General features: G+C 41.5%; 2 protein-coding genes across 5 annotated transcripts; one reads left to right on the plus strand and one right to left on the minus strand.

Moving 5' to 3' along the window:
* The first annotated feature begins 1,439 nt into the window (after positions 1–1,439).
* bbip1 (BBSome interacting protein 1) lies at positions 1,440–5,306 on the plus strand. 3 transcript variants are annotated; one of them, XM_063071106.1, is made up of 3 exons: positions 1,440–1,511; positions 3,281–3,361; positions 4,575–5,303. In XM_063071106.1, exons 2-3 carry the CDS (start codon positions 3,316–3,318, stop codon positions 4,727–4,729), a joined length of 201 nt encoding a protein of 66 aa, XP_062927176.1. In that variant the 5' UTR covers positions 1,440–1,511; positions 3,281–3,315; the 3' UTR covers positions 4,730–5,303. The 3 variants fall into 3 exon arrangements, with proteins under 3 accessions (XP_062927176.1, XP_062927178.1, XP_062927177.1); XM_063071108.1 differs by lacking the exon at positions 1,440–1,511 and adding an exon at positions 1,542–1,576 and having other exon boundaries at positions 4,575–5,306; XM_063071107.1 differs by lacking the exon at positions 1,440–1,511 and adding an exon at positions 2,696–2,821 and having other exon boundaries at positions 4,575–5,306.
* A 1,504-nt stretch (positions 5,307–6,810) lies between these two features.
* On the minus strand, positions 6,811–41,472 carry pdcd4b (programmed cell death 4b). 2 transcript variants are annotated; one of them, XM_063071230.1, is made up of 11 exons: positions 41,061–41,472; positions 33,140–33,448; positions 29,465–29,559; positions 21,409–21,522; positions 18,240–18,461; positions 14,357–14,454; positions 13,337–13,451; positions 11,747–11,854; positions 10,103–10,210; positions 8,433–8,572; positions 6,811–7,440 (listed from the first exon to the last, which is right to left on the minus strand). In XM_063071230.1, the coding sequence occupies exons 1-11, from the start codon at positions 41,101–41,103 to the stop codon at positions 7,392–7,394; spliced, it is 1,401 nt and encodes a 466-aa protein (XP_062927300.1). In that variant the 5' UTR covers positions 41,104–41,472; the 3' UTR covers positions 6,811–7,391. The 2 variants fall into 2 exon arrangements, with proteins under 2 accessions (XP_062927300.1, XP_062927301.1); XM_063071231.1 differs by having other exon boundaries at positions 6,812–7,440; positions 33,140–33,436; positions 41,061–41,470.
* Positions 41,473–64,488: the final 23,016 nt, after the last annotated feature.

Genomic DNA, 64,488 nt, shown 5'->3' on the forward strand with positions numbered 1-64,488 from the left:
CGTGCCCAACACTAACTTAAAGTTAAGGCAAGGTTAAAGGTAAACTTAAACCTGTTAATATTATGTTATAGTCCTATGTTAAAGAAAATAACTTTCTTCTTGTTCATTTTTAACAGTACTCATCATTTTATGCAGTTGATTTTTTTTCTGCTTGGGTAGGGTGAGACTAGTAATAGGTTTAGGGCGAAAGGTGAAGTAGTTCAGGGGAATCTGGGGGTGGAAGGAGTTGCCAGTAGAAGAGGAGGATACAAGTTCAATTGGAGCATTTAAGAGAGGTTTAGTTACGAATGGATGTGAGAGATATGGAAGGCTTTGGTCCTGGAACAGATAGAAGATCAGGCTAGCATGGATCAGGTGGGCTGAATGGCCTGTTTCTATGTCATAGCGGCTTTGTCTCTAGGTCCCTGCATTCTCCATTATTCCAAAGAAAGCAAAGCATTGTAGAGCCAGTCTTTGTTCTTAAGCCTTGGCAATGTCCTGTGTATCCTCTTCATCCGCTACATGCGTATTTCCTATAGAACCGTGCAGGGCAGACTTAAATGTATTAGTCTAGGCATGACTTCCCTGCTCTTTATTCTATGCACACATCAATAAAGGCAAGTGTTACATTTGTGCTTTTGTCTTCCTACAATGCCTACATCAAGGTAGTTTCTCACGAAGACTCTATTCATCATAAGGACACTCATCAACAGGGCATTTCCTTCGTAAGGAAAGTGAGGAGTTACCGGAGCCCGAACACCCATTCTCAACGATTTAGGAACAGCTTCTTCCCCTCTGCTATTAGATTTCTGAACGGTCCAGGAACCCATGAACACTAACTGGATTTTCCTATTTGTGCATTACTTATTGTTGCAATTTATTGATTTGAATGTCTTTGCTTCGTACCGCAAAACAATACATTTCCCGTCATGTAGCAACGATAATGAATATGAATGTGGTGTATCCACCATTTACATTATTAGCAATAAACACTCAGGCAACAAAAGAATAAATAACTGTAGTCCGAGGCGGAGATTTATACCATAGAATATATTTCATGCCCAGCTCTTCTCGCAGTCCTCTTCCTATTACTATGGAATCAACGCAAGGAACAAGTCAGGTATTTCTACGGTTATAAATCTGAAAACCGTAGCAACACAACAAATACAGCTATTGTAACGATAAGGTATCGATAGAGGCTCAAAGGGGAAAGCGATATTAAAATTAAGGTTAAACGTGATTAGCCATTTGTGCTTTTCTTTCAAGTGTTTCATTATTCCCTTCCTCGGTTTATTTACCTTTATGAATTACTGGTGCTGTCCCTAAGACCTTCCACTGGCGGAGAGGCCGGGAGAGCAGTGGGGTTGCCGCCCCGAGGTGACACTGGGAACGGGACAACGAAATAACAAATTCAGGCGCAGCAGACCCGACTGACGCAAGTGTGACGCAATGCCCGACGCGTTTGTTGATGTTACGCAAGGCAAACGCCAGACGCCTGCGCGGTACGGAGCGTCTGGGTCCCTGGCGTCAGGGTCGGTGCTGAAGCCGTTTGCGTTGTGGGAATGTGGGCAGGAGGCAGAGGGTGGAGAGAAAAGGGGTAGGATAGGGCGGTAGGAGGACGGGGAGAAGGGGTAGGATAGGGCGGTAGGAGGACGGGGAGAAGGGGTAGGATAGGGCGGTAGGAGGACGGGGAGAAGGGGTAGGATAGGGCGGTAGGAGGACGGGGAGAAGGGGTAGGATAGGGCGGTAGGAGGACGGGGAGAAGGGGTAGGATAGGGCGGTAGGAGGACGGGGAGAAGGGGTAGGATAGGGCGGTAGGAGGACGGGGAGAAGGGGTAGGATAGGGCGGTAGGAGGACGGGGAGAAGGGGTAGGATAGGGCGGTAGGAGGACGGGGAGAAGGGGTAGGATAGGACGGGGAGAAGGGGTAGGAGGACGGGGAGAAGGGGTAGGATAGGGCGGTAGGAGGACGGGGAGAAGGGGTAGGATAGGGCGGTAGGAGGACGGGGAGAAGGGGTAGGATAGGGCGGTAGGAGGACGGGGAGAAGGGGTAGGATAGGGCGGTAGGAGGACGGGGAGAAGGGGTAGGATAGGGCGGTAGGAGGACGGGGAGAAGGGGTAGGATAGGGCGGTAGGAGGACGGGGAGAAGGGGTAGGATAGGGCGGTAGGAGGATGGGGAGAAGGGGTAGGATAGGGCGGTAGGAGGATGGGGAGAAGGGGTGGAGAGGAAAGGGGTAGGATAGGGCGGTAGGAGGATGGGGAGAAGGGGTGGAGAGGAAAGGGGTAGGATAGGGCGGTAGGAGGATGGGGAGAAGGGGTGGAGAGGAAAGGGGTAGGATAGGGCGGTAGGAGGATGGGGAGAAGGGGTAGGATAGGGCGGTAGGAGGATGGGGAGAAGGGGTAGGATAGGGCAGTAGGAGGATGGGGAGAAGGGGTAGGATAGGGCTGTAGGAGGATGGGGAGAAGGGGTAGGATAGGGCGGTAGGAGGATGGGGAGAAGGGGTGGAGAGGAAAGGGGTAGGATAGGGCAGTAGGAGGATGGGGAGAAGGGGTGGAGAGGAAAGGGGTAGGATAGGGCAGTAGGAGGATGGGGAGAAGGGGTAGGATAGGGCGGTAGGAGGATGGGGAGAAGGGGTAGGATAGGGCGGTAGGAGGTAGAGGAGGAAAGGTAGGAGGGGAGTGGAGTGGGCGGTGGTTGGGGGGGCTACGCGGCATATGCGGTTCGCTAGCGCTCGAGGGTTTGGAATGCTAGACGCTCCTCCTCTCCGGCGCTTGTAGGAGGAACAGCTGGTGCTGTGATTTCCATTGTAGTGACGATCATTTCCAGCCCCATGGAGACATTGTGAGTGATCCTGGGAGCGAAAAACAGTGCTGAAGGAACTTGGTGCTTCCCCCATTGACTTCCTCTGGCACCTTGTTTGTGCCCTCATTTCTGGCATTGCCCACGTTTTCAACCCTCCCTACATCGTCTCCCAGTGCCCCCTATGATTTGCCACCCCACATTCTCCTACGTTCCAGTGAAAACAGCCTCTTTCCTTAACTCAGTTTTTCCACTCCTGGCAACATCTCCCCACCCCCACGGTATATCCTCTCACGTTATCTCCCCATTATCCTCTCCGCCTTCTCACAGCACCCCCCCCCGCCCATTTTTACTTTCCACTGCCCCATACCTGCATCTCTGTTCTGCACGTCCCAGGGACAATTCAAGCTGTAATAATTAACAGGGCTTCAATACCATGTTTATTTTTCTATATTTTATAACATTGTATGTTAAATTCATAATTAAATCATTTATTTCCAGAAAATTAAACATCCTAGGTAAATTGTGAATGTGTCATGCCTGAAATAAAGTCCATGTTTCGGGAAGTCCTTCCTAAACAAGGTATGTCTTTGTTCAGCTTTACCGTGCACCTGTTTTGAATTGATACTTAGTTATCTGAAAATCTGCAGTATTACAGTCTGCACCTTAAGATTAGAAACTTTAGGACCTAGTAAATCAGATGCTTAATTGTTTTTTTATATTAAAAAAACATGAGTAGTAAATTAGCTATTGGAAAACATCCAAAACCTGTTTTAACAAGGAGTTAATTAAGAGTCGTCTGTTACGTATTGCATTGTATTGCTGCTGTGAAGACTACAAGTTTCACAACCTATGCCGTTGATATTAAACCCGATTCTGATCTTCAGCATCTACCGTTTAGATCATAAACACAGGAGATTTGGAGATCAGTCCCCATGGATACTTCCTGACCTCCTGAGTTCCTTCGGCATTTTGTGTGTATCTACCAGTTGGAACCAATTTTAGTGAACGTTGCAAGAGTTACTTTAAAAAAAGTTGAGAATTGCTGTGTTGTATAGTGTGTAGAACATAAAACTATTTTTAATTGATCTGTTTGTATTGGTGCAACGCTATGCTAGAGGAACTCAGGAGGTCAAATAGCACCCATGGAAATGAACAAACAGTCGACGTTTCAGACTTGAGACCCATCTTCAAGACTGGAAAGGAAAGGGGAAGATGCCAGAATAAAAAGGTGGGAGGAGGGGAAGGAGAAGTAGCTAGAAGGTGAAGCCAAGTGGGTGGGAAAGGCAAGGAGAGGAAGGAATCTCATAGGAGAGAAGAATGGACCATAGGATAAAAGGAAGGAGGAGGAGCACTGGGGGAGATATCCTATTGGCTTCCTTCTAGTGATGCAAGGAAGCATTTTGAAACATTGGGCACCACGGTAGCGTAGTGGTTAGCGTGACAGTATTACAGCTCGTGGCATCAGGAGTTCAATTGTGGCATCATCTGTAAGGAGTTTGTACATCCTCTCCATGGAATAAGTTGATTTTCCCTGGATACTCTGGTTTCCTTCCACAGTTTAAACATGTACCAGGTAGGTTAACTGGTCATTGTAAATTGTCCCATGATTAGCTTGGGGTTAATTCCGTGCCCTGTTTCTAAAATAAAATAAAAAGAAATAGAGGTGACATCTGGAATAGTTTGAAGCACAGCAAATATAAAAAAAATAGCAATTGCAGGTACATTTGAATGTAAAAAGTGACAGTTATTTGCCAGCAGAGATTTTTTGTAATCCTTGATTCATTCACATTAGGTCAACTCTCCTTCGAGGATGTTCCCTCAATGGTACTCTGTAAGCCAAAGCTGCTGCCACTTAAATCAGTAACACTTGAAAAGATGGAGAAAATGCAAAGGGAAGCAGAGGCAACCATACGGCAACAGGAATTGGCACAAAGAGAACAGCAGTAAGATCACTTAACACAGTACTGGATCGTATCTGTAAAACTGACCTCAGACGTTCCAAATAAAGCTGTAGCAATATTGTGATGTTTATTTAAATCAAACTATTCTTATTTTTTAGAACTTTGGTATTGGGTTCAATTCAAATGCCAGTGGTCATTGTTATTCACAAACTTTTTCCAAAACAGACCTTCTGTAGGGCCTTATGTGATACACATAATGAAGCAGATAGTCTGATTTCCAGCCCAACAATGTATTATAATGGTGTATGGGGGAAAAAATTAAGAGCTACAAAACTCAGGCCAAAAGTAGTCTTGTAATGTTGGTTAGTGCTGACATACAGGATAAAGCTTCCATGTTAGTTATTCAAATTACATTAAAGGATTAAAAAAACAAATAGCTTACTGTATTGTTCAGATAAAATTACATTTTATCTTACTTAGCTCCTACAGTCAGTGTAGCTAGAATTCTCAGTTGAATCAATAAGTTAATAGCTTTAAGCTTCAGTTCCAGACTGCAACGTAAATCCAGTATTTGTAGGACATTTAAAAACTTAAACACGTGGAATTCTGCAGATGCTGGAACTTCAAGCAACACACATCAAAGTTGCTGGTGAATGCAGCAGGCCAGGCAGCATCTCTAGGAAGAGGTACAGTCGACGTTTCGGGCCGAGACCCTTGGTCCTGACGAAGGGTCTCGGCCCAAAACGTCAACCGTACCTCTTCCTAGAGATGCTGCCTGGCCTGCTGCGTTCACCAGCAACTTTGATTTGTAGGACATGCTGCACTGGCAAAGCTATACTCTTCCTGCTGTCATAACTCATTGACTATGTGTTGGCAAAGTTAAATACCAAACAATCCCAGCATTCGTCATCAGAGCAGATGAACTGATCAATTATCTAAGTGATAATGTTGGGATGATTCAATGTACATTTGTCATAATTTGTCCATATTAAGTCTTCACATTCTTCTTTTTTGAGGTCATTACTGTCCCCTGCACGCTTTTCATCCATGCTGGGTTATGAGCTGGTGATCTTTGGAAACTCACCCAGCAGAAGGCAAGGGCAAACCACTGTTGTAACTTGCCTCATACGCGGTTCCCCACTACGACAGAGAGGCGTGGTGGGGAACCGTCTGCTAACTGGAGAAACTCCGGATGTGATGTACCTTTCCTTTTACTGTTCATTAGACCAAGCCACTTGATAGAAACATTAGAACTGTGGTATCTTCAGTTTTCAACTTTATTTCCAAATGTTGCAAGTTTTGTTTATTTGGGGAGGCATTATAACGTAACAATCAGTACATTGCTATTATAATGCCAGTGACCTGGGTTAAAGCAACATACACAAAATGCTGAGGAACTCAGCAGGTCACGCAGCATCTGTGGAAGAGAGTACAGTCACATCAGCACTGAAAAAGAAGTCAGGAAAAGGAATGGGCGAAATCAGTGAGAAGGTGGGGGGGAAGAGAGGTAAAAGGTGACAGGTGAAACTGGGAGAGGGGGAGGGGTGAAGTAAAGAACTGGGAAGTTGATTGGTGAAAGAGATAAAGGGCTGGAGAAGGGGGATCCGAAAGGAAAGGACAAAGACCACAGAAGAAAGGGAAGTGGGAGGTGTTGGGCAGGTAAGGAGATAAGGTGAAAGAGGGAAACAGGAATGGGAAATGGTGAGAGGGTGGGGGCGTGATTACTGGATGTTCGAGAAATTGATGTTCATGGCATCAGGTTGGAGGCTACCCAGACAGAATATAAGGTGGTGTTCCTCCAACCTGACTGTGGCCTCATTGTGGCAGTAGAGGAGGTCATAGACTGACTTTTCGGAACGGGAAGTAGAACTGAAATGGATGCCCACTGGAAGACTCAGCCATGGTCTGTAAGGAGTTTGTGTGTTCTCCCCATGTTCATGTGAGTTTCCTCCCATATTCCGGAGATATACAGGTTAGTAGGTTAATTAGGCACACTGGTGTCTTTGGGCCATGTGGCTGTTAACCATGCTGTATCTCTTTAAAAAAACTCAACAGCACTTTAATTTTACTTGTATACAGTTTTCCATCTTCCTGTCACCACTACATTTCCAGTAAAATTTTATAAATATTCTGCAATAAAAAATACAACAGCCATATTTCATCCTCAATCAATATTTAATGAAAGTCAGAGACATTTTATACATTCTGCTGGAACTTGTACAGAAATAAGGTAGAGTCCAGCTTTGAAACTGCATGAAGCACATTTTTAGCATTAGCAGCCAAGAGAGATCTATTACACATAGCATGTGTAACCCATCAATACAGATTTCAGTACTTCAACCAGTCCTTTTGAAGACCACAGTATTCAAAAAGGTGTGGCAGTGATATTTGTACAAGACTATGGAATGATCAGATTACTCCAACCCTAAAGTAGTTTATTTTCAATTACCACAAGCATGTGGCATTTGTTAATTAAATTCCAATGCTGCCCCTGCCCCTGGAAAAAGAAAATCTATACCCTACATATTAAGTGCTTTTTGGTTCTATTCTCGCAGTGAATGCACTTGAAAATATTTAATGAGGTTTAACCCCTCCCCAAAGCTCACATGTAATGTAAACTCTGTGGACTGAAAAGCTATAATCAAAATATGATTGCAGAAAAAGAGAAAAAAATTCAGGTATATGTGCCTTTTTGTGTGATAACTGTTTCACTTGAAACGTCCACCATCTCCTTCGCTAACAAAACGTTTGCGTCCCCTGAAAGAAAAATAAAGTAGGTATGTTACCAAATTCTGGTAATGTAAAAACAATAGTGACATAAGCTTTTCGTATGCTAGAATTGTATCTGGGGCAGAGATGGAATGGAATTAATTGTAAATGTAGAGATCCACAGACCACAATGTGGTTATTGCCCCATGTTGGAGCCTGGAAGATTGCAAAGTGGAACTTACTAGACAGAATAATTAATTGAATATTTAATAAGCTGCCATTTTGACAACTAGACAGATTTAGCATATGCTATTAAAGTGTTACTGGAAAGCCATGTTTATGTAACCTATTGTGCTAATATCTTGTGTGAAGTTTTTTTAACATCAGCTTTTTACTTGTATAGGGCATGTACTCAATAGTATTCTGCAGCTCTGTGTTTTAAGGACAATCTAAATTCGGAAGGAGAAGGTTGGTTATTGTTTAGGTGCTTTTCCACTCATTTTAATTTATCTTGCATTTATAGTTTTCTAAAGAAAGACTGAGTATTTCTTCAAAGGCTTTCCCCTTCACTTCCCCCCCCCAATGGAATAAGTACAAGAATATGAAAAGTATAGAGGAATAATGGCCAGACGTGGGCAACTAGGACTAGCTTGGTGGGCAGCAGAGTCAAGACAGACAAGTTGGGCCGAAAGGCCTATTCCCATGCTGCATTACTCTACGTCAATATGGCTGTGGGAATAGGTCATGTGACTTGGATTACCATTAATACCAAAAACATGTACTCTATACAAATCTACAGTTTTATAATACATGGGAGAGAAGAAACATCACTGAAATCTTGCTTGTGGCACAAAAGATGGTAATAAGTCTCCTTTGGGAGGTAGCACAGTTAACTGCAGAGAGGGTTTACGAATTAGTTTTTCTATATAGTCATCTTTTTGTGGTAAATGTAACTAACTCACGAGAGATTATAAAATGTAGTTTGAAAATGCCATTTACACAGCGACCTGTGAAGAGTGATCCACTACAATGTTACTCACCGAGACGGACAAAGATCTCTCAGCTCTTTCACTATGATCCCCATTTGATGGCACTGTTCCACAAACCGGTCCATTACTGCATAAGCCTGTGGCACATCCAAATGGATATCTGGAATTTCCTTGTATACTCGCTCAAAGCCCTGCAATTTGAAAAAGCAATTTTAAAAAGTAAATTGTACTTTTCAAAGCAAGACAATCTCTTTCACCACTTTTTACTAAATTACTATTAGACAGGTTTCACTATACATGCTCAGGATAGAAAATAACTTAAAAAAAACAATTAACCTAAAACCAAAGAAAGATGTTCATAAAACTTAATAACTGAACAATATTTTATTTTCACGCAATGCTGCCGCATGTATTCAATATGCTGTGCTACAATGTTTTCCCCTCCACCCTCTGCTATAATGCACTTCGTTCAATATACTCCAGTACCCTACTGAAGTGCTGGATAAATAGCAGAAAGGATTAAACCATCTTTCAGCCAAATCAGTTACCATTGAATATCAGGAACAAACTGATCACAGGATGTCAGCCCAAGTTAAAGATCACTTATTAATAAACAGGTTAATGATGATAAAAATGGCAAATATTCTAATAATTCAGGGAATGAAAAGTCAAAAATAATCTAGATACTGAAAATAAGAACAATGTACTTAAAAAATTCAGCAGGTCAGTCTGAAGCAAACTTTCTCTCACCACAAATACACCCTGAGTATTTACAGGATTCTCTATTTAAATATTGAATCGATAAAGGAAAGAGTCTGATGAACTGTAGAGCACAGCTCACTGTTTATATTGTCTTCTACCATGGGTTCTCAATTAGCTTTCTTTTCTAAAAATCAAAACAACATAAATACCAATAATCAAATAAAAACAAAATAAATTCAGCAAGCCAGGAATCATCCATGGAAGGAGACAGTTCCAGATTAAAAACTTTTTCATGAATACAGTCAGTGGCTACTTCATTAGGTACACTTGGTTTATCCAAATATCTAACATCAGCTAATCATGTGATAATAATTGCATAAAAGCATGCAGTTGTGGTCAAGTGGTTCAATTGTTGTTCAGACCAAACATCGGAATGGGGAAGATATGTATTCTAAGTGATTTTGATCATGGAATGATAGTACCAGAGGAGGTGATTTAAGAATTTTAGAAAGTGCTATATTCTGGGATTTTCCTGCAGTAGTCTCTTATAGTTTAGAGAATGTTGCAAAAAAAGAAACAAAAACCATCCAGTGAGTGGAAGTTATGTGGGCGAAAATATCTTTTTAATGTCAGAGGAGTGAAGTCAGAGTTGTTCAAGCTGACAGGATGGCAACTACACGTTAACAACAGGAGGTGTGCAGAAGAGCATCTCTGAATGCACAAAGCTGAACTTTGAAGTAGATGGACTACAGCAGAAGATCACAAACAGGAGGTACCCAATAAAGTTACTACCGTGTGTATATATGTATATATTCAAAACATTGATCCTGTTCATGTTTCTTTCCAAGGATGTGCTCTTTCTTTCTATTAATTCTTTATTCTCGCACATGCTACTGTGGCTCTTCTAATTTGAACATTTAGAAAAGGGCTTGCAAAGTTTATTTTCTGACATCACGTCTTGTGGCCATCGGAACAAATAATGTACAATAGCAGTGCTGCCCAGTAGATGGCACTCTTACTCTGTTCATTTGGTCCACGGTGATAATAGATTCCCACAAGGATTTCAGCAGCTTTAGTATCATTTTGAAGGTTGTTTCTCCCGTTGATTCCAGAACCATCACTATAGCCTAAATATTTTGAAAATAAAATCAACAATGGACCATCTTTAAACAAGCATCAGTACTAAACATTTACAATAGTTACTGAAGGCTTTTCAACGCAACAACACAAACAGCTGTTCCGAATCTCTTACTAGTTCTGTGAAAATGTTTACCTAATAGCAAACCTATCTTTCAGTAATATACAGCTTTCTCTTGAAAACTTTGGGTAAACAATCCCGAAAATCTGCTCTTCACCTTATATATTTCGGAGCACTGTGTGGGGCTTACTCAATTGAATGATAATCTGGATATTAAAGAAATCAAGAGATATGCTGTGACACAAATGTGATAGGTAAGGTAAAAAAATCTTAGTGAAAGGCTGAGCAATCATAAGAGCCTGAATGGCCTTCAGTTGTTTCTACTTATGCTTGTAACCAAACTACTAAATATATGCAGACATCCTCAAAACACCATTACCGGTGGTTCCAAATAATTTTGTTATTGATAAATTAAGGAATCTATACTTCACTATTCACGACTTACAACTAGATATGCAGCCAAGTGATAAAAGCAGCAATTTATTAAAAACTCAGGTGATACTGACTGCTTTACTGTTACTTTAACAGAACCATCTCTGGGAAAGAATTACTAAAAATTTATGCATTGGAGAGATTATTACCCAAAATTCAGATCTGCAGTAGTTGATGGTGACCTGAGGTGACTCTAGAACTTTAGAAAGACAGATTGGGGTAAAACTGAAAAAGGAATGGTCCCCCCCCCATTTTTTTTGCTTTCAATTTCACCTTGTGCTAATGTGTTTAGAATTTATCAACTAATATTGTTGTTGCAAAACCAACCACAGAAGCCCCAAATGTCAAAAAGGTAGATAAATCCACCAACACAAATTGGTTAGAACACGTGATCAAGAACACCTTACAGAAAGTAACTACTGAAGTTAACAATGTCAACAGCCCTAGAGAGTAACAGCTTCCAGTTATTTTGTTCATATATTTAGTCTGCACAGCCATGTAGACTGCTACACGCTTTGAGTAATCACTGCTGATTTGATTAAGAACCATACAACTTGTTCAGAGTACCAAAGCATTTCTGTGAAGTTTGTCTCCTCCCCTCCTCCCCCACTGTGCTGGAATCAGATGAGTAATGGCTGTCAGTACATCAAGCATCATATTGTCTGTCCTCTTAAGGAAGCATTTACAATCTAAATGCCCTCAAATGGATTATCTGCTTCCTTAAAGTGCATCTCCAAATCAGCATATACCCTCAAACTGAGTGATTGCACTTTATTATTTCATTTTTTTCTTAATTATCTTCTCCTTCCAGTTCATTCATGCTGTTCACATATTTGGTAAATATGCCTTTCCTGGCCCTCAATTTCACCCTTATAAACTTACCTGACCCATAGTGTCTTATTAGAGATTCTTGTGACTATTTTCTGTATTACCCTAGATTTTTCATGCTCATATCCATCTCAATCATTATCCTAAACCCAATTGTGATCACTATTGCACCATTTGCATAATGTTTGAAAGATTTAATTGTTACCTTGTACACAAGCTCATGGTGAAAGTGTGGCACTTCAAGTTCCTGCAGGCAACGTTCAGCTTCTCCTACATCTCCAGACACTTGGTATTCCTTCAGCAACATGTCAATCTGTCAAAAGAGATAGGCCCTGTCAAACACAGTACTGCAACAGTTGATTAATCTGCCCAAATACTATCTATTTGGTCAATACTACTAAGACTACAGATTGACAACTGTAAATTTCCAGTCATGTTGGTTCCAGATTCTGAGAAATTAATCAAAAAATTGTCTGGGTTAATTACTAAAATGGATATTACTGAATAATCAGGTTTTAGGTAGGATTTGAGTACAAGTATTTTTAAATGGACAGGTCATGAATCCATCAAATGTGCACTTGCTGTCTCCAAGAGCAGTACAGTTGGATACACTACACCGAACATATTAATTCAATGCATTTCAATTCATTACCACTCAAGTATAAAAGAATTCTCTCCCGTGCCACCCCCATCACCTTGGTTCTTTTGTCAGCATATTAAATGTGTCATTCCTTTGTCAATTCTTAAGCCATTTAACATCAACCCTTTCTGATTTTAAGTACATTATTTTCTCCTCTTGAATCTCTAATCTGAGAACACCACCAGCTATCCAGCTAATGTAAATCATTTTAATACATCTCATCTGTACCTATCCAAACTTCTCACACCCTCTGTGAAAGTCTGGTATCTAAAATTGAAAATGGTATCTTGTTATTTATATTTATTTTATTTTATAAAATTTTCCTGTCTACGTCATGAGTTACAATGAGTACCTCATACTTTAGCAGCTTGGCTGGTTGCCAACTTAAAAAATCTCTATGCATAAGCATTCTAGACACTCATTCTTCCATCCATAGGACTATTTAAGAAGAAAATATGAGTGTGTCAGGTAACCTGCACCTCACCCCAAACCCTTTCCTTTCCCTCTCCCTGTGATTCACCCTATTTTCCTGCCCCAAACTCCGTCATAAAGTTTTATTCTCCTCCACCCCATCTGCCTGTCACCCACATATTTAACCTACTGGGCCTCCTATCTCCTCCTCCAACTGGTTCCATCTGCCCATCATCCTCCCTCATCTGGTTCCACTTATCAGTCTCGTACTCTCAGTCGCTTCACGCCACAGAAACCGGCATAAGCACCGGCCTGATGGGCCACAAGGCTCCAGACAGATTTTGACTTTGACTTGTGTGTTTTAGTTTAGCCAGATTGTTTTTGTCTGTTTTTGAGACTTAGGTGAAGATTAGACCACATTTTATGAGTAATGAATGGTTTTAGGGTTCACAAACTTTTTTTTACAACTGTAGGTTACAGGGGAAATAATGCTTGCTCTGGGCTGATATAGAGCCAGAGGGTTAAATGGTTTCCTTCTAATGACGAAAGGAAATACAGAAAAGTGTTTGATGCTACAAAAATGTCTATTTCCAGTTTTGTAAAGGTAATTACCGAGATAGAAGGAACCTGGAGAGGACATTTCAAATAGTGGGAGAGTCTAGGACCATAGGGCACAGCAAGACAATAATACTCATTTCAATTACACACAGTTATCAACCAATACAAAAGAATACCCTAATATACCTCTTGGACAAGTTGTTCAACAGGCCTTTGTCCACCTCCTGTTCCCCATACGTTGTCCAAACGCACTCTACCCCTCTTCATGCTGAGCAGCACAGCTGCTCTACCCAAAGCAGATCTGTAGAAAGGGGGAAAACATAGAATCGCTGTTAACTTTAAATCAATTCTGACCATTTATCAAAAGATATTACTTTTAAAATAATCAAAATCTTTACAAGTCAATGTTTCTAATTATGGATGAAGTTCAAATATGCACTTTATTGCTGCTACTAAAAACTCATATCTATTCTGATAATGAATCCCAACTACAGGTTTCCCCCACTATCTGAAGGTCGAGCATTCCTATGAAACTGTTCGTAAGCTGAAATGGTGTAAAGCGAAGAAGCACTTACCATTAATTTATATGGGAAAAATTTCTTGAGCATTCCCAGACCCAAAAAATAACCTACCAAGTCATACCAAATAGCACATAAAACCTAAAATAACACTTACATATAGTAAAAGCAGGAATAATATGATAAATACACAGCCTATATAAAGTAGAAATAATGCATGTACAGTGTAGTTTCACTTAACAGAATTGGGAAGATTTAGCCAAAATTGATTTGTAGAAAAAAATAGGCACGTACACGCATGTGCACACACCTGCCCGTGCAAGGCTTCATGGTCATGGTCGATAAAAGTTGCTGGTGAACGCAGCAGGCCAGGCAGCATCTCTAGGAAGAGGTACAGTCAATGTTGCAGGCCGAGACGTTGACTGTACCTCTTCCTAGAGATGCTGCCTGGCCTGCTGCGTTCACCAGCAACTTTTATGTGTGTTGCTTGAAATTCCAGCAACTGCATAGTTCGTGTTTACAGTCACGGTAGTCTTTCTCGGGGTAAACATGAGTTTAAAGCGAAAACCCTCTTTCGGTTAGCGAAAACAGATAATATAGGTCTTTCGTAAAAGCGAAGTGGCGTAAAGCGAACGTTCGTCAAGCGCGGGGACACCCGTGTATATTTGGTGCATTCAGTAATACCTACCTGGCGTTCTCACAATCCACCTTGCCTTTATAACTTTCGATATAACTTTTTGACAGAATTTCATCTGTTACGGCTCTTGCGATGAACTGGCCTACCAGCTGGAATAGCAAAAAAATGCAATTAAGTTTTTATTGAATTGCTATGCACATGAAAACCAATTTTAAATAAGAGAAGTTGATTTCAGTATAACGAAGATGGAGCGAATAAGTATACGAAATCCCTACAGTGTACCTTGGCTTGAAATCAGGTTCAATCTTAAGAAAAACACTTGAATAAAGAGCAACACACACAAAATTCTGGAGGAACTCAGCAGGCCAGGCAGCACCTATGGAAAAGAGTAAACAGTCGAGGTTTCAGGCTGAGACCCTTCATCAGGACTGGAAAGAAAGAAGTCAGAGCAAGAAGGTGGGGGGGGGAGGGGAGGAGGTAGTACAAAATGATAGGTGAAACTGGGAGTGCAGGGATGAAATAAAGAGCTGGGAAGTTGATTGGTGAAAGAGATAAAGGGCTTGAGAAGTGGGAAATCTGATAGGAAAGGACAGAAAACCACAGAAGAAAGGGAAGGGGGAGGAGCACCAGAGGGAGGTGAAGGGCAGATAAGGAGTGAGAGGGGGAAAACAGGAATGGGGAATGGTGAGGGGAACAATTACAGGAAAATCAAGAAATAAATGTTCATGCCATCAGATTGGAGGCTACCCAGATGAAATACAAGGTGTTGCTCCTTCAACCCGAGTGTGGCCTCATCGCGGCAGAGTGCCATGGACTGACATGTCAGAATGGGGATAGGAAGTAGAATTGAAATGGGTGGCTACTGGGAGATCCATGTTTTTTTTCTGCCAGAGTGTAGGTGCTCGGCAAAGCGGTCTGCCAATCTACTTTGGGTCTCACTGATAATACAGGAGCACACACTGGGAACATTAGACACAGTAGATGACCCCATCAGACTGTTTGGGGCCCTGAATGGTAGTGAGGGAGGAGGTGTAGGTGCAGATGTGGCACTTGTTCTGCTTTCAAGGACAACTGCCAGGAGGGAGATCAATGGGGAGGGGGAAGTGGATAAGGGAGTTATGTGGGGAGCGATCCCTGTGGAAAGTGGGGAGGGGTAAGGGCAAGTTATGCTTGGTGGTTGTATTCCGTTGAAGATGGCAGAAGCTATGGAAAATTATGTGCTGGATGCAGCAGCTTGTGGGATGGTAGGTGAAGACAAGAGCAACCCTAACCCTGGCAGGTGGATGGGGCAAGGGCATACCTGCATGAAATGGAAGAGATGCAGGTGAGGGCGCTTTGATGGTGGCGGAAGGGAAGCCCTCACCTTCTCTTAGAAGAAAGAAAATAAAAATAGTTTTCTCATGTTGAATTGAAACAGTTGAGATAACATTGGATCACATACATCACAAATAATATTTAACCAAAATTAATTTATTAGCCTGGATATTGATTTACTGAAAGGTGAAGCTCAGTGCATTATGGGAAATATCAACATACCAAACCTCTGTGGTCATTTTCTGTTTACTTGACAGTATCACTAGAAAGTAATGACAGGTAAAAATAGAACTGCAGCCTGCCAGACACAAAATCTTCATAACAGCATTTTACAGGGTTTAGTCTCTCCAGAAACCCCTCCACCATCCTTCAGAGATTCACTGTTCTTTGTGTGAACAAATTTCTTCTTATCTGAGATGACTGGTCATTCTCTTATTATGAGACCATGAATCTTGACACCTCAGTCAGTGGAATCATTATTCCCGCATCTCCTCCTCAAACTCCTATGGATAAATTTCAAAATCATCACTCGCTCTTCTAACGTCAAGGTGCAAAGGCCCTGTCTAACTAACCTGAGCAGCAAATTCACTAACCCAGGAATCATTCCGATAAATGTGCATTCCAGAAGTATTTTTGTTGCAAGCACACTGTTCCTTAGGTAAGAAAAAAAAATAAATCAGACATCAGACCTTGCTGTCTTATTGTGGTTAATTTCTGTGAATTACCTTTTCTCCTCCCCAAAGTGCTATGGTTACGCTTTATGTATTATCAGAGGTAAACCTCACCTAATGTTTTTGGTCTCGCAGGTAGATGTCACACTAAGCTGTGGGATATTGCTGCAGAAGCAGACATTAAAAAATATTTTCTTCACTACTTTCAATTTACTTGACTAAAACTTGGATTCAGTTTTCCTTACCAGTGGGATGGGGAAGTGGCAGGGAAGTAAAGAGACAAAATGGCTTGGTGTAAGAAGCAGAATCATTGAGCTTGATTCACCCCACAGCAAACTATAAACAAACGTAAGCACAGAAGGAATGCAAATGATGAGTTGGTTTATCCAGATTCTCATTGCTAATAATCCTCCTGTACAATAGAATAGATTCTTCGATAGGAATAATCAAAATCTGATTATATAGTAGTGGATCCATTAAATCAAGCCTAGATAGAACAATTCTCTGGAAAGGAAAAAAATACAGCTTGTACTTGTAGCTTCTTTAGCATGTTAACAAATAATAATGTGACGCAGAGCCAAGAAGAACCCAACACAGAAGACTGATTGTAAAGGATATTTTACAAGAGTAGAGGAGTGTGGTGAAGTTTAGGGAGGGAATTCTAAAGTTCAATAACTTAACTAAACCTATTCGTATCAAGTAATAAAAGATAAATTATTTTCCAAAAATGTTGTCGTTCCTTTGTCGCACCTTGTGGTGCATTGGGCGCCATTCTTTTGCCGATTACGTAACATTTGACTTTTTTTTAAACAAGGTTCAGTTGCTAATTTGATGCTCAACCTAGCACGGATGAAAAGCATGCAAGGAGCCAGCCAGATTCAAACTCAGGACCATTTGCCTTGAAGTCTAGTGCTGATACCACTACACCACCAGCCATCAATGTAACACAGAAACAAAACAAATGTCTCTTGAGTTTCTGCCTTTATCTGCACATACATGGAAATGTCAGAACTGTGAATGTTTTCAATCACCTTTGTCCTGTGGTAAGGCTTTTTGAATCTGATTACATGAAAGGGAATTTTGATCAGATTCAATTTAATCACAGCATCACTGCTCCAGAAGCATAGAGATAGGGTGGAGCATGGGTTCAGAAAGCATATTGTTTTATTGAGTCTGGGCATTATTAAATAAAGCTAAGGTCCAAGGGGATAAAAAGACAAGTCAAAGTCCAGGTTGAAACAGGAAATGTCTGAATGTGGTGAGGTTTTATAATAAACAAACCAAGAACCAGAGTTCATAGAGTATGAATGTGGAATAAAATAAATACTGCAGTGTGGATTATATTGCAAGTTCAACAGTCCTGAAGAATGCCAATTCAGAAATGCCAGGAAAATAGATACAAACTTACTCCTATAGATGTTAGCTTTATGATCTTTTTAAATTTTCCTTGCACAAAAACAAAATCAAAATACAGAGCTGATAGAACTACTGTCTTAGACATGAAAGAGAAATTTTTTTTTAATTTAGAAAAAGTGCGCAGAAACCTATTGAGTTATAGAATATACGTCTATATTTGATTCTAGGTATTGGAAATGAAATTCATGTCACTCTGGGAAACTGTGTGTAGCCATCATTAACATCTCAATAGATTGCAGAAAAGACAAATCTAGTCCATATATACCAATTTGCTAAAGTGTCCCATAGGCATGGGGATGACTAGTACAAAGAAATTTAAAATAAATAAATGCTATACTGATGCAGTTGTGACCTGCTGCAAACTGAAACCAAGGAATATAGCAGCAATGAAGCAGGGAACTTCAATTTGCTTTATAACACCCAATTTGATTTGCTTGATACTGGCATGAAATGCTTGCAAAAGAAAACACTGCATTTCCAACAGTTAAGTGTGAAGAAAAACAAAGAAATCATTCAGCATTTCATGCACTAACATGTGGTGCTCCAGGAGTGTCTAAGGCTAGTTCTGGCAATTCCTTCAGTAGCATATCGAATGATTTTTCCACATCATTTGTAGTGAGCACTTTCCCACACAAATCAGCCAGAAGTCTGGAGGTAAGCTCTCGGTGGCTAGCCTTCCCCTCCAAAGCCAACGATACCGCTAACACTGGCACTGTACACTTCATTTCTCCGAGATTCAAATTCTTCAGCAGTTCCTACAAAACAAAGCAGTAGATTTTTTTAAATTTCAACTTGAGACAAGGCGAACCTAAGATTATTGTAAGTGAACAAACACATAATCTGGAGTTGTTGTGGGGTGTGATTGGTTAAGAACACAATAAAAATGCATTAAAGAGTTCCTTTTGCAGAACACCAGAGTTCTCCAGTCATCATATTCTATATTCCTGACCCTTCCAACCAGAGCAAAAAAAAGCCAGGAGGAACGAGCCTCAAAACAGGAAGAGACAAAGTAAACAACTAACTAGATTAGAGTCTGTCAAAGGGTTAAGCTTTACTTGTAATACTGGTAATAAACTTTGAAACAGAAATATTGGCACTGACAGCAATTTGCCAATTGCCCAAGACTAATAAGTCCCCGGGACCTGCTGGTCTGCATCCCAGGGTACTTAAGGAGGTGGCTTTAGAGATCATGGATGCATTGGTAATCATTTTCCAATGTTCTATAGATTCAGGATCAGTTCCTGTGGATTAGAGGGTGGCTAATGTTGTCCCTCTCTTCAAGAAGGGAGGAAGAGAGAAAACAGGGAATTATAGACTGGTTAGCCTGACGTCGGTGGTGGGAAAGATGCTGGAGTCAATTATAAAAGATGAAATTACGACACATCTGGATAGCAGTAACAGGATCAGTCCGAGTCAGCATGGATTTACGAAGGGGAAATCGTGCTTGACTAATCTGGAATTTTTTGAGGACGTAACTATGAAAATGGACAAGGGAGAGCCAGTGGATGTAGTGTACCTGGACGTTCAGAAAGCCTTTGATAAAGTCCCACATAGGAGATTAGTGGGCAAAATTAGGGCACATGGTATTAGGGGCAGAGTACTGACATGGATTGAAAATTGGCTGGCTGACAGAAAACAAAGAGTAGCGATTAACGGGTCCCTTTCAGAATGGCAGGTGGTAACCAGTGGAGTACTGCAGGGTTCAGTGCTGGGACCGCAGCTGTTCACAATATATATTAATGATTTAGATGAGGGAATTAAAAGTAACATTAGCAAATTTGTCGATGACACAAAGCTGGGTGGCAGTGTGAAATGTGAGGGGGATGTTATGAGAATGCAGGGTGACTTGGGACAGGCTGGGTGAGTGGGCAGATGCAGTTTAATGTGGATAAATGTGAGGTTATCCACTTTGGTGGTAAGAACAGGAAGGCAGATTATTATCTAAATGGAGTCAAGTTAGGAGATGGGGAAGTACAACGAGATCTAGGTGTTCTTGTACATCAGTCACTGAAAGCAAGCATGCAAGTACAGCAGGCAGTGAAGAAAGCTAATGGCATGCTGGCCTTCATAACAAGGGGAATTGAGTATAAGAGCAAAGAGGTCCTTCTGCAGTTGTACAGGGCCCTGGTGAGACTACACCTGGAGTACTGTGTGCAGTTTTGGTCCAAATTTGAGAAAGGACATTCTTGCTATCGAGAGAGTGCAGCGTAGGTTCACAAGGTTAATTCCCGGGATGGCGGGACTATCATATGTTGAAAGATTGGAGCAACTGGGCTTGTATACTTTGGAATTTAGAAGGCTGAGAGGAGATCTTATTCTAACATATAAGATTATTAAGGGATTGGACACGCTGGAGGCAGGAAGCACGTTCCCACTGATGGGTGAGCCCAGAACCAGAGGCCACAGTTTAAGAATAAGGGGTAGGCCATTTAGAACGGAGTTGAGGAAAAACTTTTTCACCCAGAGAGTGGTGGATATATGGAATGCTCTGCCCCAGAAGGCTGTGGAGGCCAAGTCTCTGGATGCTTTCAAGAAAGAGATGGATAGAGCTCTTAAAGATAGTGGAATCAAAGGTTATGGGGATAAGGCAGGAAATGGATATTGATTGTGGATGATCAGCCATGATCACAGTGAATGGCGGAGCTGGCTCGAAGGGCCGAACGGCCTACTCCTACACCTATTGTCTATTCTTTATTGTTTTGCAAAGAGCAGCATGCTTCTTACAGGTTTATTAGGCATAAGACCACAATTAATTCAAGTTACCTTGATCAACTTTACAAAGAACAGAATTTGATGTAACAACATAGACAAGGAACAGCCATGCAATATTTGTTTCGCTTTGTCTTATTAAGGTTACTTCGGTTTTACCAACTCCATTTGAATTGTATTTTTTGCTTTTCCTCTCAGGTTCACATGAAATCTGCCGGAAAATCAGGAAAAGGAGCCCAAAGAATTTCTGCCCCATCAGGATAATCTCATTTGACTTCTGCTTTGAGAAGTCTTGTTACTTAATACTGTAATTTGGGATTTATGAAAGGGATTACATAAACACAATTATTCTGAGCTGGTTTCACTGAATTCAGCCCAAAGACTGGAATGATAAGCATCCATACTTGAGACAGTAATGGAGTTAGCCTCGAACAATTAACCTGGCAGGAATATTTTATTTTACAAAGCAAAAATATTCAGAGAAAATCCCACAAATTATTTTAAAATTTATTTTTCCTACCTTGCTTCTGTCTATAGGACATTACAATGTATTTATCAATTACTTTGCATGTTTACATAGTGACATTGGCTATAAATTTCAAATTCTTTGGTTGTAAAATGCTGAAGAATGATGGATGTGGAAAGTGTAGGAATATTTCTATATTGCAGTTGATGTAATGAAACATTCAATGGTGCTGCATAGGGGTGCTTCCATACAAAAGTTGATATAAAGATAAATTAACAATACCGCATTAGGGAGTATAAAAGAGTACAATTTCAGGAAGAAAATAAAGAAAAAGAAACTCAGGGTAGAGATAGCTGAGGAGGGAGAGGGAGAGAGACAGATAGAGAAACAGATAGACAGACAAGCTGGAGAATAAATGTAATTTGAAAAACAGTCGATAAGAGTTAGTGTAATTTTTTTAAAGAAACAAATCTTTAAAAAATCAAATAGCCACACATTTCAGATTAAATACTATTTTAAGTACATACCATAACCTCATTAGTGTCACCATGTTCAAAGTATTCTTGTACAATTGGAGTCACAGTTTTCTGAAAAGCCCCTTCATCTAAAGGTAGAACCACTGTTTCATATATACAATTCTCCTGTTGGAGCATACAATAACATTGCGATCTTACTTTGCACTTGTAAATTGAAACAAGTTTACTAAATTAAAGAGTTTCTGTAGTTATGGGATTAAGTGACCTGTTAGTTAATGAAGTTTGACAGTCATTAGTTACAGAACTAAAAACAAGGTTGCTTTTAATTAATGGTGACTGAATGGTCAGGTGTCCCTTCTCATCTCTTGAAGATGGTGACATGTAGAAATAATTCTCCCAAATATTTGCCTCCATTGTACACAATAACATGCAAGCCAGAATTTTAATGACAGGATTGACTGTTGACTCAATGTCAGTACAAGATAGGACCAAGCAAGGCAATGTCATTGTTCCCACAATTTTACCATCTTTCTCGCTGTAATGTTTCACCTCGTCATCATGAAACCTTTAAGGTGGAGATAATCCACGGGTTCAATGGGGATTTGTTCCTTACTCTAGGACCTGTTTAAAATGATGCTGGTGAAGCACGGGAATGATTTGTGATAGCAAAAACAAACCAAAATTACTGTATTAATCAACACTCACAACACGCTGGAGGAACTCAGCAGGTCGGACAGCATCCGTGGAAAAAGATCCATCGACGTTTCGGGCCAGAACCCTTCGTCAGGACTGTAGGGGGAAGGGGCAGCAGCCCTATAAAGGAGGTGGGGGGAGGGTGGGAAGGAGAAGGCTGATAGGTTCCAGGTGAGAAACCAGTAAGGGGAAAGATAAAGGGGTGGGGAAGGGAGGCAGGGAGGTGATAGGCAGGAAAGGTGAAGAAAGAATATGGGAAAACACAATAGGTAGTAGAAGGAGGTGGAGCCAAGAGGGAGGTGGTAGGCAGCTGGGGGAGGGGGCAGAGTGACATAGGGATGGGGGAAGGGGAGGGAATTACCGGAAGTTGGAGAATTCTATGTTCATACCAAGGGGCTGGAGGCTACCTAGACGGTATATGAGGTGTTGCTCCTCCAACCTGAATTTAGCCTCATCATGGCAGTGGAGGAGGCCATGTATGGACATATCTGAATGGGAGTGGGAAGCAGAGTTGAAGTGGGTGGCTACTGGGAGATCCTGTCTGTTGTGGCGGACGGAATGGAGGTGCTCGATGAAGCGGTCGCCCAATCTGTGTCGGGTTTCACCGATGTAGAGGAGGCTGCACCGGGAGCACCAGATGCAATAGATGACCCCAACAGACTCACAAGTGAAGTGTTGCCTCACTTGGAAGTACTGTTTGGGGCCCTGAATGGTGGCAAGAGAGGAGGTGTAGGGACAGGTGTAGCACTTGCGCTTACAGGGATAAGTGCCAGGTGGGAGATCCGTGGGGAGGGACGTGTGGACCAGGGAGTCGCGGAGGGACCGATCCCTGCGGAAGGCGGAGAGGGAAAGATGTGCTTAGTGGTGGGGTCCTGTTGAAGGTGGCGGAAGTTGCGGAGGATAATGTGTTGGATTCGGAGGCTAGTGGGTGGTAGGTGAGGACAAGGGGAACTCTGTCCCTGTTGTAGTGGTGGGAGGATGGGGTGAGAGCCGAAGTGCGGGAAATGCAGTTGAGGGCATCATTGATGACAGCAGAAGGGAAACCATGATCCTTAAAGAAAGAGGACATTTGAGATATCCTGGAACGGAAAACCTCATTCACGGAGCAGATGCTGCGGAGACGGAGGAACTGGGAATAGGGAATGGCATTTTTGCATGTGGCGGGGTGGGAAGAGGTATAGTTGAGGTAGTTATGAGAGTCAGTGGGCTTGTAGAAGATGTCAGTGGACAGACTGTCTCCAGAGATGGAGACCAAGAGATCGAGAAAGGGGAGAGAAGTGTCCGAGATAGACCAAGTGAATTCGAGGGCTGGGTGGAAGTTCGAAGTAAAGTCGATGAAATTGACGAGCTCAGCATGGGTGCAGGAAGCAGCACCAATGTAGTCGTCAATGTACCGAAGGAAAAGTTGGGGAGCAGTACCAGAATAAGTTTGGAGCACAGACTGTTCCACATAACCAACGAAGAGGCAGGCATAGCTAGGGCCCATGCGAGTTCCCATAGCTACACCCTTGGTATGAAGAAAGTGAGAAGAGCCAAAACAGAAGTTATTCAACTCTGCTTCCCACTCCCATTCAGATATACCCATACCTGGCCTCCTCTACTGCCATGATGAGGCTAAATTCAGGTTGGAGGAGCAACACCTCATATACCGTCTAGGTAGCCTCCAGCCCCTTGGTACGAACATAGAATTCTCCAACTTCCGGTAATTCCCTCCCTTCCCTTCCCTGATCCTTATTTCACTCTGCCCCCTCCCCCAGCTGCCTACCACCTCCCTCTAGGCTCCGCCTCCTTCTACTACCCATTGTGTTTTCCCCTATCCTTTCTTCACCTTTCCTGCCTATCACCTCCCCGCCTCCCTTCCCCCACCCCTTTATCTCTCCCCTTACTGGTTTCTCACCTGGAACCTACCCGCCTTCTCCTTCCCACCCTCCCCCCACCTTCTTTATAGGGCCTCTGCCCCTTCCCCCTACAGCCCTGACGAAGGGTTCCGGCCCGAAACGTTGACCGATCTTTTTCCACGGATGCTGCCCGACCTGCTGAGTTCCTCTAGCGTGTTGTGAGTGTTGCTTTGACCCCAGCATCTGCAAATTATTTTCCGTTTACTGCATTAATCACACTTTTCCACAGATACAATTACAGCAATCAATAGCCTATAACTTCCCTTTCAGAGATGAGCTGTTGAATCGCCTGCACAACCTGATGTGAACTGAAGTCTCAAAGGCACAGGAGTGGTGCGGCGTGGCCTATATGGGCCGAATCAAGGCGGCTTGGCCCAGTTATGAGCCAATGTTGGAGCGGACATGGAGGTGATTTGATGCAGAGTCGAGGTGGCAGTGCACGGGCCCGGGAACAAGAAAAGGCCCAAGGTTTGAGCAATTTAAGTGTCAAGCTGAACTGGAAAGGTTAGGGTGTTGGAGCCACAGGAGAAGGACGAGCTGGTTCAGCTCATTACTCTACGAGGTTTACTTGTCTGAACTGAGGCTGTGGGCTACAACTAACGGGCTCCTGAATTGGATGCAGTGCTAACTGGCTTCATGGCCGTGAACTCACTTTCGTGAACATCAGTTCAAAATGTTACTTGCTTACTTTTATTAAAGCAACACACATCAAAGTTTGGTGAACGCAGCAGGCCAGGCAGCGTCTCTAGGAAGAGGTGCAGTCGACGTTTCAGGCCGAGACCCTTTGTCAGGACGAACTGAAGGAAGAGTGAGTAAGGGATTTGAAAGTTGGAGGGGGAGGGGGAGATCCAAAATGATAGGAGAAGACGGGAGGGGGAGAGATGGAGCCAAGAGCTGGGCAGGTGATAGGCAAAAGGGATACGAGAGGATCATGGGACAGGAGGTCCGGGAAGAAAGACAAGGAGAATGGGCAAGAGGCATATTCAGAGGGACAGAGGGAGAAAAAGGAGAGTGAGAGAAAGAATGTGTGTATAAAAATAAGTAACAGATGGGGTACGAGGGGGAGGTGGGGCATTAGTGGAAGTTAGAGAAGTCGATGTTCACGCCATCAGGTTGGAGGCTACCCAGACGGAATATAAGGTGTTGTTCCTCCAACCCGAGTGTGGCTTCATCTTTACAGTAGAAGAGGCCGTGGATAGACATGTCAGAATGGGAATGGGATGTGGAATTAAAATGTGTGGCCACTGGGAGATCCTGCTTTCTCTGGCGGACAGAGCGTAGGTGTTCAGCAAAGCAGTCTCCCAATCTGCGTCGGGTTTCGCCAATATATAAAAGGCCACATCGGGAGCACCGGACGCAGTATATCACCCCAGCCGACTCACAGGTGAAGTGTTGCCTCACCTGGAAGGACTGTTTGGGGCCCTGAATGGTGGTAAGGGAGGAAGTGTAAGGGCATGTGTAGCACTTGTTCCACTTACACGGGTAAGTGCCAGGAGGGAGATCAGTGGGGAGGGATGGGGGGACGAATGGACAAGGGAGTCGCGTAGGGAGCGATCCCTGCGGAATGCAGGGGGGGGGGAGGGAAAGATGTGCTTAGTGGTGGGATCCCGTTGGAGGTGGCCCAAGTTACGGAGAATAATATGTTGGACCCGGAGGCTGGTGGGGCGGTAGGTGAGGACCAGGGGAACCCTATTCCTAGTGGGGTGGCGGGAGGATGAAGTGAGAGCAGATATACGTGAAATGGGGGAGATGCGTTTAAGAGCAGAGTTGATAGTGGAGGAAGGGAAGCCCCTTTCTTTAAAAAAGGAAGACATCTCCCTCGTCCTAGAATGAAAAGCCTCATCCTGAGAGCAGATGCGGCGGAGACGGAGGAATTGCGAGAAGGGGATGGCATTTTTGCAAGAGACAGGGTGAGAAGAGGAATAGTCCAGATAGCTGTGAGAGTCAGTAGGCTTATAGTAGACATCAGTGGATAAGTTGTCTCCAGAGACAGAGACAGAAAGATCTAGAAAGGGGAGGGAGGTGTCAGAAATGGACCAGGTAAACTTGAGGGCAGGGTGAAAGTTGGAGGCAAAGTTAATAAAGTCAACGAGCTCTGCATGCATGCAGGAAGCAGCGCCAATGCAGTCGTCAATGTAGCGAAGGAAAAGTGGGGGACAGATAGCAGAATAGGCACGGAACATAGATTGTTCCACAAACCCAACAAAAAGGCAGGCATAGCTAGGACCCATACGGGTGCCCATAGCTACACCTTTAGTTTGGAGGAAGTGGGAGGAGCCAAAGGAGAAATTATTAAGAGTAAGGACTAATTCTGCTAGATGGAGCAGAGTGGTGGTAGAGGGGAACTGATTAGGTCTGGAATCCAAAAAGAAGCGTAGAGCTTTGAGATCTTCCTGATGGGGGATGCAAGTATATAGGGACTGGACATCCATGGTGAAAATAAAGCGGTGGGGGCCAGGGAACTTAAAATCATCGAAAAGTTTAAGAGCGTGAGAAGTGTCACGAACATAGGTCGGAAGGGATTGAACAAGGGGGGATAAAACCGTGTCGAGGTATGCAGAAACGAGTTCGGTGGGGCAGGAGCAAGCTGAGACAATAGGTCAGCCAGAACAGGCAGGTTTGTGAATCTTGGGTAGGAGGTAGAAACGGGAAGTGCGAGGTGTGGGAACTATAAGGTTGGTAGCAGGGGATGGGAGATCCCCTGAGCGGATAAAGTCAGTGATGGTGTGGGAGACAATGGCCTGGTGCTCCTTAGTGGGATCACGATCGAGGGGTAAATAAGAGGAGGTATCCGCGAGTTGTCGCTGTGCCTCGGCAAGGTAGAGGTCAGTACGCCAGACTACAACAGCACCCCCCTTATCGGCGGGTTTAATAATAAGGTTAGGATTAGTGCGGAGGGAGTGGAGAGCAGAGCGTTCTGAAGGAGTGAGATTGGAATGGGGACAAGGTGCGGTGAAGTCTAGACAGTTGATGTCCCGTCAGCAGTTAGCGATAAAGAGATCCAGAGCAGGTAGAAGACCAGAGCGGGGTGTCCATGAAGAAGAGGAGGGTTGAAGACGGGAGAAGGGGTCATCAGTGGGGGTGGAAGAGTCCTTGCCGAAGAAGTAGGCTTGGAGACGGAGAAAGAAGAGTTCCGCATCATGGCAAACACGGAACTCGCTGAGGTGTGGGCGAAGGGGGACAAAGGTGAGGCCCTTACTGAGGACAGAGTGCTCTGCCTCCGATAGTTGAAGGTCAGAGGGGATGGTAAAGACCCGGCACGGATGAGAGCTCGGATCAGAGGGGGGAGGGGGGAGGCTGGGGGTGTCAGTGGAGAGTGGAGGGTTGGGGTGAGAGGAAGATGGAGCTTCTGAGGGCCCAGGAGCTGATGGTGGGATCTGAGGGAGACGGAATTGCAGAGTGGTGGTGGGGGAAGGGGAGACGGGAGTCACAATAGCAGCACATAAAGACCCGGCCTGGAGTTCAAGGCTGGAGTCGCAGTTGGTGGTTGCGCGATCGCTTTGAATGTGTCCATGGTCGTTGCTGGAGTCCGGGTTTTGAATATGCCCTGAGGTGTTGGAGCCGGCGAGATCAATGGCAGAGGCAATCTGAAGTTCATGCCTGCTAGTTTCATGGCCAGCAGGCTCTGGAGTCCGTAGATGTAGGATCTTGCGATCTTTGCCTAACATGACAAAGGCAAAAAAACGGCGATTGCAGGCGTGAATCCGACGGAGGATGAAATAACGGGTAGGACCATTACAGACGGCGAAGAAAGTGTTCCGAAGGTGTGGAAGGGTCTGGGATAGGGACACCAAGTACCTCCTCATGGCGGAGAGAGTCGCCTTCAGAGCTTGACGGGAGAAGCGGCGAGAAGCAGAGTCAATAAAATGTGAGTACCTGGGATCCTCAGAAGATCCAAATTGAGAGGCTCGGAAACGAATCCTAAAGCCAACTGGAGTAAGTTGGCGACGGAGGCACATTCCAAGAAAGGATATATGACTGTGATAGTAAGTCTGAGTCAAAGTGTGGTCAAAAAGTTGAAGAGCCGAAGAAATTACAGATGGGGAGCAGTGAAAGATGGTTTCACTGAACTCCCGTCGAAGAGAGGATCTAAACTTCTTCGGTGTAGGCATCACCGGAAGAGGCTTCGCAGTAGTGAATTTAAAAACGCAAACAACAGGAATTCTGCAGATGCTGGAAATTCAAGCAACACACATCAAAGTTTGGTGAACGCAGCAGGCCAGGCAGCATCTCTAGGAAGAGGTGCAGTCGACGTTTCAGGCCGAGACCCTTCGTCAGGACTAACTGAAGGAACAGTGAGTACGGGATTTGAAAGTTGGAGGGGGAGGGGGAGATCCAAAATGATAGGAGAAGACAGGAGGGGGAGGGATGGAGCCAAGAGCTGGACAGGTGATAGGCAAAAGGGATACGAGAGGATCATGGGACAGGAGGTCCGGGAAGAAAGACAAGGGGGGGGGGACCCAGAGGATGGGCAAGGGGTATATTCAGAGGGACAGAGGGAGAAAAAGGAGAGTGAGAGAAAGAATGTGTGTATAAAAATAAGTAACAGATGGGGTACAAGGGGGAGGTGGGGCATTAGCGGAAGTTAGAGAAGTTGATGTTCACGCCATCAGGTTGGAGACTTCCCAGACGGAATATAAGGTGTTGTTCCTCCAACCTGAGTGTGGCTTCATCTTTACAGTAGAGGAGGCCGTGGATAGACATGTCAGAATGTCTTTTATTGTTTGCACAATTTGTATAGTTCTGCACATTGGGTGTTTGACTGTCTGTTTTTTTAAAATGGGTTCTATTGGGTTTCTTTGTTTTGAGGCTGTCTGTAATGAGACAAATCTCAAGGATGTACATAGCATATGTACTTTGATAATAAATGTGCTTTGAACTAAAGTCATTTAATTTGCAAACCCCAAGCTGCAATACACAGAAGGCATTTGGGTATGCACATATTTAGAAGCCAAGCTCCAAGTTATCAATATGTTCAACACAAAGAACTCAACAGATCAAGTAGTATCCATTGGTGCAAAAGGTACAAATTAATATTTTGGGTCCAGGCCCTGCATTAGGACCTTTGACATCTATTGATGCTGTTTGACCCACTGAGTTCTTCCAGCAATTTACTCACTGTTCCAGATTTCAACATCTAGTCTCTTTTGCTTCCATCACTGTGGTTATTGAAGTATTATGGACCTTACAGCAAACATCAAAACCAAAAATATTCTACCAATTTATTCCACTGCACATCACCTCACATCTCCTTCCCTATGATTAGGGTCCACAATGAAAACCTGGCAAATGTAGGACAATTTCAGTACCTTCAGAGCCATTTCTCAGCAAAAGATAACATGGATGGTAAAAATCATCACCATTTATATAAAATACCCATTAACCATCATTTGAACAAATAAAGAAAAAAAGTCTTGTCATGGGAAAAGTAGTGACAATAACATGCTTTCTGAGAAAGGAAGGAGTATTTGTTAAAGATTCACTTCATTCCAATCAATCACAGTACACTCGCTCACCTGATCTTCATCATAATTGGGATCTCGGACATCCACTTCTTCCAGATCATACACCTCACCAGGTGTCCCCCAGACACCTTTGCCCCCTGCACCACCTACCAATGGAATTGTACAATTTAAAAAAAGAATATTTATGCATATTTATTAAAACTACATAACAAGCTTCTTCAAAGAGTGGCTGGGAGGGGGAAGGGGCAAACAATGAAGAGTGATATAACATCTCTGGTTTCAAAACGCAATACAGTTTTTAAAAAAAATTCTATTAAAAAATTCTGATCCAAGAGACTACCGAATCAAATTGAAGTTACAGTGAATACCTGTAGCTGCTAGCTAACCTGAACATACTATCCTGAACCAACGTGCTTCACTGACAAAAATGAGAAAATTACTATTTTTTATTCCATATTGTTTTTTTAAAAATGTAAAACATGCATATGTGACGTCACCCTCAAGTGTCAATGAACAGAGCTGACCTTCAATTTGCATGAAATCACGACCAACATGATTCCTTTTACAATACACAGCTATGTATGTATGTATTTAGGCAGAGCTGGCCCTTCAGGCTGCACCGCCCAATAATCCCGATTTAATTCTGGCCAAATCACAGCACAACTTACGATGACTAATTAACCAATGAACCAGTACATCTTTGGAATATGTGAGGAAACTGGAGCACATGGTCTCCCATGTGGTCATGTGGAGAATGTACACACTCCTTACAGGCAAGAACTGGAATTGAACACATTGTTGGTACTGTAAAGCGTTGTGCAAACCACTACACTACCATTCTACCCAAATGTCATTGTTTGGTAATGCACTGCAAATCACTTTTTATCAGCTTGTTACCTTTAATATTTTATGGACACTGACAGTAAGAATGTACATTTTTTAAAGGCACAATTGCCCAATTAATTTTTCACCATAATAAAAGTTAAGATGCACTACCTGCTCAACAACAAATTCTATAATGCATTAATTCACCTTCTATTTCAAACTTTTATTTTGTCTAGTGAACTGTCAGTACAAAATTATACCAACCATAATCTTAACAAAATACACACAATCCACAAAGTTCAGAATGGGTTTCAAACACTCCTTGGTTAATGAATTTATTAAGCAGTAGACCACAAAGCTGACAAATGAAATCTAGAAAAGGACTGAATAGTTTGAAAAACATTCTGGGGATAAAATTAAGATTAGCACTGTTTAGTCAACAGTAAATAACTAATATTACACTACAGATAACCGTAGTCAAGGTGGCAGCGCTAATCGTAATCCCTGCCACATTTGAACAATGACATCAGTTCTAGCCAGCTATTTTGTAACAGGCCAAAGAAAGCCACTGATCACAGCATTTAATCTGCTAGGAATTCCTCCAAGTTGAAATAAAACTAATCTGTCAAAATAATTTGTAATTCATTATAGTATTGAATCCTTAAACAATAAAGGTCACATATTCCCGTGCTTTACTTCCACTGTCACATATTAACCCTCTCTCCCTTTACCATTTCACTCTTTATCAACTTTCTTAACTTTCTTTTGTTTCTATTCCCCACACTTTTGATTTCAAAACCCCTTTGTGGTAATATTCCCCCTAGATATTTCACAAATACAATTACTGTGTGATTTCCTACTAAAGAGTTCAAATAGTGCACTGCCATCCTCATCAGCATCATTACGTCCCATTTCATATGATGGTCTTTCCATGACCATGACTGTTCTTGCCAAAGTTTTCTAGAGAACTGGTTTGTCACTGCCTTCTTTTGGGCAGTGTCTTTACAAGAGGGGTGACCCCACCCATTATCAGCACCCTTCAGACACTGGCATCAGTAGTCGCATAACCAACACTTGTGATAGCATGAGCTGCTCATACGACCATCCGCCACCTGCTCTCATGGCTTCACATGACCCTGGTCCAGGGGAATGCAAGTGCTACACCTTGCCCAAAGGCAATCTAGTGGAGGCACGCCATACCTAGATTAAACACAAAATACAAACTGCGGCAGTGCCAATTTACTTAAACATTTAAAGACACCCTGAGCAAGGTCAGCACTTGTTGTCGCCATTACTTTAGAAAATTGATTGCATCATTTATAGTGAATAGGGATTTTCATCAGGTGGCAAGTTGAAGAGAGCAATGGTAGATGACATTCAATCCTCTGTGAGCTGATGGGTAAACTAATGAAACTGTGACATACATAATCATATCCCGTAGGGAATATTGGGGAACAAGGGACCTTGCTATACAGTCCAAGGATCCCTGTGGGCTTCAGGGTAGTAGCACTGGTTATAAAATAAGTGATTAAAGGTAGCATTTGGGATGCTTACCTTCATTAGCCAGGAGAGAGAAAATAAGAGCGAGGTTATGATATGACTACACTGAATATTGTGTGTAGCACTAGTCACCACACTATAGGAAGGATGTGGTTGCACTGGGAAAGGTACAAAAGGATATTAACCAGGACGTTGCCTAGCTGCAGCACTTCAGAATCGAAGAGAGAGCTGTTCCCTGGAGGCTTACTGTCGCTGGAGCGGAGAAGGGCAAGGAGAAGGTTCGTAGCTATTTCTCACTAGCCACTCTAGCAGAGATTGCTAACGTAGGAGCAGCAGTGTCAGAGGGAACCTGAGAAGAGTTATGCCCCCTCCACCACCCCCCACCTCAGTGGTGGCTTTAGAGGTAGAGACTTTCACTTAAGTAAAAGGTACCTAGATAAGCCTTTGACCCGGAGTATTGAAGTCTGTGGTGCAAATGGAACGAATATTTGATCACCATGAATGATCAAATGTGACTTTTTTGTGCTATGGTTGTTACAGAAATGCTTTCTCCCTTATGCAAATATTGCACACAAAAAATATTTCTGAAGACACTGTCTCATGCTATGAATGAATTACAATATTTAATTTATGCACTTTTCTTTGGTTATTTATATGTTATTCATTTGTAGACATTACCCTTACTTTCGTAAGTTATTGTGTGTTATAGGTGTTATCTGCGTTATTGTACTTTACACCCTGGTTTAGAGAAATGTCTTGTTTGACAGTATACATGTATACAGTAAAATGACAAAAAACTTGATGAGATTTGCGTTTTGATTCAGATACACCATCCTTAAGAAGCTGACACTAATCTAAACATTGAGGAAACATGCCTGGCTCTAGAATTGTCACTCCACTACTTCAATTTTGTAAATAGTAAACAGCAAAGAAATAGAATACAACATTACAGAGTTTATATTTACAGTGTATAAAAAGTGCACAAGACATTTATCAAATTAATAGGGTATAATCCATCCACTAAGATATTTGCCCTCAACATGCTTTAAACACAAGTCACCAAGACAACAGTTAATGGTATCTTTCAAAAAGCTGGCAGTAATGACATTTTCAAGATCGTAACTTCAAAATAAGTCACCTGTACACAATATTCAGTGATATTAGTTTTGAAGTGTAATAAACAAATCACAAAGACTGCAGACTTCAAGATATCATGGTAACAAAAAAACACCAATGGGCTTAATAAAATGTTAAGTTCCCGAAAGTAATTGTTCCTAGGAAATATATTGCAAGACTTTACCCATTTTCTTCCCAAAGCGCCTCCTCAAAATATTCAATATAAAAAGTACATCCATGAAACTTATTAATTAAGGGTTCTAAATTAAAACCTCAAGTACTTGCCTTTCTTAGGTAATCCTCTTCCTTTTCCCATCCGTGATTTTCTGTCCAACATTTTTCCCTTTGGGCTAGTGGGAACAACATTTCGACTACTTTCCCCATTATCACTGACAGAATCGCCTCGGCCAGAATCCCGAGACGAGTTCTTCCTCAAACGTCTCTTGGCTTTGGCTTTGAGCCGAGCTTCATGAATGGATGTCTCTCGTGATATCCAGTTCCCATTGATTTCATTTGGCAGCATAATGGCTTCAGTTTGATCTTCATCTCCAGACAACATCTTACTAGTATTGTCACCAAGTTCTGAAAGAGCAACTTGAGCTATTAAGTCAACAATGATGTTCAATTAAAGTACAATTGAGAGTGTATTTTTAAGGTGGAAACTAGCAACAGGAACACAATTAACAGAAGATGGCAATTTCACATACAACTGCCAACAATAGTGGTGAATGTCAACATGGGAAAAAAATACACCCTACTTTTACTGGCCTGCACATGCAGATCTCCTGAAAACTAGATCATAGCCAGTATACAGTGTACAAACTAGTCTCTTTATTTAAGTTTAAAGAAGAAATTACAAAGCATTTAGAATTGAAAAATGGATAAAAAATATGCAAATTGTTTAAACTGGACAGTATTATTCTTAGATAAAAACTTACCAATGTCTGTGAATGTGCATTACAAATAGTACTTAGAACAATACTAAGTGCTAGATCAAATTTTGGCCCCCAACAATCTGGAATTGTCATCCTCCCATTTTAAGTAGGAATATGCACCAGTGCTTTATATAATTTGCAGACTTTTACCACACTCAACCTCTCCTCACCCATCAGTATCAACTTTGAACTCAACTCCAACTAGTTACTTGCTCTCCTTTGTACAACACCTCTCTATAATCTATATCTTTCCTGCTAATAATGATACAGTAGCTTAATACTGAAGGCAAGTACTGCAATATATCATCAGCCCTCTGTATTTCACTGTCAGTGGAGCTACTTATCAAAGAAAAATATAATTTGGTTTCCTCCCCCCATTAGTCTGTAAGCACAATCCTTTATTATAAAAACCTGTCTTCTGATAGGCGACTCTTACATTCCTTCAGGACTTTTCATGATGTTGTCGCTGTCATCAATTTCTTTTCATTTTAAAAGATACCCTTACATCATCTCCCTGTATGTTTACTGTTAAAAAGAAACTCATCACACAATGTAAATATTAACTATAGATAAACCTTAAAGCAAAACCTGCCACAGCCACTCATCTTTCCCACACCATTGTAATCTATAAACATATTCCAGTCTTGGTGGCACTCCAGAGTGCTTTCAACATTTTACTTTGTTTTTCTAATTAAAACACACACCAACAGCCAATGCTACATGGAAATACAACAAGTACAGTAGATTCCAGCTAATTGGGCCATTGGTTAATTAGGGCAACCACTTATTTGGGACAAATCTTAAAGAACAAAAACAAGTCGAGAAAATAGCTGGGATTCCCTTTGCTTATTTGTGACAATATGCCGCTTAACTGGGACAGGAGACTGTTGCCAAACAGAATCTAACTAACATCCATCTCACGCAGTTGTGTGGCCATTAGACACTACACCGTACTTAGAGTGAACAGTTTTGAAAATAGCATCACTTGTGTGTTAATGCTCAAAAAGCAGTGATTTTTGTCACTGCCAGTTGGTGCAAAATAATCAGTAAGACAATTCCAATCTATTTTGCTCCTGCAGTTTCAAGCATTTGGGCTTGATTCAGAGATTGAAAGGCTTGCCATATGAGGAGTTTTTGATGGCTCTGGCCTCTCCTCACTGGAATTCAGAAGAATGAGGGGTGACCTCATTGAAAGTCATTGAATGTTGAAAGGTCTCGATAGAGTGTATGTGGAGAGGATGTTTCCTATGGTGAGGTAGTACAAGAACAGAGGATGCAGCCCTTGAGAACAGAGATGAGGACGATTTTCTTTAGCCGGAGAGTGGTAAATCTGTGGAAAACAGGCAGCTGTGGAGGCAGAGGTTGATAGATTATTGATTAGTCATAGCATGAAGGGATACCGGGAGAAAGCAGGAGATAGGAACTGAAAGAGAAAATGGATCAGTCATAATGAAATGGTGGAGCAAACTCAATGTGCCAAACGCCTTAATTCTGCTCCTACATCTAATGATCTTATACCAGAAATGGCTGAGAGTAAAAATGAAACTATTTCACTACTTCAACAAGTTAGAAACTACGAAGAATTTTAAATATCAACAATCACCTTGAATGTTACAATGAAAATGAAGATTTGGAGGGTGCAATCATTGTATGAAGGTAGTCCATTACCTGCACGAGGTGTCTCCACTGATTTTGTTCATTGCATACACTGGATGCATTCCTCTATCGATAACTATTAGGAGTATGTGGTTTTATAGCACTGTAATACTTTGTGCTGTATTTCATTTAAATGCATAATTTGTTACTCACTTTGTCTTTTTATACCTTTTTAACTATTCCCATGAAACTTTGACTAACTGGGGCAGTTGTTTAGTTGGGCAAAGTATACTGGTCCTGATGCGTCTCAAGTAAGTGTAATCCACTGTATTTCATCTACAATTTGGTTCCAACAGAACATTTATCTGCTCCAGATACAGTTAAACCAACAATGAATAACATTGAAAGAGACATTTTCAACTAGTTTCATGTTAAACCTTCAAAAACATATGAAGCGTTGCTTTTGATATTCCTAATGACAGAAACAATTCTGTATTCTGTTACATTTTAGTTCAAAATTATAAAGGCCATCTTTCTAGTAATACAGAATAAACTGCACAATACTGCTATGACAAAAACCAAGTATATATTCCAACTACATCAATAAAGCTTTGGCAAGTTTTAAACTGGCTAAATGGGATTTGAGCCGGAACAACTAATATAAAATAAACAAATGTGAACACACTTATCAAAACTATTGAAAAGATAAAACCAGCATAACATGTTTGTTTTAGTAATTTCAGAAAATGGTGTTGTAGAGCATTGATTTAGGGAAGGGAAAGAGCAGAAGCAAAAGGGGAAAAACTAAGGAGCCGGCAAAGACAAGAAAATTAGGTTAAAAATAAAAAGAATGCAATGAATGAAATGGTCAGAAAGACCACAGATTTGCTCATGTTTCACAGCTCCATTCAGTTTCTTATTCAAATCAGCAAGGTCAATTGAATTACTGTCGATGAAGATACATGAGCAATAACACAACTTCGCTTCATTTTAAAATAAACTATTTTATATGTATTAAAACTGATGATTTGAATATTCATTTACATACTGATGGAGAAATTACTTCTGAAATTAGGTCTGCTGCCAATCATAAAGACATTGGAACAGTAATTTGGCAAAATTACATTAACCAAAACTCTGAAAGCAACTTATTTGAATGAAAGCTGTTATCAAATGAACAATGAATCACTAATAATGAAGGTTCAGTCACAATACACCCACTTTGTTAATAAATGCCTGTGCTAAAACACAAGCTAATAGTCTTCAATAAAACTCTACATCATGTTCTCAGCTTGCAGCTCAATTACAGAATGACCTTCCTATTGCCAGGTGGAGGGGTGGGAGTGGAAAGGACGAATGGATGGCAATAAGTGGGTGAATAACTGACTTTGGCACATCTGTGTTTTGTTATAGGTGGAAATAAAACAAAAAAGGCTACATTGTTTCCCCATCCATCCCACTATAAAAGACCTTGTGGAATGCAACATGACTGAATATGTTAACTGATCTATCACAATGTACAGGAAAATTGACCTGATCCAGATCCATTATCTTAAAGTAGGAAAAAAATCAGCAATTTTACAAATAAAACTGAAGTTTAAACGTTTTATGTCACTTATAAACTACTTCAGTAATATTTATAATTACCCCATAAAATACCTATTCTTTAATAAATTAAGCTGAATAATATTTAATTCCTCTATTTCAATTAAGACTAAAGGTTTATACAAAATTATTTGATCTATCCATTTCCATATTATGGTGGAATTGCAGAATCTGTCAAACGGAATCAAGCTGAGATCTTAACTGAACAAGTCAGAATAGTGGTAAATTATGCAGTATGACTCCTATGTAGCAGCCAATCTGAATGTACAAAACACCAAAAAGAACTAGTGAAAAATTGGATATAATTTCAAACCATCAGAGGCAGTGGAAAGAAGCAGTCAATGCCAGAAGTCATTGTCAAGCCCTCCGGAGATGAAGTAGGCTAGCCAATGAACCATTGAGTTTGGAGAGTGCCCAACTGAAAACCCATGTATCAACCCTGCGCCACTCCCAACATCAAGGCAGTCTCAAGCAAGTGCTCACGACTCATTGGCAGAAGGTATATTAACATCTCAGCCTGTGTTTTTGATTCTATATGAACATCAGCACTACCAAGTGCTCAATAAAAGACTACTGAAAACTCAGTCAAGTGATCCAACAAGTGGATTTCAGTAAATTGGGCACATCGGGATAAGTACATTTTGCCCGAAGTAAGTGGTTGCCCCAATTAGCTGGTTTCGTGCAAATAGTTAAAAAGGCATACCAAAAAAGGCAAGTACCATTTAGCTGAGTAGCAAATTATGTTTTCAAATGAAATACAGAACAAGTTAGAACACTACCAAAATTACTACAGTACTATAAAAATGTGTATTAATTCCTAATACAGTGAATTGGGCCATCAGTTAATCTGAGCAGCCATTTATTTTGAACACAACACCACTTAATTGGGGCAGGAGACTGTTGCCAAATAGTGTCTAACTAGCACTTGCATGGCTGTTAGACACTACACTGTGATTACAGTGATGTTTTTAAATACCTTCAGTTGTGTGTGTTTGTGTTCAAAAATTAGTGATGTTTGTCACTAACAGTTGGTGAGAAATAAGTAGTAAGACAATTCAGAACTGTTTTGCTCACTGTAGTTTGAAGCATTCAGAAACAGCCAGGAATGAAAATGAAACTATTTCACTACTTCAGCAAGGTAGGAATTACGAAGGTATTGACAATCATCTTGAATGTTATAATGAAAATGAAGATTCGGAGGAGCCAATCATCTAAAGCACTGTTTGAAGGCGGTCCATTATCTGCACTGATTTTGATTATTTACAGTCAATTAAAAGAACACGGCAGATGAATTCCTCCAGTGATAACTATTTGGAAATAATAGTTTTGTTGTACTGTAGAGATATTGGTAGCGTTCTAATTTTGTCTGCATTTCATTTAAATACATAAATTGCTTAACTATTGCCATAAAACCGACTAATTGGGGCAGCAACTTAATTGGACGAAGATGTACTAGTCCTGATGTGTCCCTATTAAGCAGAATCCACTGTAGTCATCGATGAAGGAATTCATACAGTGTACACTGCCATGTTCTTCTGATTGACTGTAAATGAACAACATCAGTGCAAACACCTAGTGCAGATAGTGGACTGCCTTCATTCTATGCTTTCGACGATTGTATCCTCCAAATCTCCATTTTCATTGCAACATTCAAGATGGTTGTCAATACCTTCAAGTTCTTCATAGTTCCCAACTTGTTGAAGTAGTGCTGGGTCCATTGTTATTTGTCATCTATATTAATGATCTGGATGATAATGTGGTAAATTGGATCAGCAAGTTTGCTGATGATACAAAGATTGGAGGTGTAGTAGACAGTGAGGAAGGTTTTCAGAGCCTGCAGAGGGAGTTGGACCAGCTGGAAAAATGGGCTAAAAAATGGCAGATGGAGTTTAATACAGACAAGTGTGAGGTATTGCACGTTGGAAAGACAAACCAACGTAGAACATACAGGGTTAATGGCAAGGCACTGAAGAGTGCAGTGGAACAGAGGGATCTGGGAATACAGATACAAAATTCCCTAAAAGTGGCGTCACAGGTAGATAGGGTCGTAAAGAGAGCTTTTGGTACATTGGCCTTTATTAATCAAAGTATTGAGTATAAGAGCTGGAATGTTATGATGAGGTTGTATAAGGTATTGGTGAGGCCGAATCTGGAGTATTGTGTTTAGTTTTGGTCACCAAATTACAGGAAGGATATAAATAAGGTTGAAAGAGTGCAGAGAAGGTTTACAAGGATGTTGCCGGGACTTGAGAAACTCAGTTATAGAGAAAGGTTGAATAGGTTGGGACTTTATTCCCTGGAGCATAGAAGAATGAGGGGAGATTTGATAGAGGTATATAAAATTATGATGAGTACAGATAGAATGAATGCAAGCAGGCTTTTTCCACTGAGGCAAGGGGAGAAAAAAAACCAGAGGACATGGGTTTAGGGTGAGGGGGAAAAATTTAAAGGGAACATTAGGGGGGGCTTCTTCACACAGAGTGGTGGGAGTATGGAATGAACTGCCAGACGAGGTGGTAAATGCGGGTTCTTTTTTTAACATTTAAGAATAAATTGGACAGATACATGGATGGGAGGTGTATGGAGGGATATGGTCCGTGTGCAGGTCAGCGGGACTAGGCAGAAAATGGTTTGGCACAGCCAAGAAGGGCCAAATGGCCTGTTTCTGTGCTGTAGTTTCTATGGTTTCTATCGTGAAATAGTTTCATTTTTCACTCCAGACCATTTTTGGCATCTGCAAGCCTGTGCTTGAAACTGCAGTGAGTATAATCCAGAATAGTCTTGCTGTTTATTTTGTGGCAACTTCAGTAGCAAAATTCACTGCTTTGTGACTATTTTCATTATAAAAGTATTTAATGGCCATTCAATATAAATGTTCACTTAGATTGGGTGATTCATGGCTTACACTTCTGATTAGCAGGAGACTCCATTAATAGAAAACTGAAATGGAAAAGAAATTGAACAATTGATTCATAAAAGCTACACAGTGATCGTCTCCAATTAAGTTACAACACTAGTATTTTAATTTTCTTGCAAACAAGCCTTACAACACCAGTATTTTAATTTTCTTGCAAACAAGACTTTCACTTAACAATGAGATTTAAGAAAGATGCTTCCTGCTTTAAATAGCAGTCAGGTTTAGACAGGCTTTCAAGCCCTGTTCCTATTTAATCTAATATATGTTGCCATAACTGCAACCTTGAAAGCAAGTCACGGGGATGGTCAGTTTTTATTCAATCATGCTTCCGTTTACCTTACCCATAGTTGAGATAAGTACAAAAGATACTATCTCAAAATTACTTCACAGCCTAGGGAGCAATCCTCCCTCAAGCAACACCAAACACTATCAAAAATTGATTTAGCTATTGCTGTTTGTACATGGTAGTTTTTGCATTCATTTAATAATTAAACACTAAAGTAATAACTTGTTAACATCTTGCTAGCAGACGTAATATAATACTGCTGGATGCAAATACTGAATATATTTATGGCCCCATAGACAGCAAATGAATAGTCCCCTAGGATATCTAAAATTCCAAGATTATTTGGGGAGAATAATTAAGGTGTTTCTTTTAAAATAAAGCTTAAAATAAAACTGATGGATAAAGTAGATGTGGTAAGAAGCTACTAGCTTATCAATATTTAAATTACTGGCACTAGTTTAACTAAATACGAAAGGTATTGGAAAAGAAACATTATCACAGATAATTAAATGACAAATCTCAGGAATCAAAAAAAATTACAATGTGACCACAGCAACTATCAGGAAAGGAAGAAAGTCAAATTATCCAAATGGTTCAACCGCAACACGTGGTGTTTGCAAGCTGCTGCCTTTAAAACTTCCGTAACACGAAGTATTTACTTAGAAGACAGCAACACGTCAAAACAAAATGTAATGACCAAAAGACGCAATTAGAAAAGGGACTACGGTATAAAGTTTTAAATCGTACACCAAGAGTTTACCTTACTCGTAGTGAACATTATTTCACATCTTATATGTAATATGTAATAAAACTCTTGCATGCCAATTACTGTGGCAGTCACCACTGGCAAATTCTCACACACAGTACCTGCTGGAGGATTGCTGAATTTTGACTCGGCCTCTGTTGCCATGTTTGTGAAGATATCGGAACCGTCTGGAAGGGCTAGTTTTCTGCCCTGAGAGAATGTGCTGCTTCTTCTCTCCCCGTTTCCTCCTACCCCCTTCCCCTCAACCCCCAACGCCTGCAGTCGCTCGAACTTAAATGAAAACAAATCCGTTCCTCTCAAACGAAGCTGTGAGAGCAGGAGGCTTCCACAACTCACTACTGTGACCTTCCTGAATATTTACAACGGGGAGAACACGAAAGGATGCGATGCCACCCTAATTCTTGCTGTAAGAAGCCGTGATTTCATTCACAACACCCTCGCTGCAAACTCCTTTTCACCTTAACGCCTTCCAGTCGCTTGTTTATTTTCCTCCCGCAATCTTGTGTCACGTGGGTAGCAACAGCATTGTTCATTCGTCACCTTCGCCACGAACTAGACCAATCGCAGTCGGTGACTGGATCGAAGTGGAGCCTTCTCTCACCGCCCCCTCTCCGACCAATCAGCGGCCGTCACCGACAAACAGCGATGACAGCTTGAGGGCGGGAGAGAGGGTGCGGACGGTGGGCGGGGTTTGCTGGCGTTGCTCGCGGCTGCCCCTTGGTCTGGAGGAGTGGCTGACAATGAAGGTGATAGGTCACGTTACTGAGCTTTAAATGTCGGGCGCATTTCCACTAAATCTTTGATGGTTTCCTTCCGGCTTTCATTGGCTCCTCTGCTCTTTTTTAAAATACCTCAAGTCAAGTCTATTGTTATGTGCACAAGTACAATGAGGTTAGGGTACATTTAAAAATGTGCTTGTGGCAGCATCCCACGTATTTATACACAGAGGACGTAAATACACATAAATTATACCAGATAGTTACGACAAGAAACAACTGTGCAAAAAAGGCATGGTTGTATGAAAGCAACACATAGAAAACTGGAGGAATTGAGTAGATCAGGTAGCGTCTATGGAGAGGAATGAGCAGTGGGCGTTTCGCGCCGAGACCCTTTCAAGTCGTATAAAATCCACGATAGAGAAAGAGGTCGATAGTGTTTCGTTTTGAGGTAGGATTAGGAATACGCAGGTCGGTTCACGACAATTTGCCGCAAGAACTCAGCAAGTCGAGCAACATCTTTTCCGCCCACCACCTCCTCCCTCCCCCCCCGACATAATAAAAGCCTGAAAGTATGTACAAGAGCACTTTCTACCCAGCTGTAATAAAATGATTGAACATCTTGTATGATAAAATAGGCTTTCGACCTCACAATCTCTTTCATCATGGCCTTGCAGTGTAGTTTCTCTGCCACGATATAATGCCTGCTGTTAACTGCTTTTGCCTTTTACTACCTAGATGAGCTGATGTGGGTGTCATGCAAAACAAAGTTTTTAACCGTATAAGTGACAATGATAAACCTATTGCCATCTAAGGAAGGAAGGGAGTTGTTGATATTTGGGGCTTTGACCCAGACCACCAACAATTCCTTCCTTTCCACAGATGTTAGTCAATTCTCTTAGTTCCTCCAGTGGATTGGTTATTGCTCCATTTTCCAGCATCTGCAGTTTTCTTGTCTCTTGGTTCAAGAACCAGATGTTTGTAGCAACGTAGCTGTTCCTGAACTTGGTACTGTGGGGCGACAGGCTTCAGGACTTTCTGTCTGATGGTAACTGTGATAGGAGGCAATGGCCCGGATGGTGGCAATCTTTGATGATAGATGCTGATTTCGTCAGGCAGCATCTCTGGTAATGCTTCCAATGGTGGGGAGGGTTGTGTCTACTACTGTCAGCAGCCCCTTGCATTTCTGTGTGTTGGAATTGACATACCCCAGACCATGGTGCAACCAGTCAGGATATTGTATCTGTAGAAGTTTGAGTATTTAGTGACATGCCAAACGTTCTTAAGAAAGTCAAGGCACTGATGGTCCTTCTTCATGACAGCACCTATATACTGGGCCCAGGTCAGTCAATCAGAGATGTTAATGACTAGGAATTTGAAGTTGAACCTGAAGTAAAACTACAGGTAATTGAGGAATAAATTGAATAATTCCACTGGAACCAGCACTAGAATGATGGATTCAATGGTCTTGTTCTCAATGGGCTCAATATGTCATTCGTTCTTTTAAAAATTTGCAGCATTGAAATCGGTGTTCCATTTCAAGGCAGTGTTTCAAATTGTGTTGAGGTGGATATTTGGAACAATGGGATAAGACAGTGTCTTCATTGGAATGTTTCTTAATAGCACGATTGAAAGTAATTGGATAGGTCTCAGCTGATGGGGCTGATTTTGGAACCACAAAGTCTTCTGTGCATAGGGAGGGGACACTTAACAGGAGAATGCAGATGTCCAGTTTGCAAGATGGTGTGTACCCTCTCCATTGTTTACTTTGGAAAGAAAGGAATTGTTGATGTTTGGGGTTTCAATTCCTTTCTAAGGAAGTAGAGGTGCTAATGTGCCTTCTTTGTGATTGCACCCATGTACTGGGCCCAAATCAGAACATCCAAGATGTTAAGGCCCAAGAATTTGTTGAACTTGAAGCAAAGCTAAAGAGAGCCGAGGAAAGTGAAGAAATTAGATAATTTAAATAACTCTACTGAAGAGCCAGCATTAGAATGGCTCTTTACTTTGGACTTTCCTGTGCTATCATCACAATCTGGAATTCTTTACTGTGGACTTTCCTGTGCTATCATCGCTATCTGGAATTCTTTACTGTGGACTTTCCTGTGCTATCATTGCTATCTGGAATTTTTTCCACTTTGAACAGTCAAGATCTAGGAGACAGATGCATCCTTTCAAAGAGGGTTTGACAGCATCATTGAACATTTTCCATTCACAACACACTGGAGGACTCCAGCGTGTTGTGAGTGTTGCTTTGATTCCAGCATCTGCAGATTATTTTGTGTTATTGAACATTTTCCTCTGTCCTTCCAATAATCTCCTCCAGTGTTCGCTCGGAATAGAACATCTGTTTTGGGAGTATGGAGCAATGGGGCCAGTAATGAATTTGGAGGAGTTTGAGAAGATAGTATCGTTGTACCTTTGCAGCATCTGTATGTTTCTGCTATCAGTAGTCTTGGTCTCCAAAGCAAACAGGAGGCCACTATCACTTTTTTCTGGAAGCCCATGCAGTTTGTGCTAGGTAAGCGGTCTCAGTATTCAGCATTGAACTTCTCTCAAAGGTAGGCGATTCTCTGTCCCAGATGCTTGTGGAGGCTAGATTATCTGGACTATTTAAAGAGGAAGTAGATAAATCATTGAGCAATCAGGAAATTGAGGACTATGGGCAATTAGCAAAGAGGAGAAGGAAAAAAAAAGTTGGTGTGAATCTTGAAGGGTTCTCACTCCTATTTCTTGTTATTGTGTACTTCGGAGAAAACTGTTAAGTGGGTTCAAGATAGATTAGAATCAGAATCAGGATTATTCTTATTATTATTGTGAAATCTGTTATTTTGTAGCAGCGGAGCAATACGGTAAGATAGAAAAAGAAATACAAGTAATGCAAAAAGAGAGTAATATGGTGGGGTGGTGTCCATGGCTTGGTGGACCAGTCAAGTATCTGACCGTGAGGGAGAAGAAGCCCTTTTTAAAATGATGACTTTGTGTTTTCATGCCCCTGATCTTCTTCCCTGATGGTAGTAATAAGAAGAGGGCATGTCCTAGATAGCTTTAGGTTACCGTTAGGCTTGAGTGATATGCAAAAATAGCAAGGTTTGCTTGGTAAAGAAGTTATTAGGAGATTTAAAGGAAGTTTTCAAAAATTTGAATAGCTTTAATGGAATAAATAAGGCCGAACTGTTTCTGACAGTGAAAGGGTTAATAACCATAGACATAAGTTCCTCAGGAACAGAGCCAGAGGCATTACAAGGAAACAGAGTGAGTCATTGATATTTGGAATGCAGTGCTTGAAAGAGTACTTAGAACAGATTCAACAGAAAAAGTCAAAAGCATATTGGTTAAATACAAAGAAAGACTTGCACTCATATAATGGCCTTCATATTCCTTTCAAAATGACTTAAACTTAACCTCTTTTGAAACATTATCACTGTTATAATTCAGGAAACATACAGCTAGAACGTGCTCCCACGGGTGACAATAGCAGACAATTTCTTTTTTTTGTCTTGATCCAGGTTATGGAACATCTCCTGTACTCCTTGTTGATACACCTGAAGTAAATTGACAGAGCTGTGAGGAAACTGGAGAGATGGGATACATTGAATAACTCCTCCAAAGTGCTAATACTGCTATTATGGGCTCAGCTGCCTCTTTCTTAAGTGCATTTTTCCATAATCCACTACATCTTTTATAAAATTGTAGCCTGTTGTTTTAAAGATGACTATGCTAGTGGTCTTAAACTCAGATGGAGGCATTAGTAATGATCTTACAAGAATCAACAGATTCTGGAATGATTACTGAGGACTAGAAAATTTCAAATGTCTCTCCACTCTTTAAGAAGGAAGGGAGGCAGAAGAATGGAAATTATAGGCCAGTTAGCCTGACTTCAATGGTTGGAAAGATATTGGAGTCTATTACTAAGAATGAGGTTTCAGAGTACTTGGAGGCCAATAAAAAATTGCCAAAGTCAGCAGGGTTTTCGAAAGGGTAAATCTTGTCTGACAAATCTGTTGGAATTCTTTGAGGAAATAACAGGCAGGACAGACAAAGGAAAGTCAGTAGAAGTTGTTTATTTGGATTTTCTGAAGGTCTTTAACAAGGTGCCACACATGAAGCTATTTAACAAGATAAGAACCCATGAGAGGTAAGAGAGGTACTCACATGGATTGAAAATTGGCTGACTGACAAGAGGCAAAGAGTGGGAATAAAGGGGGCCTTTTCTAGTTGGCGGCTGGTGACTAGTGGTGTACAGCAAGGGTTGGTGTTGATAACAGTTGGTGTTGTAACGTTCTTTTCACGTTACATGTGAATTGATGGCTTTGTGGCCAAGTTTGCAGACGACATGAAGGTAGGAAGGGGGGCTTGTAGTGTTTAGGAAGAAGGATTTAGATAGATTGGGAGAATGGGCAAAGAAATGGCAGATGGAATAAAGGCATGGATTATTTTCTAAATGGGGACAAAATTCAAACATCAGAGGTGCAAAGGGACTTGGGAGTCCTTGTGCACGATTTCCTGAAGGTTAACTTGCAGGATGAGTCAGTGGTAAGGAAGGCAAATGCAATGTTAGCATTCATTTTGAGAGAACTGGAATATCAGATCAAGGATGTAATGCTGAGGCAATGGTCAAACCACACTTGGAGTATTGTGAGTAGATTTGGGCCCCGATCCAAGAAAAGATGTGATGGCTTTGAAGATGATCCAGAGGAGGTTCACAAGAATTATCCCAGGAATGAAAGGGTTAACATATAAGAAGCATTTGATGGCTCTGGGCTACTATACTCGCTGGAGTTTAGAAGAATGAGGGGGAGATCTCTTTGAAACCTATTGAACATTAAAAGCCTAGACAGAGTGGATGAGGAGAGAACATTTCCTATGGTGGCGGGGGGGGGCGCGGTTCTAGGTGCAGACAGTACAGCCTCAGAATTAAGGGATGTTGGTTTTGAACAGAGATGAGGATGTTGAATTTATGGAATTCATTACCATTGATGGCTGTGCAGGCCAAGTAATTGGGTATATTTAAGGCGGAGGTTGATATGTTCTTGATTAATCAGGGATGGGGAGAAGGCAAGGAGAATGGGGTTGAAAGAGATAACATATCAACAATGATGGAATGCCAAAGGGACGATGGGCCAAATGGCTTAATTCTGCACCTTTGTCTTATGGTTTTATCATGAAACCAGCTACCCCTCCATGGACTCTGCCTACACTTACGACTGCCTCAGGAAAGCAGCCAACATAATCAAACACCTCACTCACCATTCTCTCTTCACCCCACTTCCCATCAGAGGGAAAGTAGAAAAGCCTTAAAGCACACAACGCTAAGCTCAAGGACAGCTTTTATCCTGCTGTTATAAGACTATTGATTAGATGGACTCTTGACCTCACAATCTACCTCGTTGTGGCTTTGCACCTTAATGTTTGCCTGCATTTCACTTTCCCTGTAACTCTAACATTTCATTATTCTGTTGTTGCTTTTCCCCTGTACCACCTCAATGTACTAATGTGAAATGATCTGTATAGGTGGCCTGCAAACGAAGTTTTTCACTGTACCTCAGTACATGACAATAATAGACTGATTTACCAGTTTAATTTAATTTACCAATAACTATTCCACTTTCAGGTAATATTTCAACGTGTAATAGGGGCTAGAGATATGGAAACTGGGATCAAGCAGCATTCTTCAAAGTGATTGGTTATGCTTTAACAAGTGCCTGTGCTGACATGCTTCCATGTAGAAAATAAACATTCTGTTGTTAAGATGATATTTGAAGACTTGTCGATGAAAACTTCTCCATAGAAAGGTCATAGTCCCAAACAATCATGATTCAGGCTGAGATCTTCATCAAGGTCTTGGCCTGAAATGCCAAATGTTTATTTCCCTCTCCCTGACCCGTTGAGTTCCTCAAACATTTTCTGTGTATTGCTCAACATTTCCAGCCTCTGCAGAATCTCTTGTGTCAATGAAGAGAATTTATCCTTCAAGGCTAGACTGAGGATGGCTATGAGTAACAATTAAATTGTGAAATGCAACCCCAAGTAACTTCTGATATACCCTTGTCTAGTTTTAATAAAATTATATAGACCTCCAAATACATTTAAATACTTTTTTTGGTCCTCCACTGGAGATAGGAGAGAAATGAAACCTCAAATTTAATGATATTTTTACATTTATCCCCTGTAAGCAGCCCGAACCAAGAAGGGCAGGAAGTGATGTAAATGCTTTCACTGTGCTGATGGTGAGCTAGGAGGAGTGACAGTGCTACTCCAATTCAAAGGCCTCTGGTCCTCCAGGCCAATCAGCTTGTATACCTGTCATTTATGAATTCAAATTCCCCCATTCCATTGCATCTCTGCTGATCACTGATCAATTCCCCAGCTTGCAGCTTTATCCCAACACACCTCCAGCTTGTAAATGTAAATGCTGTTGCTTTCTCAAGAGACCTACTGATTATTTTGAACTTGTTCTGTTTTTTTTTTATAAATTTCAGATTGCCTGCCTCTTTCACTTCAGTTTTAAAGTAGTTTCTGATTCCAGGCAGGGTTGCATACCATTAGTTATTGCTGTGAGTCCTCTCTCATTGCTGTTAGACATCTACATGCTCTTCATTATCAAGCTGATCTGAATTTAAGGCTTTCCTATATCTATCTCTCTCTCATATAGTATAAAATCTTACATGCAGCAAAAACAATTTTCTACCCTATCACTTTGATTCAAACTAAATCAAGTTCCAAAGAGAAAGCATTCTACTAATTAAAATCATCTTTCAAACATTCCAGAAGAGGTTCCACAGAAAATTGGATTGTATCCCTTTAAAAGCAACATGTACCACGTACTCTGGCTTATGGCTCATTGTTTTATATGATACTGCAGTTAGTTGGGCATTGTTAGCAATGAAAGGCATTTGTTTAAAGGTCAGCCTTACTTACTTACCACAAGACTATAAGACATAGAAGCAGAATTAGGCCATTTGGCCCATCGAGTCTGCTCTGCCATTCCACTATGACTGAGTTATTATCCCTCTCAACATCATTCTCCTGTTTTCTCTCCATAAATTTTGAAGCCCTGGCTAATCAAGAACCTGTCAATCTCCACTTTAAATATACTCAGTGACTTGCCTCCATAGCTGACCATGGCAATGAATTCCATCGATTCACTACCCGCTTAAGAAATTCCTCCTCATCTCTGTTCTAAATGGGCATCCCCCTATTCTGAAACTGTGCCCTCTGGTCCGATACTCACCAACTATTGGAAACATCCTCTCCATATCCACTCTGTTTAGACCTTTCAATATTCAATAGATTTCAATAAGATTCCCCCCGCCCCACCAAAACTCTTCTAAATGCCAATAAGTACAGGCCCAGAGCCTCAAATGTTCCTCATATGTTAACCCTTTCATTTCCAGAATTATTCTCATGAACCTGCTCTGGACCCTCTCCAATGCCAGCACATGTTTTCTTAGATAAGGGGGCACAATGCTGACAATACACCAAGTGTGATCTGACCAGTGCCTTATAAAGCCTCAGCATTACATCCTTGATTTGATATTCTAGTTCTCTCAAAATGAATGCTAACATTGCACTTGCCTCCCTTACCACGGACTCGATCTGCAAGTTAACCTTTAGGAAATCCTGCACAAGGAGTCCCAAGTCCCTTTGCACCTCTGATTTTGATTTTTCTTGCCATTTAGAAAATAGCCTGAGCCTTTATTCCTTCTACCAAAGTGCATGAGCATCTACTTCCATACACTATGTTCCATCTGCTACCTTTTTGCCCATTCCACCAATCTGTCCAAGTCCTTCTGTAGACCCTTTGCTTCCTCAACACTACCTGCCCCTTCACCTATCTTTGTATCATCTACAAACTTGGCCATAAATTTATTAATATGTCATTCAATCATTGATATATAATGTGAGAAGAAGTGGTCCCAATACTGACACCTGCAAGACGCCACTAGTCACCAGCAGACACCCAGAGAAGGCCCCCTTTATTCCAGCTCTTTGCCTCCTGCTAGTCCGCAAATCTTCTATCCAAGCTATTATCTTTCCTGTAATCTCATGGGCTCTTTTCTTGTTAAGCAGCCTCATGTGCAGCATCTTGTCAAAAAGCTTCTGAACATCTAAGTAAGCAAAATCCATTGGATGTCCTTTGTCTAGCCTGTCTGTTATTTCCTCAAAGGATTCCCAACAGATTTTTCAGGCAGGATTTCCCCTTAAGGAGAAATGCCTTTGGCATTTTATCATTTGCCTCTAAGCACCCCAAAACCCTGTCCTTAATTACGGTCTCCAATGTCTTCCCAACCCTTGGCATCAGGCTAACTGGCCTATAATTTCCTTTCTTCTGCCTCCCTTCCTTCTTGAAGAGCAGAGTGACATTTGCAATTTTTCAGACCTCCAATTTCAGAATCTAGTCTTACCTATATAAACGGCAATGTTACTAGTGTTGTTAATAGTACAATGTTTTCCAAGTGCTGGTAAATTGTTTTCAAAACTTCTGAAGTGAGGTCACCCCCAAATTGCTATCTATGAGCCAATTAAGACACTCAAACATGCCCAAACTTGTAAGATTTTGTGTACTCCAAAAAGCAGGATTGTTTCTCTTGATTCCAAAAATCATTGCAAGTCAATATTGGCCTATCCTCCTGTTTCCCTTGGTTGCACAACTATTCAACTATCACTCCTCCTTCTCACACCCTCAGAGCTTCCGCATAGACTGAAGTTTGTTAGGCCCTGCTAAACAAGTTGTATCGGACAAGTCGGAACAGTCCTTCCCCGATAAGGCTCCTCAGCTCTTCCTCTACTACATTGAAGACTGGATTGGTGCTGCTTCGTGCACCCATGCTAGTTCATCAATTTTATCAACTTTGCCTCTCACTTTCATCCTGCCCTTAAATTCACTTGGTCTATCTCTGACACCTCCCTCCCCTTCATCAATTTCTCTGTCTCCATCTTTGGAGACAAACTGTCAACTGACATCTTTTATAAACCTACTGATTCCTACAGTTATCTTGACTATACCTCTTCCCACCCTGTCTCCTGTAAAAATGCTATTTCCTTTTCTAATTTCCCTTGTCTCCGCCACATCTGTTCCCAGTATGCGGCTTTCCTTCCACGACATCAGAGATGTCCTCCTTCTTTAGGGAACGTGTTTTCCCTTCCTCCACCATAGATGCAGCCCTCACCCACATCTCATCCATTTCCCAAACATTTGCACTCACCCCATCTTCTCGGTGTCTTAACAGTGATATAGAGTTCGTCTTGTCCTTACCTACCACCCCTTCAGCCTTCATATCAAACGCATCATCCTCTGCAACTACCACCATCTCCAAAGGGATCCTATCACCAAGCGTATCTTTACCTTCCTTCCATCTTCACTTTCTGCAGGGATCACTCCCTCTGCAATTTCCTTGTCAATTCAACTCTCCCCACTAATCTTCCTTCTAGCTCCTATCCCTGCAAGCGTCCAAATCTGTCCGTTCACCTCCATTCAGGGCCCCAAACTGTTCTTCCAGGTGAGGCAACACTTCACCTGCGAATTTGCTGGGGTTGTCTTTTGTGTCCGGTGCCCCTGTTGAGACCTATGGTAAATTGGGGGACTGCTTCATTGAGCACCTCAACTACATCTGGCAACCATGGAACATCTTGGTGGCCAAACATTTTAATTCCAATCCACATTCCCAATTGGTATGTCAGTCCGTGGCCTCCTTTTGTGCCAAGATGAATCCACCCTCCGGGTAGAGGAGCAACACCTTATATTCTGTCTGGGTAGTCTCCAACCAGATGGCATGAACATCGATTTCTCCTTCTGGTTATAAAAAAAATTCCCTCCCCTTTCTTCTTCTATTCTCTTGCCTCTTCTCACCTGCCTATCACCCCTCCCTCTCTTCTTGAGTCCACTCTTTGATTCCTTCCTCTCCAGCCCTTTATCTTTCCTACTCACCTGGCTTCACCCATCACCCTCTAGCTACCTTCCTCCCCCTTCTCCCACCATTTTACTCTGGCTTCTTCTCCCTTCCTTTCCAGTCCTGAAGAAGGTATCAGCCCAAATGACGACTGTTTGTTGAAGACGCAAACACAAGGAAATCTGCAGATGCTGGAAATTCAAGCAATACACATCAAAGTTGCTGATGAACGCAGCAGGTCACAGTTTGAGGATAAAGGGGAAGCCTTTTAGGACCGAGATTAGGAAAAACTTCTTCACACAGACAGTGGTGAATCTGTGGAATTCTCTGCCACAGGAAACAGTTGAGGCCAGTTCATTGGCTATATTTAAGAGGGAGTTTGATATGGCCCTTGTGGCTACGGGGATCAGGGGGTATGGAGGGAAGGCTGGTGCAGGGTTCTGAGTTGGATGATCAGCCATGATCATAATAAATGGCAGTGCAGGCTCGAAGGGCCGAATGGCCTACTCCTGCACCTATTTTCTATGTTTCTATGTTTCTATGTCAGGCAGCATCTCTAGGAAGAGGTACAGTCAACGTTTAAGGCTGAGACCCTTTGTCAGGACTAACTGAAAGAAGAGCTAGTAAGAGATTTGAAAGTGGGAGGGGATGGGGAAGATCCAAAATGATAGGAGAAGACAGGAGGGGGAGGGATGGAGCCAAGAGCTGGACAGTTGATTGGCAAAAGGGATATGAGAGGATCATGGGACAGGAGGCCCAGGGAGAAAGAAAAGGGGGAGGGGGGGAAATCCAGAGGATGGGCAAGGGGTATAGTCAGAGGGACAGAGGGAGAAAAAGAGAGAGAGAGAAAGAACGTATGTATATAAATAAATAACAGATGGGGTACGAGGGGGAGGTGGGGCATTAGCGGAAGTTTGAGAAGTCAATGTTCATGCCATCAGGTTGGAGGCTACCCAGACGGAATATAAGGTGTTGTTCCTCCAACCTGAGTGTGGCTTCATCTTTACAGTAGAGGAGGCCGTGGATAGACATATCATAATGGGAATGGGATGTGGAATTAAAATGTGTGGCCACTGGGAGATCCTGCTTTCTCTGGCGGACAGAGCGTAAGTGTTCAGCGAAACGATCTCCCAGTCTGCGTCGGGTCTCGCCAATATATAGAAGGCCACATCGGGAGCACCAGACGCAGTATATCACCCCAGCCGACTCACAGGTTAAGTGTCGCCTCACCTGGAAGGCCTGTCCGGGGCCCTGAATGGTGGTAAGATCTGCTCTCACTCCATCCTCCTGCCACCCCACTAGGAATAGGGTTCCCCTTGTCCTCACCTACCACCCCACCAGCCTCCAGGTCCAACATATTATTCTCCATAACTTCCACCACCTCCAACAGGATCCCACCACTAAGCACATCTTTCCTTCCCCCCCCCCCGCTTTCCGCAGGGATCGCTCCCTACGTGACTCCCTTGTCCATTCATCCCTCCCATCCCTCCCCACTGATCTCCCTCCTGGCACTTATCCTTGTAAGTGGAACAAGTGCTACACATGCCCTTACACTTCCTCCCTCACCACCATTTGGTACTAACCACTCATGTGATTGTGTCCATGTGTGTGGATCTACGCTAAGGCCCACAACTTAGTATGAAATGAAGGTAACATGAAACCTTGATTTTTATAAATGTCCAATGGTCTTATCATGATGCTAACTTACATTTTCAATGTTAGCTAATTTAGTTTCTAAGACTTCTTTACTTAACTAATCATTTAGAATGCATTGGATAATATTATTGACTATGGAAAGGCAGCCTGCACCACATTTCAAGATTAACTTTTGAAGTCTTCACTATCTTGCAAAAACTTAGCTAGAAATATGGGTATGCTCCAAACTTGATATTCTGGGTTTTTAGATATTGGAAAGCTGCACCCCATTTGTAACTGAAAATTTGATGGGCACTTCTGCAAGACAGGGTCCTACTGGAAAACACTCCAAGCATAGTTATCTGCTATCATCACACTTTGGCAAGCAATGTCATGTGAGAGGCTGCAAAAATGAACACGGTGAAATTATGAAATCAGAAGTCTAACATATTTGCCTCTGCTCAAATGTTTGGAAGACATTACATAGATAGATCTACTCTTCCCTCAATAGAGAGTTGTTTGGCTTATACAGTTGGATGAGTATGCACATTCTTTGGAGCTTTAGCAGCCTGATAGCAGCTTTTATCTGTCTGAATGTCATGTCTGAGTGGTAAGTAATTAAGTTATCTCCCATTAGTGTTATCCGTGAATGTAGCTCAACTTAAGACTGAATGACTATATTCAGTGTTAAAGATAGAACCAGTGCAATTGTAATGGTTAATACATCAATGTGTTCAAAGGATGAAAAATAAACATAAGAGTGCTTTGGATTATTTGGTGCATAAACTTTGTGTCTTGATTTATTGTTTGTCAGTGTATGATTAGAGTTTCTGGGCAATTGAAAGTGGTAGTGCTTAACCTCCTGCTTCACTCTGTCACACTGTGGGACAATATTACAAGGCACTTTAGAAGCATATGTAATAACAAATGGGGCTGATTTCCACTATCCTTCGTATGGCAAAGTGCTTCCTGATACCAGGCACCAAAAGTTCTAATTTTAAGGACATCCCACTCACCTACCCTCTTGCCCCTAGAACTGATTCTAAAAGCCCTCACTAGAGAAAATAACTTCTCTTTATCTAATTTGGGATTGAATGCTTACAAGGAAACATAGCCATAAGAAAGTAGCATCTATCAAGAAGCCTGCCATCCAGGCCTTGCTGTTGCTATCAGGCAGGAGCCGAGGTCCCACACCACCAGATGCAGATTCCGGACGACATATACCTCAGGCTATGGTGGGAAGTGAGGGAGGAGGTTGCTGAGCCTCTGGCGATAATCTTTGTATCATCAGTGGGGACCAGAGAAGTACCAGAGGATTGGAGGGTTGCAAATGTTGTTCCCTTGTTCAAGAAAGGGAGTAGAGATAACCTAGGAAGTTATAGACCAGTGAGTCTGACTTCAGTGGTGGACAAATTGTTGGAGGTGATCCTGACAGACAGAATTTAGGAGCTTTTGGAGAGACATAATCTGATTAGGGATAGTCAGCATGGCTTTGTCAAGGGAAGGTCGTCCCTTACGAGCCTGATTGAATTCTTTGAGGATGTAACAAACACATTGATGAAGGTAGAGCAGCGGCTGTAGTGTATATGGATTTCAGTAAGGCATTTGATAAGGTCCCCCATGCAAGGCTCATTCAGAAAGTAAGGAGGCATGGAATCCAAGGAACTTGCTTTGTGGATCCAGAATTGGCTTGCCCACAGAAGGCAAAGGGTGTTGTAGATGGTTTTATTCTGCATGGAGGTCGGTGACCAGTGGTGTGCCTCAGGGATCTGTTCTGGGACCCCTCCTCTTGTGATTTTTATAAATGACCTGGATGAGGAAGTAGAAGAGTGGGTTAGTAAGTTTGCTGATAAGACAAAGATTGGGGGTGTTGTGGATAGTCTGGAGGGTTGTCAAAGGTTACAATGGGACATCGATAGGATGCAGAACTGGGCTGAGAAGTGGAGATGGAGTTCAACCCAGATAAGTGTGAAGCAGTTCATTTCAGTAGTTCAAATTTGGAGGCAGAATATAATATTAATGGTAAGACTGTTGGCAGTGTGGAGGACCAGGGAGATCTTGGGGTCCGTGTCCATAGGACACGCCATAGGAAATAGCCAGAGGCTTTTTCCCAGGGCTGAAATGGCTAACATAAGAGGGCATAGTTTTAAGGTGCTTGGAAGTAAGTACATGGGGGATGTCTGAGGTAGGTATTTTACACAGAAAGTGGCGGGTGCGAGGGAAGCATTGCCAGTGGCGGTGGTAGAGGTGGATACAATAGGGTCTTTTAAGAGACTCTTAGATAGGTACATGGAGCTTAGAAAAATAGAGGGCTATGTGGTAGGGAAATTCTAGGCAGTTTCTAGATTAGGTTACATGATCGGCACAACATTGTGGGCTGAAGGGCCTGTAATGTACTGTGGAGTTCTATGTTTTACGGACTCACTTTCAAAAACTCTACAACTCGTGTTTTCAGCACTTATTTACTCATGTACTCAATTTATTTATTTATTGCATTTGCACAGTTTGTCTTATTTTGTACACTGGTTGTTTGTCAGTCTTTGTGTGTAGTTTTTCATTGATTCTATTGTATTTCTTTGTTCTACCATGAATGGGTGGAAGAAAATGAATCTCAGGGTAGCACATGGTGACATACAGAATACATCCTTTGATAATTAATTTGAACTTTGAATGTGCGGCTTTCACAGAAATAAAGCCCAGAATTAAGAGACTATTTAGGATTGTGGTCTTATAATCAAAAGGAAACCATACTGACTGGATTGTAGACAGAGCCTCACAGTGGTCAGCAGTAGGAACAATTGTAGATGAAAATCTGCAACTCGCCATTTTATAGCAGAATCAAAAAGTTACATTTCCAAAACATTGCACTGTTATTTTTTAAACCTAGACACAAAAGACTCTTCAATCCTGAAGAAGGGCCTTGGCCCCAAACATTGAATTCCATTTTCTTCCATGAATGCTGCCTGACCCACTGAGTTTCTCCAGCATTCTGAGTGTGTTGCTTAATGTTCGAGCCGTTATTTTTCTGTTAAAATACCGTTTGACGGCAGAAATTGTCACTGACATGCAGTTGTCTGAAACATCAAGGAAAGTGGTTTGTGGTTTGACCTTTCATACTTACCACCCACCAGTGTTCTAACGCAAGCACCACCTTTTTCTGTGATCTTATTCTGTTCTGTTTTTTTCAAAATGGACTTTCTGTTTAAGATTCCTTGTCTTTAACCACATTCTGCAAAGAATATGTTTCAAAGTAGTTTAAAAACCGCAGAATAATTACATTGAATCAAGATAATCATTCTTCAAATGTAAAATCTACTATGTAGTATGAGAGTTAAGAAGTAAGAGCAAGAATAGGTCATATGAACTTTCAGCTGCGCTCTGTTTTTCAATAAGATCCGATCTTGACTTCGATCAATTGCACTTTCCTGCCTGTTGTTCATAAACCTTGATTTCCCCTGTAGTTTAAAAGCTCACCTCAGAATTGACTTTGTTAAATAATTCAGCTTCAACATTTCTTTGTTGCAGAGAATGCCAACAATCCTTGACAGAAGGAATTCCTCATTGTTGCCTTAAGTACACAATGCCACAAAACTATTGCTCAACCTACCCCAACAAGCAGAAGCAACCTCTCAGCCCAGCTGCAAAACTGATTCAGAGTTTTAATTTTTTCATTAATGTCACCTTGAATTTTTTCAAACTCCAAGGAGCAGTGGCCTAACCTGTTCAATTGTTCATCAGGATAAGCATTTCACCCTAGGAATAAACCTAATGAAGCCAGTCCCTCCTGAAACAATTTCCAGTGTGGTTTTCATGTTGAAGTTACTCAGTCCTGTCACTTCACCATGATCAACCATATTTACTCATGGAGTCATAGAGTAATACGGTATGGGAACTGGCCCTTCACCCAGTGATTCCCTGCCCATCAAGCTAGCCTCATTTGCCATGCTTGGCCCATATCCCTCTATGTCATAGTCATAGTCATACTTTATTGGTCCCGGGGGAAATTGGTTTTCGTTACAGTTGCACCATAAATAATAAATAATAATAAAACCATAAATAGTTAAATAGTAATATGTAAATTATGCCAGTAAATTATGAAATAAGTCCAGGACCAGCCTATTGGCTCAGGGTGTCTGATCCTCCAAGGGAGGAGTTGTAAAGTTTGATGGCCACAGGCAGGAATGACTTCCTATGACGCTCTGTGCTGCATCTCGGTGGAATGAGTCTTGGCTGAATGTACTCCTGTGCCCACCCAGTACATCCTCTTTTCAGACACTACCGTGAGAGAGTCCAGTTCCATCCCCACAACATCACTGGCCTTACAAATGAGTTTGTTTATTCTGTTGGTGTCTGTTACCCTCAGCCTGCTGCCCCAGCACACAACAGCAAACATGATAGCACTGGCCACCACAGACTCGTAGAACATCCACAGCATCGTCCAGCAGATGTTAAAGGACGTCAGTCTCCTCAGGAAATAGAGACGCCCCTGACCCTTCTTGTAGAGAGCCTCAGTGTTCTTTGACCAGTCCAGTTTATTGTCAATTCGTATCCCCAGGTATTTGTAATCCTCCACCATGTCCACACTGACCCCCTGGATGGAAACAGGGGTCACCGGTGCCTTAGCCCTCCTCAGGTCCACCACCAGCTTCTTAGTCTTTTTCACATTAAGCTGCAGATAATTCTGTTCACACTATGTGACAAAGTTTCCTACCGTGGCCCTGTACTCAGCCTCATCTCCCTTGTTGATGCATCCAACTATGGCAGAGTCATATGCCCTTCCTATCCAAATGCCTTTAGATGTACCTGCCTTAACTATTTCTCCTGGCAGCTCATTCCATATACGCACCACCCTTTGCAGGATGAAGTTACCCCTCAGGTCCCTTTTAAACATAGAAACACAGAAAAACCTACAGCACAATACAGATCCTTTGGCTGTGCTGAACATGTACTTACTTCAGAAATTACCTAGGCTTACCCATAGCCCTCTATTTTTCTAAGCTCTATGTACCTGTCCAGGAGTCTCTTAAAAGACCCTATCGTATCCACCTCCACCACCGTTGCCGGTAGCCCATTCCATGCACTCACCACTCTCTGTGTAAAAAAAACTTACCGCTGATAACTCCTCTGTAGCTACTTCCAAGCAACTTAAAACTGAGCCCTCTTGTGTTAGCCTTTTCAGCCCTGGGAAAAAGCTTCTGGCTATCCACACAATCAATACCTCTCATCAGTTTACACAACTCTTATCAGATCACCTCTCATCTAAAATCGCTCCAAGGAGAAAAAGCCTTCTCACATCTATAAAGCACCAGCACTGACCGAATCCTCATAGATTTCCTTTGCACTCTATCACAATTGTACACTTCATGTAAGTACAGTGGATCGAACTGTATGCTGTAGCTGTGGCCAAATTTGTCAACGTTCTCTGTGGCATTTCATTCTACGGTCCAGGCAATCAAAGCAAGTATCTCCCAGAATAAGAAAATGCTGAAAACGTTCAGCATCTGTGCAGATGCACTCTATAATTTCTCCCATTAATCTAACAACCTAATGGCTCAATATCGAGTGACATTGTCTCAGTAACCTTGGTTTTCCCCTCTATCAGAAATATTCCTCTTGTCCTATCTCTCCTTCCTTCAGCCTCTGCAATTTAAAACTAACTTCCTTTCGTGCTATTTCAGTTCTGATGAGGGATGTTTAAACTGAAACATTAATTCTGGTTTTCTTTCCACAGCTACTGCCTAACTTGCTCAATGTTTCTAGTATATTCAGCTTTTATTTCAGATTTTAAGCACCTCCATTTTTTTTCTCCCAGGATTGGTGCTGTTCCAATTCTCCAGCTAGATTGCTTTATATTTTCCATTATCTATTAAATAATAGCCACAATCTGTTCATCTCAAGGAATAATTCTTATCATGCAGGGTTCAATCCTGACCCCAGGAAGTTTGTTCACTTTCCTGTGATGGTGTGGGTTTCATCCAAGGGCTCAGGTTTAAGATTAACTATTAGCTTTACTTGTCACAAGTTCATTGAAACATGAAGTCAAACACCAACATTGTTAAGAATGTGCTGAAGGGAGATTAGAAGTGTCACTATGCTTCCAGTGCCAACATAGCGTGCTCACAATTTACTAATCCTAATCAGTAGGTCTTTGGAGTATGTGAGGAAATCGGAGCACCCAGAGGAAACCCATGGGGAGAATGTACAAACTCCTTATAGGGAGTGAAGGGAATTAAATCCCAGTCGTTGATCTTTGCCCCTCCACATTCCAAAAGGTGAATAGATTAATTGGCCACCATAAATTGCCCCTAGTGTGTAGGTGATTGGTGAAATCTGGAGTGAGTTGATGAGAATATAGCAAAAATTTAAAAATGGCACTTAATGGCCAGCATGGACTTGATGAGTTTAAGGGCCTATTTTTCTGCTGTATCTCTCTATGACTCTGAAGTGAATAGCAAAATTCTGCATTATCTTAGTGCTATACAGGCAGCCCATGGTGATAAACATTTAATAGCTGTGTTAAAAATATCACAAAATGTTCAATGACAGGGAGGTCTGGTGATCCAGAGAGGTAAAAGGAAGTAATTACCTTCCACAGCTTCAGGTCAATCCAGGGAGCCTCAGAGCTAATGAAAGAGCTTTGAAATATACTACATTGCTATATTGCAGAAAAATTAAACAATTCTTAATGCACAGAATCAGGAAACTATAACATCATTGCAGGTTAATAATTTGAATACAGATTTTAAAGGGTGGAAGTTGGCAGTAGCAAATCATGGGATTTCGTCAATATTCTTACTCCCTTTATATATTGTAAAATGTATTATTTTTTTGTACTTATTTGTTCAATTATCTTTAATTCAACACTTGCATCTTACAATTGTCTTATCCATGGCCTCCTCCACTGTCATGATGAGGCCACATTTAGGTTGGAGGAACAACACCTTATATTCCATTTGAGTAGCCTCCAACCTGGCATGAGCATTAATTTCTCGAACTTCCGATAATGCCCCCCACTCCCCCTCTCCACCATTTCCCAGCCCCTTTTCCCTCTCTCACCTTATCGCCTTGCCCACCCATCACCTTCACCTGATGACCACTATTCATATCTGGCTCCATAATCCAGGATAATCTTGGCTTTCAAGGCTGGTGCATTAGGATGCACTGAATGATGGATCAGACAAGCATTAATGAGCCCAATGATTTTACAATCAAGGGACACTTTATTAGATACCTCCTGTACCTAATAAAGTGGTCACTGAGTGTAATGTTCATTGTCTTCTGCTGCTGTAGCCCATCCAAATTAAGGTTCGACATGTTCTGCATTCAGAAATGTTCTTCTGCACACTACTGTAGAAACACATGTCATTGTCACCTCCTGTCAGCTTCAACAAGGCTGGCCATTCACTTCTGACTTCTCTCATTAACAAGATGTTTTTACCCACAGAACTGCTGCTCACTGGATTTTTTTTGTTTATTGCACCGTTCTCTGTAAACTCTAGAGAAAATCACAGACAGCAGCAGTTTCTGAGATATTCAAACCACTCCATCTGCACCAACAATCATTCCACAGTCAGGGTCACTTCGATCACATTTCTACCACATTCTGATGTTTAGTCTGAATAACAACTGAACCTGTTGACCATGTCTGCATGCTTTTATGCATTGTCACCATCAAACATGCCCATATGGCTTGGCAGAACAAAACAGAACACATCAATACTGAACATAACAAACATCAAAACAAGCCTCTTTCCGCCCTCCTTCCCTCCCCCCACCCACCCATACACTTGGATCGTCCTCCAACTCCAGAACAGCCTCCAGGCCTTGAGTCTCTAGTCTCCAATCTCCAGGCTTTGGCCATCAAGTTTTGAAATCTGGACTTCCAATTGACCTTCAGGCTTGGATCTTCAGTATCGACCTCTGGACTTCAGTGAGTCTTCCAAGGGAAGAATAATTTTTGAACTAGGTAACATAGGGGCCCTGACACTTTGAGATAAAGAAGGGAAGGGAAACCATGGAAGACTAATTTCCTGAGGCTAATGGAAGAACAATTGGAATTATCTTTACATCACTCTAATCATTAAATCATTAAATAAAATGTTTATTAAATTCATATCTGTTTGCTGATATAATTTCCTAAATTATAATTTTGTCACGTTTACAGTTTTTTTTAAAGAGCTTCTGTTGCTTCTAATAAATTATACAGAAATGTAAAATAATCAATAATCTGATCTTAAATCCAACAATATGTTACCCAGACATAAATTAATTACCCATATGAAATGGTCCAAATAAAATTTCTCCATCAAACCAATACATTTAATCACTATCACAGTTATTAGAAACTAGAAATTCCCTGAATATGATTGGCCTGATCAATGAAGATTAAGGATAAAGGCATCTTTCCAAAGTATCACAATAAATCAGAGGAACTATTTCTCTCTGTCCTTCTTTCTGTCTTTTTCACCCTTTCTTGGCCTGGTGTGTTATTCCAGCTCCACGTTCTGAAGCAATCCTTAAGAATTAGGCCTTAGAGACTCTAAAGCTGAATCTTAATTGGCTGTTTCAGGAAGGATTGGACTCTTTAGTTTCGAACTGTGGCATGATCCCAACTTCTTCCTCCATTCCAGGATTGCCATCTCTTTCACCTTCCTTCAGGCTTTCTTCAGCCAGCTGTGATAGGTATTTCTGTGATGAAAAGAAACTTTCTTTATAAGTGTGAATTATCTTCATTCAAAAGATCCACAAAGATTGAATAATTGATTTTTATAATTGAAAATTGCCCAAATGGTACCAATGACAAAAAACGATTACTTGAGAATTTTTACGTTCTTCATTATTTTGCATTCTTCTTTATGCTTTCATTCAAAGTAAATATGTAAACACTTTAAAATATTTCCTCTTGATTTAAACATAATCTGTAGATGAACCTGCCAAAATTAACACTACAAAGTGCAAGATTTCATGCAGAGCAAAGTAAAGCATTCACATTTTCAAGACAAAAATTAAAGTATATTTAAAGGATTTCAAAACAGAAATATTTGCAGTTTAGAAGTGATTCAACTGGAATGTTAACTCTGACTTTCTCACCATAGATGCTGCCTGAGCTTTAGTTCCAGAATTTTCTGTTTTTTTAAAAATTATGTTTCGAGCTTCTGCAGTATTTTATTTAGATTTGCATTTATATAGCACATTACAAGCATCTTGAAGAGTTTTACAGAACTTGATGTTACTCTTTTGGATTTCTAGAATGGACTTCTCAGTTTAGCTACACAATGCTAATCCTACAATGGAAATGAGAGCAATAGTTCACAAATCTCATGGGTGAGGGTGGAGCTAGGAAAATATTTACATAGGTCTTATAGAATTCTACTGCTATGGACTGCTATTATCTACAGTATAATACTACAAAATGTCCTTATGTAGAGCAGTACTACAACAGACAGACACTATAATCCTAGTCACCCATAGAGTACAACATAATAAAACATGAAACAAAAAAAATTCTGAATAAAACAAAAGTAAATAAAATAATACCTTAGCAACCTAGACAAAATGCTGGAAGAACTCAGAAGGTCAGGCAGCATCTGTGGAAATGAATAAGCAAGCAACGTCCAACACCCTGAGGAAGGGTTTCGACCTGAAACATCAACAGTTTATTCATTACCATGGACACTGCCTAATCTGCTGCATTTCTCCAGCATTTTGTGTGGGCTACTTTGGATTTCCAGCATCTGCAGAATCTCTTGTGTTTATGATCTGCAGAATCATTTGTGTCTAAAACATAAAATCATAGCAGTAGTATTGAAATAGTTAATTAATAATTAATTAGTATTTAAATGAGTAGAAGTCAGCATTATGAATGTACATCAGATCTGTGTTAGGTGTTGCAAGAGTGAATCTGAGTTCAGAATGCTGTGAGCAGCAAGGGAGAGGTAACCACTGTTGAGTAGTTGCCTCTGTGAGCTTTTCGATTGGTACTTATGATTTTACTGTTTTCAGCACATTCCTACTTGGGTCAAATTAGCCAGACCAAAGGTATCGTTAGTTAAAATCAGGTCTTGTAACCACCCATATTCCTTCTGCTTCCCACAGTTTTAATGTGCTGTAGCTGGGCATCAAGTACCTTGACCAGGCCAGTTGAGTTTTGTTGAAGAGCCAATTTCTTGGAAATACTGGACCAAGAATCATAGGGCAAGAATACAGAATGAAGGATTACAAATTCAAAAATCTTTGCATCACAGGGAGAGGGCATTAATAAATTTTCACTGTACTTTGAACTGGTAAATTTTAGTGGTTCACTAACAAGGTGTGGAAGTCACCTTCTCATATTATGTTTTTATATTACTTAATCAAGAAGGACTAAACTGACTGGTTCTTTTTTTCTCTTAAGAAAAGGCAGTTGAGAAGTGACCTGATTGAGGTCTTTGATTCAGAGGGAATGTGTGGGGAAGAGGTCAGTAATATAAGACAGTCACCAAGAAAGGTCCTGATGAAGGGTCTCGGCCTGAAGTATCGATTGTTGATTCCCATCCATAGATGCTGCCTGGCCTGCTGAGTTTCTCCAGCATTTTGTGTGCAATACCAAGAACTTCATCAGAGTTTTCAAAAGAAATATTGTACCCAATCTGCACCATACAACAACAATGAGTGGTTAAAACAAATAGCATTGATGTGTTCAAGGCAGGGGTTCACAACCTTTTTAGTGCCATAGACCCCTACCAATAACTGAGGGGTCCATGGACCCCAGGTTGGAAACCCCTGATTTAAGGAGAGGTTGGGAATGCATTTTAAGAAAAATGGCTATAATGATACATTCAAATGATAAGATAGGAACCTGGCATAACATGGGCCTGTTCCTGCACAGCATCTCTTATTTAATACCTTAAAAATGTCAGCTGACATTTGTTCCTTCTGAGATAAAAATAACAACTTCTACAAACCACTACAGCCAGCAGATTAGCCCTGTTAATTAACTGAACCTAGCCAGGGTGGCACTATAAGACCATAAGGCATAGGAGCAGAATTAGGCCACTTGGCCTATTGAGTCTGGTCTGCCATGGTTGATTTATTTTCCCTCTCAACCCCATTGTTCCCTTCACCCTGTAATCTTTGACACTCTTACTAATCAAGAACCTATCAACCTCCGCTTTAAATATACCCAATTACTTGGACCCATCATTGCCTGTGGCAATGAATTCCACAGATTCATCACCCTCTAGCAAAAGAAATTCCTCCTCATCTCTGTCCTAAAGATATCTTTGTATTTTGAGTCTGTGCTCTCC

Source organism: Mobula hypostoma, chromosome 19, assembly GCF_963921235.1.
Source record: "Mobula hypostoma chromosome 19, sMobHyp1.1, whole genome shotgun sequence".
Classification (NCBI taxonomy): Eukaryota; Metazoa; Chordata; class Chondrichthyes; order Myliobatiformes; family Myliobatidae; genus Mobula; species Mobula hypostoma.

What these genes read in the sequence shown, in the direction of transcription:
- bbip1 (XM_063071106.1), top strand. Translation starts at nt 3,316, where the DNA reads ATGCCTGAAATAAAGTCCATGTTTCGGGAAGTCCTTCCTAAACAAG. An exon ending in GGAAGTCCTTCCTAAACAAG is followed by an intron (nt 3,362 to 4,574) that starts GTATGTCTTTGT and finishes CATTCACATTAG; the next exon opens with GTCAACTCTCCTTCGAGGAT.
- pdcd4b (XM_063071230.1), bottom strand. Translation starts at nt 41,103, where the DNA reads ATGGCAACAGAGGCCGAGTCAAAATTCAGCAATCCTCCAGCAG. An exon ending in GTGGATTGTGAGAACGCCAG is followed by an intron (nt 13,452 to 14,356) that starts GTAGGTATTACT and finishes CCCTTTCTACAG; the next exon opens with ATCTGCTTTGGGTAGAGCAG. An exon ending in ACCATGAGCTTGTGTACAAG is followed by an intron (nt 10,211 to 11,746) that starts GTAACAATTAAA and finishes CAAAATATTTAG; the next exon opens with GCTATAGTGATGGTTCTGGA.